This window comes from Lissotriton helveticus, chromosome 4_1 (genome assembly GCF_964261635.1).
Source record: "Lissotriton helveticus chromosome 4_1, aLisHel1.1, whole genome shotgun sequence".
In the NCBI taxonomy this organism is placed as follows: domain Eukaryota; kingdom Metazoa; phylum Chordata; class Amphibia; order Caudata; family Salamandridae; genus Lissotriton; species Lissotriton helveticus.
The window spans coordinates 889704128-889776216 of NC_136063.1; positions in this window are offsets into that span (position 1 = coordinate 889704128).

Sequence of the window (72089 nt, forward strand, 5' to 3'; positions counted from 1 at the left end):
TTTTTGCCGGAGGAGCACGATCCTTCAAGGTATTCCTGCTGTGCAACTGGGGTCACGGTCGCATATTCCAAACTCGGGTGGTGAGAGCTGCCCGCCCAAGTGTATTTTTGGCGGAGAGCCCTGGCGACGTCCTGGGGGTGCGACTGGGGAGCGCTTTAGATCTTCACGACTGCGGCGTTGACGGCCCTGGAGAGGTGGATGGGCTGTACCCCTGGGCCTGTGTGGACCTGATCACACGAAGACAGCGAGGAGAGTGGCAAACCCAACAGCTGATTGTTGGAAGGGCACAAGAGATACCATCCCAGCGCCCTGGCTGATCCTGACTGGAGCTGCCCAGCGCAACGGAAGCAGCATGGGTAAGGGGGACAAAACCCAAACGAAATTGCCCTATGAACAGCGCCGCACCAAGGCCCCAGAAGCACCAGAAATGGAGCCTGCTCCACAGCCTAGGGGGGCGGAAAACACGTTTTACACAGACATTAAGGCCCTATTGGTGATGATGGAAAAAGGCCTACAGGACAGCATGGCCTCCTTGGGATCTAAGATAGATGCGCTCTCCTATAGAATGGACCACATGTCCGAAAGAGTAAACAAACATGCGGAGCGCCTGGACATGGCTGAACGACGCATACTTGAGGTGGAGGAAGCCCAAACGGAACAGGACAAAGTTCGGAAGCAGCATGACAGACTCCTGCAAGTGATTCAAGAGAAGTCGGAGGACTTGGAGGCCCGCTCCCGAAGATCGAACATACGCATCATGGGAGTTTCAGAGACCACCCAGACGGGAAAGATGGAGCTCTTCGTTGAGAAGCTGTTGGCCACGCTTCTGGGTGCCGACGCTTTTTCCCCAATGTTCATAGTGGAGAGAGCGCACAGAACCCTGGGCCCGCGTCCGAAGCCGGGGGCTCCCCCGAGGCCCATCATTGCCAAGCTGCTGAATTACAGAGACAGAGACACAGCCCTCCGAATTGCACGAGAAAAGAAGATACTGCAATATGAGGGGTCCGATATCTCTTTATACCCAGATTTCACCGCGAAGGTGCAAGAAGAACGCAGGCACTTTGCTCCTTACAAGAGGCAGCTCCGAGATCTTGGTCTGGACTACGCCATGCTGTACCCAGCGAAATTGAGGATCAACCGACAGGGCACCTCGCACATCTTTACGGACCCGAAGGACCTCCACAAGGCATTGAAAGTGTGGACAAAGGAAGGAAGAGGCAGCCCCAGGAGCCAGAATGATGGGGAGGAAACCAGTAGCCAGCTGAACAAACAGGACTAATTGCTCTACATGCACCGGGAGCTACACTCAACTCGGAGATCCGCCAGCTCGCTTGCACCCTAGTTATTGACCAGGATAGTGTCCCCACTGTGAGGCCCAACTACGTACCTGAGTGCGTGGTATCCGAGCTTCTGAAGGTGGGTCGGTGGAAACCCAGACGATTGGACCTGCTGGTGAGACTGTTTTGTTTTTATCTTCTATTGCTGCCGCGGGTAAGCTGTTTTCGCTCGATGGGCTGCTGCTGGTGGGTAGCGGCGGACATGGATTGTTTACTGAACTATATCTGGGGCCTTCTTAGCGGTGAGAGCACCAACCTGAAGTTTAAGTGTTACAACTGCCTGATCCCCTGATGACTTTTGTGGGAACGTTACCACTTGGTATTGGCGGTGGGGGGCTGTATGCGTAAGAATCTGACGTAGGTGGGATTGATACACCTGGCAACCTCGGCCCCTGCGCTGTGAGCACACTAGATCCCCTTTTGGGATTACTTGAGTTTCTTTTTTGGGAATCCACGGGGAGGGAGACATTCACATGCTAGGCCAAATTGGGGTAGGTCTGCTGTGGGAGGGAGTTGGGGGGGTTATGGGGGTAGCTAGAGGCCAAGTTGGGGGTGGTCGTCGAGGGTGGGAGGGGAGGAGGTTGGGAGAAGAGACTTTCCTTATGTACTTAGTGATGATACACTGGAGTTCCCACATCCACGGTTTGTTCTGTTCACAATGGGGGGTGTTTGTTTCATGTCTTTGGATGCCTTGCCCGGCCTGTTGTTGCAGTTTATATCCTTTGCTTACGCTGCTGCCAAAACGGCTACACCCGTTCACAATCACAGTGCGCGATGGCAGACACTGACACTGGACAGGGAGGTATGCACACGCCTAGGCTAACAGCCATCACTTGGAATGTTCGTGGTCTCAATGACCACCGCAAGGTCCGAAAGGTCCTCAGCTACCTGCAGCGCCAACGCGTAGATATAGCCCTGCTCCAGGAGACGCATATCCCTACACACAGTCACATGCTTAGAAGTAGAGGGCTCGAGGGTAACATCTCGGTAGCAGGGTTTACCACTAGTTCCAAGGGAGTTCTAACGTGGGTGAACCCTAAATCTAAACTACAGATTCAGACCCTGGAGACGGACACTGATGGTAGATACGTGATATCCAGATGTAGCGGCCCTGCTGTGGAAGTCACAGTGGTGAACACCTACGGCCCGAACTTTGATTCGCCGGAATTTTACAAAACCCTTGCCGCTAAAGTCGGGCGGGTTGACCAGAGGAACCTGCTCCTATGGGGAGGCGATCTTAACCTGGTTCTGGACCCGACCCTGGACCGGTCTGCTGGCCCTGCTCGCAGGCCTACTCTCGCTGCACTGGAGCTCCGCGGCGCATTGACTCGCCTGGGTTTGGAAGATGTATGGCGGTCGCGTAATCCACATCGCGGCGGATACACTCACTACTCTGCATATCATAACATCCAAACCAGGATCCACTATTTGCTTGCTTCCTCCTCCCACATGGGCCGGGTGAGGGACTGTAGGGTTTTGTCTAGAACATTGTCCGATCACTCACCTGTCTTGCTGGAATTGAATATTCCAGGTTGATCTGTACCGCATTCACGTGGCGATTCCCGCCTAATTCCCTGCTTGACCCGGTGTTTAGAGGAGAGCTAGCTGAGGCCATAGATACGTATTTCGAGCACAACGTGGGCTCGGTAGACAGCTTCCAGGTAGTATGGGAAGCCTTCAAGGTCTATATCCGCGGTGTTGCGATGTCAAAACACTCGGGCATACTTAAATCCATACGGAATAGACTGGCGGACCTGGAGAAACAACTGGGTCAGTTGGAGCGCAGGCAATGTGACCCAGCGGACGACTCTGTGGGGGAGGAGATTAAATCCCTTCTTGCGGAGTACCATGATGAGGCTGACAGGGAGGTAAAACACATGAGCAAGTATGCCACTGCTAGAGTATATGGCGAGAGTGAGCGGCCGAGTGCGGTACTGGCATGAGGGGAGCGCGACGGCGCCAGCCCGTCACGGTAGTTAACTCCCCAGAGGGAGAACCGATCACAGACGAGGGAGATATAGCCGAAATCTTTAGAAGGTATTACTCCGACCTCTACTCCTCTAAAACTGGCGATATGGAAGAGGAAATACAGGACTACCTGGCTCATATTGCCCTCCCCGTCCTACCCGACTCTGACAGGGAATTCCTCATGCAACCTATAGACAAGGATGAAATACTAGACGCCCTGGCAGGAATGAGATCGGGCAGTGCACCGGGTGCTGACGGACTCACTGCCTCCTTCTATAAAACATTTAAGGACCAACTGCTCCCGCACCATTCGACACTATTTGACGACATTTGCGTAGAGGGCAGTATGCCGCAATCAATGAGGGAGGCTCTTCTGGTTACCATCTTGAAGCCAGGGAAACCGCATGATGAGTCGCTTTTAAATGTTGACACCAAGCTCTTTGCTAAGGTGCTGGCCACCCGGTTGGCACTCCTTGCTGGCAGCTTGGTGGCCCCGGATCAGGCTGGATTTATTCCTAGCAGAAACCTGGTCTACAACATTAGAACGGTTTTGGGGGTGATCCAACATGTGAGGCCTGACAGGAAAGCGCTGGCCGTCTTCCTCGATATGGAGAAGGCCTTTGATTCTGTGGTGTGGCCCTTCATGCGCACAGTACTGCAGCGTATGGGCCTGGGGCAGCCGTTCCTTCAAATGCTAGGGGCACTATACCATGAACCGAGGGCACGGCTACGCATGGGAGACTTGGTTACAGACTCGTTTCCTATTAGCAGAGGGACAAGGCAGGGATGCCCTCTCTCGCCTCTCCTTTATGCCCTAGTGGCGGAGCCGCTGGCATGCGCCCTGCGAGAATACCACGAGAACGAGGGTATAGGATTCCCGGGACACAAGATCATAGTCTCAATGTACGCAAATGATACCCTGCTATACGTGCGTGATTCTGACTCCAATCTAACTTCAGTCCTTAGAGAAGTGGTCCGCTTTGGGGCGCTCTCTGGCCTGAAGGTTAACTGGACCAAGTCGTTGGCCTTTCCACTCACCCCCATTACACAACCAGCGGCGATGGAATATCCCCTTCAATGGACCACAGACACGGTCCGCTATTTGGGGATACAGCTGCATACGGATGCAGAAATCCTCTTTAGAGCCAACTACGGAACGGCCTTTAGCAAACTGGAGGACGACGTTATAAATTGGAGCAAGCTTCCGTTGTCATTAATGGGGCGCATTTCCATAATGAAGATGGTTGTGCTCCCCCGTTTTTTGTTCCTGTTTGTGACCCTGCCAATTGTTCTTCCCAGATCGTTCTTCGCAAGGCTGCAGTAACAACTGGTTAAGCTGGCTTGGGCGGGCGGACAACCCCGCATCCGATGGACGACGCTTACCATGGCGTACTCCATGGGGGGTCTTTGCGCCCCTGACCTTGAGGCATACTACCGCGTAGCCCAAGCATCACATCTGCACACGTGGCTCCATGGAGACCGCAATATCCCGCATGTGCGCATGGAGACCCTCTTTGCTGACCCTGAGGCACTCCCTCACACGATTTTCCGCCCACTGGATCGCAGAACAGGCGTCTTAGACTCATTGACAGCCACTAATCATGCTTGGCACAGCCTGTTACAGATGCAGAATGGTGCACTTCTGTACTCACCGATTATGCCGGTGGACTGGGCCAGATGGCTGCCTCCGCTCGTGGAAAAGGGGGTAATTGCTGCCCTACATAAGCTGAATATACATACGGCTGGCGATCTGTTCACTGACGGAGTAGCTAAAACCTGGGAGCAGGCGCGGGGAGACGGTGAAATGCCCCCTCCACTGACCTGATTCCAATTCCACAGATTGCGCCATGCCCTGGGCGATCTACTGGGTAGCGGCATGGCGGAGCCACCGGAGGTCCCTGAGCTCACACATGTAATCAAAACCACATCACCCAAGAAGCTACTATCCAGTTTATACAGACTGACGCAGACAGACACACGATACCCCTACACTAAGGCACGACTGTCATGGCAGACAGACTTGGACACTGTATTGGACGACGACACGTGGCGATACTGCTGCAAAATCACTAAGAAAGTTTCCCTTAATGGCCGACATCGGCTGATCCACTTGAAATTTTTAAACCGAGTATATTACACACCGACAAGACTTTGCAGATATGGGTTGAGGGACTCTGCCCGTTGCGAGAGATGCAGCGCCCCAGAGGCAGATTTTTTGCATCTTGCTTGGCAGTGCCCCGGGGTTTGGGACTTTTCGGAGAAGATATTTGCAGACATGAGCAAGCTTACGGAGGTAGACATTGCGCCCAGCCCCTTACTAGCCTTGCTAGGGTACACTAAGCAAGTGCCTAAAGCAATTAGACGCCTAGTGGACATGGGTCTGCTAATGGCCCGCCGAGTCCTGGCCTGCTGCTGGATGAGGGGCCCGCTGCCTACTCTGAAACGCTGGGCGCATGACATGCTTTATTGCTGCACACAGTCAGAAAACTACAGTGAGCTGCAGCCCCCTACTAGTAGGCCCAAGAGATTCTGGGGATTGTACCACACTTATTTGTTGAGCAAGGAGGGTACTGTTGAATCCGCACATGAGTAGATTATGGGAGTGTTTCCTGTCGGGAGCGGGGGGGACGGAACTCAGAGGGCTATCTTTGTACTGTGCGGGCTGATCCGTGAAATGCTTCTTAGAGACAAACTGTTTAATATCTGTGAAGATACGCCGCCTGCCCGAATTTGGGATGTTGGCTGAACGGCTGTGTATACTCTCTCTCATTATTGAACATTACGCACTAGCGGTGTACATGCGAATGGCAACGGCTGTTATGGGCGGGTGGGAAGGAGACTCGTTAACCCATCTTGCTGTTTTTTTGTTGTTTTTTTTTCTCTTGTAAAAATGCAATACAGACAATTAAAAAATTTTTTTTTTTTAAATACCTACTTTCTAAAAGTGGTATTTTCAAACACAGAATGTTAAAATCAACTTCGCTAAAAGATGTATTTTATCATTCTGAGTTCAGGCATACTAAACTCGAATTTCTACTGTGTTCCCTGAGTCAGTTAGGATTATAAGATGTTATAAACAAACTGCCCATTCTGGCCTACGGAGAACAGGTAGCCTTGCAGTAGTGAAAAACGAAAATGGCTATAATTCACTATTAGGACATGCCACACACATCAGGGCTTGTCCTACCTTCTACTTACATGGAAGAGACATCTGGGAGACACCAAACATATGGATACTCCTGCATACCACAGTACAAAACCAACCCGTCCCGAGACCAACATCCTTTGCACACCACAAGCCGAGACAGAGAGACAGGACACCATTGACTCACACAGCACAACATCACACCCACGTATCTCCACACAACAACACTCTCACACACACCTTACACACCTCACATATCTCAACCATCACCTTGCACCCTGCACGCCTCACCCATTTGAACCATGGCCCCCCAGCAAATGCCCAAATCCACAGTCTCAGATTGAAAAGTGATGGTAGGTGAGACAATCAGGGGAGACCCACATTTTTTAGTGAATCTGGTCAAACACACCCCACTTGCGCGCAACAATCAGATGTGGGCAAGGATCCACCACAAAGTCAATGCCGTATGGACCACCCTATGCACCATGCGTGACATCAGGAGGTGGTGTCTCAACCTCAAGGGCTGGCCCAAGCTTCAGCCCCAGAGGAACTACACAGCGGCTCTGAAAAATGGTGGCGGCCCTCCCATTCCACCACTAACCTTCACTGAATCGGAGGAGAAGGTGCCTGCCATAACACATCCAGAGAGTCTCACTGGAATCGAGGGGGGACTGTAAGGCTGGTAAGTACTAACAAAATGAGCACATCACACTGCAATGTACAGTTTTTCACAACAAGTCTGACCCAATTTCCCGCCCACATCAAACTCAAGTGGAATGCATGCATGCAATATGAATGGATAACAAGGACGGCATTTCCCTACTCAGCTTCACCCTACCCACCCCACAGCCATGTGGCAGCCAACACCATCGAGAGGGCCTCCTAACAGGTAGCTAACCCTCTCACTGGGGAGGGGCTGTTGAGACCTGACAGCAAGACCACAACTCCCACAAGGCCCTCTGTCACCCCAAGCAAACCGGATGGAGCCAAATGACCCCCAAATCCCACACTTGGCAGCCAACTCTGGAACCCACCATATGTTTACGCCTTGCACATACAGCTAATACCATCGAGAGGCCACATGAGTCACAATGTGATTGATGAAGTCACATTTAACAGCAGAACACAAGAACGCGCCCACAAAAAGCCAATGTGCAAGTCCCATTGCCTCTAAGCAGAAAGACTCAGCGCAACACAACACATGCATGGAAACTCTGTCAGCCCTCACAAACCACAGGAGGAAAGCACAAAAAGCACAACACAAACCATGAAGTTGTGGCATAGTGGTCAGATACACATAGAAAAAAAACAAAAGCCCAAGCATAAACTGAATAGGAAGACCAACAACTTTGCACCAGAGGACACGTCCTCGGAAATGCAACATCTATACATATGAAAATGGCCCTTCAGCCACATCACATCGCTAAGGAGCAATGTAGGTGCCAAGGGCTATAAGTGGGATGAAACAACTGGGGGGTCTCTAAAAAGGGCGTGGCCAATGTAATTAAGGACGTGGCCTAAAAAACCTTCACTATAAATCTGTTCCCAGCATTTTGATCTATCTGACTAACATTTTTCTGTCACTGCCCTTGCACACAAATACATAATACAACAAGTCACATCATACCTACTACAATTCCGACTACTGGCTTTGTCAATGTCTGTCAGTTGCATACGATATAGAAGCAGCAACTATGACCTGCATATAACATTGAAACCCCCCCCACATTCTCACAGCGAAAGCATACTTCAATAAGTGTGCATGCACAATGGGTCTCTGATTAGAAAGAAGTCGCCCCCACACCAGCCCGGAGACCTTAGAATACCAGGTGTCTTGACCATACAGCGCGATTCAGTCAGTGCTGAACACGGCTCTCCCACTATTCTTGCAGTGAACTGACACACAAAGTATTGATAGCGTCTGATAATGAAGGCCGTTGCACACTTTTTATCAGTCTTGTGGGCTCTGGCCTTGTCCCTTCCTACCATGCTTTTCCGGGAGATCCACCGGGTGTCATTCCTTCAATTTGCACACTGCATTTAGCAGGTTCAGATCATTACTTTGTCAGTACAGTTGAGCGCTGTTCCTCAGAGTGCCCTCAGCCATGTCTGACCTTCCTGTGGTTCAGGCCAAGCCCGGTCAGTTGCAACTGTACCATGACCGCATGCAGCTTCTCTTTGGATGTGTCCCATTGGCTGTGCTGGGCATCAGTTATAGGCTAATGTTCCGCTATGCATATTTCATCTGTGTGCAACCAGTCTTTTCATGCAAAAGATGTCTGTTTAAGTGGGCCATGGATGTCTGCCTGTCAAACAAATACCTTGCTGACCTGGATCATGAGCTGTAGGTGACTCCTTTCTTGGTTCACGTGCAAGACTGCTTTGGTGAGACACGTTTATGGGATGCCTTACAATGTTTCAGACAGGCTGACCGCTGCACCTGTGCGTTTGCGTAATGGCTCCTGCGCAATGCCTACATCAAACCTCTCCCAGGTTGTGATAAGATGCTACTTGCAACCTCATGGTGCGAAGAGCACATCTGTTTCTTCATACTGCTGGATTGGATGGCGGTCCTCTTCGCTGAAGATGAATTGGATCGTCTTTTGGAACTGATTGTCTTCGAAGCTGCCTGTGCCTTCTTGGATTCGTAACTACTTAGCAGCAACAGGAACTGTGGGTGACTAATTCAATTATCGTTTCCCTTCCTTCACGCCTACTGACACAAATTGTCATCCAGCTCTCTGACTTTTGCACTGTCTGCCATGGCTTGGACTATGCTGAGCTCTGCGGTCTGTTCTGCTTGCTACCACAGACCTGAGCAGGGGGAGGCTGTCATCTGACCGTCGTGGACATTGATGTCTGGCATGAGTCCGGCTTCTGTTATGCAGCTGTAGCGCACAAATATTACATGGTGTTGTTGTTTTGCAAGTAGCCAGGGCTCGAGTCAGATGTATTAGCAGGTACATAGCATCCACCCCTCTTTGCATCTGGTGGACGCCTTCCCTCCATGCCAAGAAGTTGGTCCCCACAGGAATATTCTCAACTTGTCCCGATGTACTTTCCAGATACAGGGACACGTTCAGCATCACCTGCACGTTGCCTACTTTCTATTCCCTGTAGCAACGTGCAGGCAGCGAGTGAGCCTTTTTTCACCTCCAGTCGGGCCGAAGTCGAGGGGCCATCCGGCCTCCTTTTGTTTGTACATGCTGACCGGGGGCTGCCTAGAACCTTACATTTGAATGTAGATGCCACAGAGGGGAACATAGGTACACAGCTTGCCATCTCTTCACAGGTACTTAGGGGAGGCATGCTTTTGCCTTGATTCTGTCCCTGTATATCAAAGGAGACACTGTAAGACTGTCAGATGGGTTAGTCTGTCCCAGTATTTGCACAAATCATTTGAGTCGCACTATTTTACTCCTTTCATGTCGCTATGTCATGAAGTTGTGTGGTCCTTTGCATTTTGTCTTACTTGCTCAGTCTCCCCACTTTTCTTTAGGACTTGTGCCTTGCAGGTACCTTAGTATATGTCTGTCACTTGAGAGGTGTCCGCAGAGCTTGTTCTTTGTCTTAACATTTTGTCCATGGTCGGAGAACATTGTCCCTATTCATTCTGTTCTGGTCTGGCCCTATCACCCAGACCCAACAAAGTCTCACATATGCAAGAGGACACATATCCCCTTTGGATAACATGGGAATGCAGGCTAGATGCCCCACACTTGGAGAGTGATCCATCCAGGGATGGGAGCGACACAGCAAATTTGATGATAATTTCACCATATATGGGCTGAGGAATGGGGTTTGCTGACAAAGGGACATCCCATACAACTGCTTCCTGCAAAGGGTAGGGGGATATGTTCACAGGGCTACGTATAGAGGGATTATTGATGCGGCATATTGCCTCATATGAAATGGATATGTCACTGTCGTTACTGGTTAGGCACTCAAGCATTCTCAACCTGTCATGGCACGTATTTGTATGCTTTGACACTGTAGTATAAAGTGCAAATTTCAAACCGTATCTTATTTTCAACTTATCTACTTGTGTACATGTGCTTGAATGCCTCTGAGTGAGTGAGTGCCTCTGAGTGAGTAGGAAAGCTAGTGAGGCAGTTTAGCAATGGTGTCCTGTGAGTTGTGGTGCTTCGGGGTGCACAGTCCCTGCATGCCCAACTTTTGCTGATCCTGCACATAGTCCACTATGTGTTCACATTCTCAGGCACAATTGTCAAAGTCTGTCACACAACAGCAAGGAATACAGACACAGTCATGGTCGCTCATTGATAACTCACACTCAACTGAAGTAGTTGACCATGAGCTATTGAGGCTGGGGAAGGTCTTCATCCTCACCACTGTCATCGTCACTGGGCATGTGTGGGTTGGTAGTGGGAGTGATGGTGCTGTTCCGCAAGATGTAGCAGTCAAGTGCTGAGCCCGGATACTTTGCACACATGTGTGAGTTTATCTGCTCTGCCTGTCATACCACTTGCACGTTGAGAGAGTGGTATTGTTTGCGGGTCCTATAAATGGGTTCACTTGCATGTGGTGGTCAACATATTAGATGCCTCCCAGGGACACCCGGCTCCATGTATTTTCTTTTGTGCGGGCCATCAATGCAGTCAGGTGGGCAACTGCGAGCCAGATTAGTCACTTATGTATCTCGCCAGGCCTGCTTCAGGGCCCTCCTTTGTCTCTCCTCAATATTCCAAGGGCTGGTGAAAATGCATTCTATTCTTCCTAAATCACTTTCTAGATGTTATCACTGTCAGTAAGTGTTTTTCCATATGCTGTCTGCCGATGGGAGTGTGAGGTTTGCTGAGGTGGTAGTATCAGGCAAGTGACACTTCTCAGGCTCTCACTCATGCCCTCCTCATCGTATTCCTTCACTGCCAACCTACTCCTCCAGCGCCCCTCATTTCTCCATAGCGACTCTCTCATGTGCATTCCATTTGTTATATTGCTCTAGTGATATTAGTGTTGGGTGTGACAGTACTTCACATCACGCACAGAGTGAACAGTGACAATCAATCTTGCAAGTATATAGGCAAATCAGTCCACAGGGAATGTCACCAAAGCCAATGAGGATTACAAGACGTGGGAATCACAAGTCATCCATACTGGTGGGCAGAATATTTTAAGGGTGTTTGGTCTGGAGAAGCACTAACTCAGGATTTAATGCACAGGCCAGTGCTTAGGGGTTGGCTTTGTTGATAAAGGTGAATAACTGCATGAAAAAAATCTTTAAGGCAACATTCAAATGTTGAATGACTGGGGAAGTTATGACTATGTCACAACCCGGAAATAAAGCTAAGTTCTGGCTATTAATTCAGGTTATCATGCAGCTCTTCAATGACAGTTCCTAGGTCACTGTCCTACGATAGGTTTGTGACTTCTGCACTGCTACTTACACAGGTATCTCTGCGACAGAGGCCATAACCCACTGTGCTATCCACATCAAATGCAGTTTATCAGCATTTCAGAACTAACAACAGACAAAGGATTGGCAGGATCATTAATCACCAGTTATCTGGACATTTTCATGTTGGCTTACATCCGTGGCTGAGCCTTGATTAAGATAAAAATTGTTTAAATTAAGTTTACAGGACGTACGTGTCTTGCTGGGCCTTATCTGATGATTTTTGGAAGACAAAATAGCCAGATATTCTCTCACCCGCTGCATTCCTATTCAGTGCCCAATCTGATAAGCAGCTGCAGTGGCCAGGTAAGGTGAATCCGGAAGAAATAACTTTCTTCTCCCTGTGGAATTGCAAAGGAGGCATCCAGACAGCAGATCGGTTGAGGTTCAGAAGGGAAGATTTGTCCCCTTTGCTATGGCCATATGTTGGCTGCATGAGTAGGCCGGGACACAGCCCACCTTTCAGAAAGGAGATGTGTGATTGGGAGTGCCTGTGGGAGAGGACTCTGGCCCATATCCGCAACTCAAAGAACAAGAAGCTAATCAACGTTCGTAGGAAAGATTCGCATGAATGTGGCCATTTACTACTGTCCTTCGTGCCATCACTGCCAGGGCCATGGATCATGTTTGGGTGAGTCAGGCCCACCAGGCCCACCCGCTAGGACCGGGATTGCTCCCAGGTCATATACTTCCCCTTCACATCTGTCAACTCACCCCTCCTCGGCAAGTGGACATGTCTGTTCTTGTAAAGCATCAATGCTGGCAGGCCGTCACTCGCCACCAGGTTGAACATGAGCTGTAACATCGCACTGGCCACAGTGTATTGTAAAGGCCCAGTAGCGGAGAAGTGCAGTGCAGCCATGACCTTCACTGTTGCGGACAATGCAGCTGGATGTATTTTTTTGACCTTCACATGGGGCTCCAACTGTGCACATGGGTTCCATAGTGTGTGGGGATCCAAACGGAATTTTTGTTAGATTTCGATGTCCTCCACCGTCACCAGGTCGGGGACAGTTCGAAGGATGGGTGGTCTCCTCCTATGTTTGTCAGGGTACACATGCATGGGCTGAGTTATAGATGAGATGTGGTGAACCGCTTACCCGGTGACTCACACAAACACAACATTGAGGGGACTCACGGTCACCTGAAATGCACATGTGACCTGCATTCGGACATTGTTTTTCTCCGCTCAGTCACCATACTGACACTACAACATCCTAAGGAGTCGATGTGTATGGCATATGGTACAGTGCTATATCAGGGATGAGCTGCCATGTGGTTTTGATCGCACAGCACTTGTGTTTCCCACTTTCTGTGCTGAGTTGCATGTAGCTGCTGTCTCTGCATGGCCGAAAACCTTAGTCCCCCTATTCACAGCAACATTGCTGAATGAGGGCATTGAGTGTCACCTGGACAACGCAACATGGATGTACAGCACGGGGAACAAACACATGTGGATCCCATGGGGTCAGTCCTGCGTGAGTGTGTAAATATTTAGCGTCACAGACATTGCAATTTTCACCTGAATGAGACACAAATGCACATTGATTGTGTATACATGCCCACATGGCTGCCAATGTCCGATGATGTGGGTCAGAGCTATGTTTGTTTGTTCTACAAGTGCACTCCTATGAAGTGTGTGAGGACATTTACAGGCAATGGCAGCTGGGCAGACTGCACGCCACACCAGTACCTCTGTTGGAAGGGCTTACGAGTATTTCTGGATGCAGACAATGGACACCTCTGATTGTCTGCCTACATCACTAGTCCTTCACAAGACGACCCCTGGCCAAGAGACGCCAGTCATATGTCAAGGGATATACAGGTGATGTTCACAATTTTGATGTTTCATTCCACGACATTGGTACAGTGCGAGAGACCTTTGTCCTTTTGGACTCCTTAACCCATTTCAGTCCATGCTGGTCACGAAGCATGACAATGTATGCAATTTCTCTCTACTTTCTTGGACATACCATGAGTGTGATGACTTGACTCATAGGTCCCACTCTCTCATACCTTCACAGTGTAGTGAGCAGTTGGTCAATGTTCTAGTTGTCCTTATGTACCAACCACTCCCAGAGTGTTGGCTTTCCCCCGACCCCACAGCCACACAGCACTGGTGTTACTGGACCTGGGACCCTGCCAGAAAACAGGGCTGGATGCACGTACCCTGGGCCAGTTTTCACATGCAAGTTCAGTGTCTGTATGTGTGGTGACTTGGTATGCATGGGGGCCTCGTGGCCCATGACATTACACATGGGGTACACCAATCACTTTAGGCGACGGAGTTGTGATGTGTGATGCAATTCGCATGGCAACATTGCAAATGTAGTATGTGTTTCCATGCACGGTAGCTGGCATCCGCAGTGATGACAAGCATTGGCCCCAATTGAATGTTGCAGGATTGCGGTTGCTGCTTCCATGCCGCTGCGGTGTGACACACACTACACAAATGAGCCATCAGCCAACGGGAGCCTTCAGCGGCGTACATTTTCTGAAGTTGCGGTGTGCACGGTATGCAACTGCGGGGCTCGTCATTGGCCCCAATTGCCTTCAGGGGAATAGAGGGTCACTCGTGAGGATTGGGTGGGCCTTGCACTTTGCATTTGGCAGGTTGCCACATTCGTCGTGGTGCCGCAATGCTTGCTGGGAGTTGTAGTTGTTCAGGGGTTGCATGCGTGGAGATGATTGGTATGTACCTCTGCTGTTGAGCGCGGCGGCGTCTTGTCTGCCAGAGATGCAGCAGGTAGTGCAGCAGGAGGCCTGTCTTGCAGGTACCATGGTGGCTCCTGGGGTTTAGATGGGTACTGTATCGGCTCTTCCTCTCGGTTGATGTTTTTCTGCCATCCTCAACGTGGTGATTTTTGCGTGGTAGGTGGACGGAATGTGGTCCCACACGCTGGGCATGCTCTATTGGCTCCGTCCGCCAGCCTTGCATGCACAAAAAACGTGTGGAGCATAAAAGACCGCGCCGGACGGTAAATGGTCTCTGTGGGACCATTGTAATTTGGTGGTCGCAATAACCGTGCCTGGAGCAGGAAAATTTACGTTTTCCGCCACCCCCACCAGCACGAATGGCCTTCCGTCCGGCATCATAATCGGGCCCTTAGTCTGTGTTCTGGTGTTTAAGGGAAAATATAGTGTAGTACAGTGTTCTTCAAGTGTCATCTAAATAATATGGTAGTACTACTTAAATATATACACTAATAAAACTTATTTTACTTTCCTTTATACACTTATATAGATTGTTTCATCTCTTCCTAGACACTTATGAAACAGTAGGATACTATATTTAGACTTCAAAGCAGGAACACGGCCAAAGTGTGATCTAAACACTAAGGCTGCCTTTTAATTTTGTAGGGCCAGTCATTAGCTAATCATATACTGTTTTGTCATTGTCATTCACCTTTACCAGGGTATACAGCTGAACTACAGCAGTATACCATGGCCCAAATTCTGTCTTATGGGCCTGATTCACAATTTTTAAGTGTAGCATTGTCTGCTACTCACAATTTCATGTTACAATTAGTATATTTATGACTGTGGAGATGTAGGAAACTGGCTCTATATATACTACACCAAAATGAGGTATAGTGTATATAGAGTCCATGTGACCCCAGAGGTAGGCAGAGGTTAGAGATAGATAGAACCTTACTCTCTATTTGTGGTAGAGTGGTTGAGCAGTAAGGCAGTATCAGATGACAGTGTTAAGCATCTGATGTACACACTCAGTCAGTAAATGAATTCACACACTCAAGAACTGAACTCTAGGCCATTTGATTTTGTATAAAAAAATATACTGATGTTTTATTTTTTGAACCCAGCAAGCCTGGCACAGGTAAGCATTAAATACTTTACAGTAATAAGTTGCTGAATGTAGAACAGTTTGAAAATTCACTAGGCATTGTACATTGTTTGATTTACAGGGGATGCAGTAGGTTGCACGACTTAGCAAATACAGTACATTGAAATTAATAGGCTTTTTCAGTAAATAACAGGTAAGTTACTTTTCACGTTACTTTTCTAACTCAGTGTTGGATACCTAGATTCAGTACTGGGACATTTCCTGCAAACAGGTAAGTAAATACATTTTGGTTATTTGTGTGATTTATAAAGAATATTTTTAGATTTCAAAACTCCACACTTCGAAACTTTTAATAATGAAAAAAAAAAAAAAAAAAAAACCAGTATTCCCGGAAATTCTTCTCGGTCCTTCAGGAGAGCTGCACGATCTAGTTTTAGCTGGAGAACTGATGATGATGGCTTGGAAAATTTCAGGAATTTATGGGAAGTGCCAGGACGTTCTGAAGAGGCATCAAACCTCATTAAAGAATATTGGGCACCAGGAATACGTAAAATATATCGATTGGCTTGGGAGAAATGGGTTTGCTGGTGTAATGGAAGGAATTTTGATCCAATTTCGGTGGCTGTAGTTGAGATAGCTAACTATCTATCAGAATTGTTTGGAAGAGGTCTAGCTTATAGAACTATCAATGTTCATCGCTCTGCTATTGCTGCTGGTCATGTTTTAGTTAACAGTTATTCTGTGGATCAAAATGCACTTATTAAGAGACTGTTGAGAAGTATTAGGATTTCCAAACTGGGCTCATGCTAAAGGCTCCTACGTATTTGGACATCTCCTTAATGAAGTCGTCCCCAAAGAGTAGCCCATTAGCCTCTTCTCCTCCTTCATTGTTGGCAAGTTCCACCATTTTCGGGTCGATTTTTAGGAGGATGATTTTTTTTCTTTCAACATTTAATGCGGTATTAGCATTGCCTAGGAGACATACTGTCCTTTGTATCCACTGTCTCAGTTCTTCCACATTTAGGGCTGAATTGCCAACAAAGGCCTCTTCGGTCATATCAAAAATTTTAGTCAAGGGGCCAGACAGGTCTAAGAGCCTGTCTTGGCACATACGTAAGCCTTTGTCTATGCCTTTCCTAGGGTCCCTACCACCCTTAGCAATAAAGGCAATAATTTTCAGGTCCAAGTCAGGGGTTTGAGTAATTTTATTGGAAAGTGATGGTCTAGGACATTCAAATCTGAGGTGTAGCCTCACGTCCTTTGGTATTTGTTTTCTCAGCCAGAACTGCATAAAAATAGCTACATGGGCAGCTGGAGACCATTTGGGAGATAAGGGGTGTTTTAATAAAGACGGGTCAAACATAAGTCCCTCAAAGGGATCAGTCAGCTCTTCAAAATCACGACCCTCCAAAACAACCTTATTGTTGTCCTTTGGTGGTTAGGTCTCAGATCCGTCTGAGTCGAAATCAGAGGAACTGCTCAATTCGACCTCAGCGCTCCCCGAGGAGTCATCACATAGCACAACCTTATGTTTGCGAGCGTTAGTAGATTGTGTTTCTGATTCATTAGATGGACCCTTTCCATGGTCACCCTGTGTGTCCTCGACACTGCCAATATTCATGTTAACAGATATTTTCTTCAAATCAGAAAGTTTACCCCTTTTATAACTTGGACCGGCTGGTTGTAAATTTTTATGCTTTCTATTAGCCTTACCTCCATTCTTAGTTGAGGGTCTTCATTGGCTGACCAAAATCTTTCTTCATCCAAAGTTCTGATTTTGTCTAATCTTATACTTTCTAGCTTTTGATCCATTTTCTTTTCAAGGTCTTTAGAAAAGGATTCTAGCATGTCTTTTAATTTGTCCTCAAAGGACTTTTGGGAGGTGGAGGCAATTTCTTGGGAAGGTAAATCTTGTTGATCCATGGGAAGGGTAAATTAAAAAAGCAGGCGGGAGGATAAATCAGATCAATTAAAGCTCAAAGGCAAGAGTAGAGCAGTTCAGCAAAGGGATTGAGGAGGAGACCAGAGTTAACCAAGAGCGTAGTGAGGGGTTAAATGACAACAGCTGAATAACTGTCAGAATTTTTTAAAGGACCGGAATGATGTAAGAAGCATTATTACTAAAGAGAGGCATCCCAATCTCTCAAAATGGCCGCCGAGACTACATAGCCAAGTAGTCTTGGCGTCCGATATTGTCCTTCGACTATTTTTTACTTTTTTTTGTTTGTTTAAACAAAATACGGGCGAGAGGGGCTGGAGAGAGGGGTAATATGGGCCAGGGTAGGGAGCAGTGAAGAGAAATCTGTGCTTGGGTGCGTTCAGCCGAAAAATGCCTGAGACGCGAGAGAATCGTGGATTCTAGGCGTGCCTGATGGGGCAGGAAGCAGGCGATCGCGTGGCCGCGTTCGGAGCATTATTAGAGCTTCTAGCAACGCGGCCATGTGGTGCATACATTAACCAGGGGGGTTGTCATGGTGCGCCAGACGGCTTCCTAAAGGAGCGGTGAGCGTTTTTCAAAATAAAACAGCGTGGGAAACACAAAGTGAATTGTGTGGGAAAAACAAGTTAATCCATGATAACGGGGTGAAAAACAAGACCAAGATAAGGTCGCAGGCTGTGAAATTAAAACTAAATAAATAAGCAGTTAATAAAGCACGAAGTGAGATGAAAAAGCATAGAATACAATATCAAAATAGCACCAGAATAATACATAACATTGTAGTAAAGTGTAAAGAGGGAAAGATAATTAGATCTAGAGTAAAGTATCACAAAAAGTGAGAAATAAGCAGTATAATAGTAGAGCTTAAGGGAATACTTATCTCAACTGCAGCAGCCAAAAAAAAGAAGGAAGAGTTATGAGTGTTCTGGCCTTTTATTAGGTTGGAATTTTTTGTTGTTACAACGTTCTAAGTTCTTTAAAGCGGCTCTGATATGCTAATTAAAGAAGATTGCAATAAGATTAGCCTCTGGTCTTGACACAAAATTGTCAATGTTATCCCATAGAGGAAAAACAGGTAATCGGTTCAAAGGTAAGTTATCGACTGTGGGAGTTAAGGATCTGGGGTTAGACTCTTGTTACACTCTCAGCGGCACTAGGGCAGCCGGGTGCAGAGTGTGAGGCCCAATGTTATCCAGTGGGGGATAAGGGGCCTCCAGTTGGTGGCTGCTGGCAAGCAAGCCATTGGGTTGTGGGAGCAAAGCTCCAGGGGCCTCATTTATGAGGCTGTGCGTCACTTTTATGCCGCTGGTGCGTCACTTTTTGTGACGCCCCAGTGGCGTAATAAATGCGCCTTGTTGTGCCATATTTACAAAGTGATGCATCTAGGTAGATGTGTCACTTTGTAAACCCCTGCGCCACATTATACCTGCGCCAGGTATAATATATGCAAGGGGGCGTTTTGACGCAAGAAAGAGTCATAGCAGTGACGCAGTGAAATCTATAAGATTTCACTGCGCCATTTCTTGGCCGCTAAAGCGTCAAAATCTTAGACTGACACAGGCACTAACAACATGGGACTTGCCCATATGAAAGTACACATTGCTGGAGTTGCGTCACTTTTGTGACACACTCCAGCAATGCGTCACTTTTGCGCCTACAGATACGTCAGAAATACTGATGTATCTGTAACTCCTTGCGACATGATGAGTCATACTGTAAATGTGACGCATCGTTAGTGTCGCATGGAGAGCGTAGTGAAAAGTGACGCATCGCTGTCATCACGCAGCGATGCATCACTTTTCATAAATGAGGCCCCTAGGGTTTAGGTCAAGGCAAATGGGGAAACAAAGTAGCACAAAAGGTGCACCCTCAGCAGCACTGAGGCGGCCGGGTGCAGAGTGCTGTTTCGACATCGGGCACCCTGTGGTTTCCAATGGAGAATCTCTGGTTTGCAAAAGCACTGCAAGCAGGGAGACCAAGGACTTCTGGGTGCGACCACCACTTCGAGAGGTAAGTTGGGATGTTAGAGGTTGGTTAGGCACCATTGGTTTGGGCACACAAGGCCGTGGGGCATCGGGTACAGGGGTGCCTTTTGGGGTCGGATCTTCTTACCAGCTCCTGGTCGCGGTTAGGGGGGCCTTCTGGAACTAGACTGCATCCGTCAGCTGGAAGCTTGAAGCAGGTCTGGGTTGCCGGATCTCGGTTCAGGATTGCCAGGGTGACCTCCTCTTGGTGCTTTTCTGCTCGGGCCAGGCTCGGCGGGTGCAGAATGGTTTGGAGTTTACAGTTTCTGACTGCTGCCAGAGGTTGCAGTTGACCAAATCCAGTGTTCATGGGAGAAGCAGTCTTTGGAAGTGGTGGCAGGCAGGTCCTCTGGGGTTCAAAGAGAAATGTTCCACAGCGGATCTTGTAGACAGCACCTCTATTTTCCAATGTCCCTCCAGTATCCAATTTGGTGTTGTGCTGATAACCTCCAGGACCTGCTGCGGTTTTGGTCCTACTGGAAATCCAGACAAAAACTTAAGAAACAGAACAGAGGCAGCACCAAGGATAAAGTAGCCAGGACCATGTAGTATCCAAAAATAAATTCTTTTATTTTCTCATTTATAGGACAGCCAACGCGTTTCGCTCCCCAACAGTGGGAGCTTCGTCAGGGCAAATATGTTGGTCAGAACTTGAAGCGACGAGAAATAACGTCAATGAAGTCGTCCAATCCAAACAGTACAGAAGCCTACTGGGATCTTTCGATATCCAGATAATATTTTAGCCACGTCAAGGGTATATATTTAAAAGACACAATTCGTCCAAGGAGTTCCAAAAATCAGTATAAGATTTCTGGTATCCAAAGAAAAAGTAACTGCGCAGACCGTAATAAGCTGCCACCAAAATTGCTGAAAAGCCCCTTATCAGAGCGGTGTCCCCATGACGGATTCTATCGGCAGCGGGGACACCGCTCTGATAAGGGGCTTTTCAGCAATTTTGGTGGCAGCTTATTACGGTCTGCGCAGTTACTTTTTCTTTGGATACCAGAAATCTTATACTGATTTTTGGAACTCCTTGGACGAATTGTGTCTTTTAAATATATACCCTTGACGTGGCTAAAATATTATCTGGATATCGAAAGATCCCAGTAGGCTTCTGTACTGTTTGGATTGGACGACTTCATTGACGTTATTTCTCGTCGCTTCAAGTTCTGACCAACATATTTGCCCTGACGAAGCTCCCACTGTTGGGGAGCGAAACGCGTTGGCTGTCCTATAAATGAGAAAATAAAAGAATTTATTTTTGGATACTACATGGTCCTGGCTACTTTATCCTTGGTGCTGCCTCTGTTCTGTTTCTTAGGTCCTCTGGGGTTTTTGAGGTTGCTGGCTGCAGGCTACACCCGGATTTCACAGGAGCAGGTTCGAGGGGAGACGGGCCTGTAGAGCTGGGGCCAAGTCTGTGGGCGTCGTCCTCTTGTTTGCTCTGCATGGCTGTTCAGTCCTTCTTCTTCTTTTCTTCTTGCCGTTTCTGGATCTGAGGAAGCAAGGTTCATGGTGCCCCCTAAATACTATATGTTGGGGTGTTACACGTAGATAGAAGGCAGGGACCAATGGGTCTCTCCCCTGGGGTTGGTACACCTCCTATTGTGCTACCCTCCAGTGGGAGGGGGGCACGAGCCTGTCCCTGGTTGTTTGGGTCCCCTCATCCTCAAGATTGTGGGGACTCGGAGTTGTGCTTCACCTCGTCTCCCGCACCTGAGGGGTGGAGTTGGCAAAGGTGCCACACCTCTCTCCCTCACTTATTTTTCCCACCGGTTCTCCTGCCCAAAGTGGGGGGCAGAACCAGTGGGAACCAGTTGCTGAAAGCAGGAAGTGGTCTGGGGAAGTTCACAAAGGCGGAATGCCTTTGAAGCTTCCCCTTTATGAACACTGCCCATCCTGGGGGAGGAGACTTGGCACCTCGACCCAGGATGTGCATTGTTTCAGGCCCCCGAGAGTAGTAGGCTCTCGACCCAGGGGTCCAGAAACATGTCTGTTGATGGCAGCCTGAGCAGCCACTCATTCGAGACACTAGAGGTGGGTTCGTTTTCAGGGGGCATGTCTGAGGTGTGCATTTGTCATTGAATCCCATATTGGCATCAGTGTGGGTTTAATGTGCTGAGAAGTTTGATAGCAAACTTCTCAGTTTTCAGTGTAGTCATTATGGTGCTGTGGAGTTCGTAATGACAAACTCCCAGCACCATAGACTCTTAATGGCATCACTTACAATGTCTAAGACTTAGACACTGTAGGTGTACAGGGCTTATGCACCTGTACCCTCACCACTGGTATAGTGCACCCAACTATCGGGGTGACTGATCTATGCCAGTGTGCCATGTTGACTCTTCACTTTGTTCTGCACCAAAACATGCAGCCTGCAAAGGCAGTGTGTGAGTGTAGTGGCAAAGGACCTCTAAGGGTGGCACAATAAGTGCTGAAGCCCTTAGACACCTTCTCTGGTCACAGTGCCCTGGGTACCTGTGGTACCATTTACCAGGGGCTGACCTTTCGCCAGAGATGCAAATTGGAGTTAGTTTTGGTGAAAGAACACAGGCCCTGGGACCCTGATTGGCAGGGAACCAGGGCACACCAAGTAAAAGTGCATCAGTAGTCTGTCAAAAAGTGGGGGTGTTACTGCAACACAAACCCACTTTCCTACAGGAGAGTTTGCACATTGAAAGATGTGCCTGTCATATCATTTTCTGTGCCTATACACCCCAGTCGTAAAGGTATTTCTTGTAATATACCTTTCTAAAGATCAAACAGTCATAAACCTACACAAAAGTGTAACTTTACCTTTGTGAAAAAGACCCAGTAACTTTAAATCTACTCAAACTATTTAGATTTAATACCAAAAAGGACCCTTTACACATCTTAACCTATATTTCTGTCACATTTCATCTAAATCAGTTCAGCCATTGTCGCAGTACCATAGTTGAAACAATACACTCTGACTAAACACACCAGTACACTACACTCTACAACACTCCTTTCCACTCTATGAAACTTCACTTCCCTTATAGACAATCCACTTAACTCCATTCTATGACAGTCGACTCCAGTGTTTGACACTCCACATCACAATACTCTATGACATGTCATTCTAGTCCACTCCACTCCATGTCACACCACTGTATGTCACTTCACTCTACAAAACTATACTTCATGCTATTCCATTCTATGCCACTTGACTCTATGCCACTCTACTCCCCTCCACTGTACGGTATTCCACTCTATGCCACTCTACTCAGTCAGTCATAATCACTTTATTCGTTTAATTAAAACCATAAAAACATACTACCAAAATTAATTTAAAATCAGCAATAAGACATGAGCAACAAAAATGGTCTAATAAACATAATAAAAAAATCTGAATCAGAGGCTTCACATAATTAGAAATTTGAATAATCTCTTAGACATAATAAACAACCAGTTCAACATACAGTTCATTATGATTATAAAAACATTAATGTATTCCAGATCATAAGGTCCCTCTCTTTTTTTCCTTATTCTAACCACCGCAGTTAAAAAGCTAGCTGTGTTAAAAAATTTCCCAGACATTATTTAGCATCTGCAATTATATAAGAGCTGGCCTTGCCTGTAAAAAGCCTTTGCCCTTTAAAATTGGTAATATAAAACGTTTTCGAATGTGCAAAAAATGCTCACAGAACAAGACAAACTGCAACGTGTCCTGGGTGGAAAATGTATTACATATGCAGGGACCCAAATCCTCCACCTTTCTCCAACCCTGGGGTTCAGCAAGTAGAAAGTGCAACTGGATAAATGTAAATCTTTCTAAAAGGAAATGGTGGTGGGGGTTAGTTACTACATCTAGGTAGGGTTTTTTTAGCGCAATTCGTTTCTAATAGTTGATGGGCTCTTACCGTTGGTTTCATTAACTCTTTAGCCTCTCTTTCAGTATGTATCATGTATAGATAAGATTTCTTAGCCCACAACAGATCTTCCTTCAATAGTTTACCTGGAGAATTAAACAAATCGGGGCGTCTTAATTGTGTTGCTATCCTTTTCACATAACTCAGCCAGGGGATACTACTTGCTCTGTCTAATGCTAGGCAATCATGCATGATCTTGCGGTTCATTTCTAGTTCAAGATTGATCCAAATCTCTATCCATTTAAGTAAAGGTGCTAGTCCAATTGAATCTGACACAAAACCGATGCCAGTTTATTGGTGGATAATATAGTAAGGTGTTGGTTGCCGCACTGATAGGAGGTTTCTTAAAAATGTATTTTCCACTATTTGAATATCCTTAACTTCTCTATATGCCCAGATTTCAGACCCATAGTTTTAAATAGCAATGCATGTTGCTCTATATATATATATTTAACATTGCTTGTACTGGCTTTGTCCCAAACTTACGTGCCAAATTAATAACCGCTGTTGTAGATTTGGCAAATCTACTCTACGCCACTCTACATGACGCTATTCCCCTGAATGTCACTCCACTCTATGCCACTCTCTGTATGCACTCCACTGTGCACCACTCCACTTTAGACCATTCCACTCTATCCCACTCAGCTAATTTTACTCTCTATGCCACTCTAATCTATGGTATTCCACTTTACACCACTCCAGTCTACACCACTCTATTGTGCACCAATCCACTCTACAAAACTGCACTCTAAGATATTTTTTCTCTATGCCAATCCATTCTATGCAACTCTACTGTATGCCACTCTACTCTATGCTACTACACTCTAGACCATTTCACACTAATCTATTCTACTGTAAGACACTCTACTCTATACCACTCCACTCTATGCTATTCCACAGTACACCACTCCCCTCTACCACAGTCCACTCTATGCAACTTTGCGTACACCAGTGCGCTGTACCCCACTCCACTCTATGCTATTACACTGTATGCCGCTCCACAATTCAATTCAATTCAATTCAATTCAATTTATGACACTACAATGTATGTCATTCCACTCTACACTGTTCCACTGTACACCACCCCCAGTACAACACTTTGCTCTATGCTGTACCAGTCTATGTTACTTCACTCCATGCCAGTCTAATGTATGCCACTCTACTATGTGCTGTTCCTTTGTATGCCTCTCCACTGTATTGCCACTCCAATCAACGCCTATCCCCTGTACACCACTCCAGTGTACGCTATTCAACCATTTGCAATTCCACTTCACTCGACTCCACTGTTTGCTAATCCACTGTCCACCACTCCAGTCTACAACACTCCACTGTACACTACTCCACTCTACTGCAATTTAATCTACACTATTCCACTGTATGCAACTCCACTCTATGACACTTCCCTCTGTGCTATTTCACTCTACCCCACTTTATAGTATGCTACTCCAGTCTATGCAACCGCAGTGTATGTCACTCGACTGTACGCTACTCCACTCTGTGCCATTCCACTCTATGGCAATGCACTGTACGCCACTGAAATATATACTATTTCACTGAATCCCGCTCCACTGTACGCCACTCCGCTATACACTATTCCAACTTATGGCACTCCATTGTATGCTTCTCTGATGTACCCTGCTGCACTGTATACTGTTCCACTCTACCCCTCTCCACTATAATCCAGTCCAGTCAAGGACACTCCACTATACGCAGCTCCACTGTACGCTAATCCACTCAACGCCACTCCAGTGTACGCCACTCCACTGTATGCCACTCTACTGTATACTATTCCATTGGCCGCCACTCCAGTCTACAACACTTCACTCTACACTATTCAACGGTATTGCACCCCACTGCATGAACGCCACTCAACGGCCCTGTATGCCACTCCACTCCACAATACTATATTCCACTACACTGCAGCACACTGTAAAATAATATAGTCTACTTTATATCATATTTCTGTACAAAACTGTACCCCACTCTATGCCACTACCTCGTAGTCCACTCTATGACAGTTTCATTGACTCCACAGCACAGCATACCACTCTACTATACAACACAACACACCACTACACTCTATAACATTTTACTCCACAGAATGTTATACCACTACAGTCTACTACACTCCAAGGCACTGTGCTATACAAGACACCACTCCAATGTATGACACTTTAGTCCACTCTAAGCTATGTTAGTTCACTCCCCTACACTGTGCGCAGTTTAGCCCATTGTATGCCACTGTATGACACTTCAATGTACGCCGCTCCACTCTACAACACTCTCCTGTTCTCTGTAAAACTGCATTCTATAAGGCTCTATGCCACTGTATGACACTGTATTAAACTGTATGCCCCTACGCTGCACTGTACACCACTCTAATCCACTCTATGCCAGTGATCAAGCCGAGTGTTCGGTGAAACGCGTTGGGCTGGTTCCATTGTTTGTCATGCTGGAAATAAATTATGGCATATGAAACATGAACTTCTGGTGATTTAAATGGTGAATGTGCTGGAGAAGAGTGCATTGCGCAACTTTGAAAGCGTTTTGTGAAACTTTATAATTGGCAGGGAACCCTCTGACCCTGCACTGCACCGCAGTTTGAAGTGTCCCGGTTTTTCGGAGGAAGGGAAACGGATATATATATATATATATATATAATTTATAAATGTGGGTTGATACATTTTCATTTTTCAGAGCAACTGTACCAAGAAACGCACATTCACACAACTATTACCACAATGCACAGGTCACATTCAAATTTAGCACCACTGCAGGGAGAAATTCTGAATTCAGAAAATCATTATTTATTACCATTGTTGAGTGTCCATAGACTTGGCATCTTTTGGCGTGTGTCCCCCGAGTTTTTGCTTTTTGCATTCCCGGTTTTGACTCCGTTTTTTGCTGGTATAACGTTTCTGCGGGCTTTTTGCACTGCTGATCAGTGATAAAGCGCTGGTGCTCCTGTGGTAAGTTATGTAATGATTGAATGTGCGACTCACTTGTCAGCCCACAGTAACGGCCAATGCTAGTCGTAATCCTTGCTCTTCAAAGGTAGAGGGGAGGCCTGGGTTTCAGTTTCACTCTTACATTCTTGACCCAGAGTCAGGGCTAGGCTTAAGGAAGGTATGTGCAGATGGTAGGGGGAGAGGCCATGGAAATAAGCCATCCCAGGGGGTGTGTTTAGCCAGCTCTTACCTCCTTGCTGGGAAATCAGCCATTATGGATTTGGAAGAATGGTGCACTCTGCGACAAAATAATGCCACACTCTACAGGATGTGGTCATAACTATGAGGAGTTTCCCATCTCTCATTGGTCAGAAGTGACCTGGTGCCTGACCCAGAGAAATTTGAATAAATATCTGAAAGGGGCAGAGCCCTTCAGATCTGCTGCTTGAAACTGAATGAAGCAAGAAGTGCCCTGCTGAAAAGATTTTGCTGTGCAAGGAACTCTAAGTCCTGGCCTATGAAGACAGTGCCATCTGAAACTACAGCCCTGTGGATTATCTTGCTGGAAAATAACTAAAGAGTGGACTCCCTGAAAGCTACAGGTTAAAAGAAGCCCAACTGGAACCTCACCCACTAAATCTACACCTTGGAGACCCATCAGTGGATTTGTCGGGGTTTTGTTCAAGTGGATTGCGGAATTGAAGTTTCACACTTTCAAGGACCCTCTTGGAGATTCAGAAACCTTGGACTGTGTAATGGATACTTGGGGACCTGCAAGCAGAACCTCTGAAAGGAGTTCTAACTGGATCCCGCCTGCTGGAGAAGGCAGCACAACACAGTGGTGAGAAATTCTCCAGAACAATTTTTAAAGCTGTCCATGTCAGAGAAAACGAAATGACTAAAAGGGGCACTGTTGGTTTCTATGCACTAGAAAGTGACTAATCTTCAAAAAATCATATATCTCGTTCCCTACAGTGGATTATTTTCGTTTTGGTGTCATTTAAGAGATACAAATATTACCTATTTTTATGAATTGGTGTTGGATTTTTATTTTGTGTTGTGTCTTAATTATTTACTGAAATGGTATTTGTAAATGCTTTACATACCTGTCTTTAAAGTTAAGCCTCTCTGCTCACAGCCACTTTACCAAGGGTTGAGCATAGGAATAATTTTCTAAGATCTATGCTGGGTCCTATCATGTGTTAGTGGCATTATTGCCAGTGGCAGACCTACCTTTGCTCATACCAATAACCCACTTTCCAACATGTATCACCTCACCTATCCAGACATGAAGGACACCCTCCTCACTAAGTATAGTCTTACTCCTGAACAGTACAGGGATCTGTTTAGGTCCAGTAAGAAGTCCGATACCAGTACATGGTTGGAGTGTGCGGATGTGTTTAGCTGATCGTTGGATGGATGGGTAAAGGGCAGTAATGTGACAGATTATCAGGGGCTCTACAACTTGATTGCATGGGAGCACCTGTCTAGTCTATGTTTTGCAGATCTTCAGCAGCATCTAGTGGATAGTAAGCTGACTGACCCAAGGAAGCTTGCTATGGAGGTGGACCGCTGGGTGAGTATCAGGGTCCACAAGAAAGCGTTTGGGGGAGACTCAGCCAAAGGTGGGCAGGGTCCCCAGCAGAAAGGTGGGGGGTACAAGGGTAAAACACAGGAGTTCTCTAAAGGGCCCCAAAATAACACCCAGGGTAAAGGTTCCCATCCCCCGGGGATAAAAAGCCAGTGGTCTCAACCGGAAAGAGACCGGCCCCCACAGATGTTTTGCATGTGACCAGGTGGGGCAGATGAAGGGGGACCCCAGGTGCCCAAAGGGGGCACAGCCACCCACCGGTGGGCAGTCTAAGGTGTTGGCTAGCGTAGCCCTTGGGAGGAGGTGGAGTACCCACAGGAGGGTGGGAACCCGCAGAAACGACCCTCGTCTCACTAGGGGACAGTGAGATGGTCCCAGGAGGCCCGGTGCCCACTAACACCAAGACATACAGCACCTGGGTGACCATCAACGGGAAAAGGTTAGAGGCTCTCAGGGATACTGGAGCCAGCATGACCCCAGTCCGGTGTCACCTGGTCTCTGAGACGCAGGTAGTCCCCGGGGCATTCCACCAGGTGATCGCAGTTGACAATTCAGAGCGCCAGTGTCCAGTGGCGCGGATTCCCTTCCAATGGGGGGGGGGTCTCAGGTCCTCTGAGGGTAGTTGTGAGCCCTTCCATGCCTGTCAATTGTCTGCTCGGTAACCGCCTGGAGCAGTCCTTGTGAAAGGATGTTGAGTTCAGGTTCCACTTTAAGATGCTTGGATTGCCGGAGTGGGCATGCATGTCCACTCGGTCCATGGCGGCCAAAGAGGGTGATCAGAAGGACCCGGAGTCTGAAACAGTGGCCCAGGTCCCTGCCAAGAGAAAGGGCAAGCGGCGTGGGAAACTGGCCTCTGAGACTCCCATGGCCCAGGAGGAGGCGGACGTTGAGGGGGACGCCCCAGTGCCTACAGGGGAGCAGGTAGCCGAACTGGGGGACAGCTTTGAGCTGACCCATTGGCAGCAAGAAGGGGGTCCCACCAGGGAGGAGTTCTGCCAGGAGCTGAAAGAATGCCCCTCTCTGCAGGGTCTGTGGCGGCCGGCTGCAGCCCAAGCGACGGGTGATCAGCCCGGATCACATTGGATCTATTGGGAGAAGGATCTCCTGTACAGCGAGCCTAAGGTCGCGGAACCTAGATCAGCCTGTGTGCTGGTAGTACACCAGCGCTTCCGAACATCATCCTACTGGGTCTGGCTCACGACATGCCTTTAGCCGGACATTTGGGGCAGGACAAGACCTTTGACAGGCTTGTCACCCACGTTTTCTGGCCCAAAATGCGAAGGCAGTCTGATGTGCATTGTCGGTCTTGCCAAACGTGCCAGGCGAGTGGCAAAAACGGGAGGAAGGTCAAAGCGCCTCTCCAACCATTCCTCGGGGTGGGGACACCCTTTGAGAGAGTAGGGATGGACATCATGGGGCCACTGGACCCCAAGACAACCATGGGCTACAGGTACATCCTGGTCTTGGTGGACTATGCCAATCAGTACCCGGAGGCAATCCCTCTCAGGACAACTACAGCGCCAGTGGTGGGCCGGGCGTTAATGGGGATCTTTTCATGCATAGGGTTCCCCAGAGAGGTGATTTCCGACAGGGGTTCAACCTCATATCCAGGTATATGACATCCCTGTGGAAGGAGTGTGGTGTTACGTACAAATTCGCCACTCTTTACCACCCCCAAGGTAAAGGTCTGGTGGAAAGGTTTAACCGGACCTTAAAGGACATGATCAAGGGTCTCACCGAACCCATGAGGCATAAGTGGGGCATCCTCTTACCATGCCTGCTCTTTGCATACAGGGAGGAACCCCAGAAGTCTGTCAGGTTCAGCCCATTTGAGCTTTTGTACTGTCACCCCGTGTGAGGACCTCTCAGCTTGGTGAAGGAGGGCTGGGAAGTCACTCCCAAGAAGACACCCCAGGATGTGTTCAGCTAGGTGCTGGCCATCCGTAACCAAATGGCCCGCTTCAGGAAACTCGCTCAGGCGAACCTCGAGGCCAGCCAGGAAGAAATGAAGAAGTGGCATGACCAGAATGCCACTCTGGTAGAGTTTCAACCTGCCCAGAAAGTGTGGGTTATGGCCCCTGTGGAACCTTGTGTCTTGCAGGACAGGTGGACGGGGCCCTTCGAGGTGGGGGAACGCAAAAGTGAGGTCACCAACCTGGTGGATTTGCAGGCTCCTCAGAACCCACTGCGGGTCTTCCACGTGAACCGCCTCAAACCCCACTTCGAGAGGTCCGAAGTGAGCATGCTCTTGGTGACAGACGACAGGGAGGAAGCGGAGAGTGAGCCTTTCCCAGACCTCTTGTCCGCCCAAGCGGGGGATGGATCGGTGGATGGTGTGACCCTCTCCCTGACCCTGACCGCAGATCAACAGAGCAAGTGTCGCCAGTTGCTGGAGCAGTTTTCCCCTCTGTTCTCCTTGAGTCCTGCTGTTACTCAATGGTGTACCCACGACGTGGATACCGGTGACAGCCCCCCGGTGAAACACAAGATATACCAGTTGGCTGACCGGGTCAAGGCCAGCATCAAAGAAGAGGTCTCAAAGATGTTGACGTTGGGGGTGGTCGAGCCTTCCAGCAGCCCCTGGGCCAGCCCTGTGGTCTTGGTCCTGAAGACCACGGCACCCGGGACCGCCCCGAAACTGCGCAACTGCATGGACTATCGGGGGCTAAATGCCGTCACGCGGACTGACGCACACCCCATCCCCCGAGCCAATGAGCTTATCGACCGGTTGGGAGCGGCCAGATTCCTGAGTACTTTGATTTAACATCAGGATACTGGCAGATCCCCCTAACCGAGGGGGCCAAAGTGAGATCTGCATTCTCTTCCCCAGATGGGCATTACCAGTTCTGTGTGACGCCTTCGGCTTGAAGAATGCCCCTGTCACGTTTCAGAGGTGTGTCAACCAGGTGTTAGCCGGGCTGGAGGAATTCAGCTCTGCATACCTAGATGACATCGCGGTGTTCAGTTCCAGTTGGGATGAACACCTGCACCACTTCAGGGAAGTGTTGAGGGCGCTGCAGACGGCAGGCCTCGCGATTAAGGCCAGCAAGTGCCAAATCGGGCAGTGGTCGGTGGTGTACTTGGTGCACCAGGTAGGGAGCGGCCAGGTGGCGCCTCTGCAGCCCAAGATTGACACCATTCTGGCTTGGGAGCCCCCCAAGACCCAGACCGAAGTGAGGGCCTTCTTAGGACTCAACGGATACTACCGGAGGTTTGTTAAGGCATATGGCACCATCGTGTCCCCCTTAACTGAGCTGGCTTCCAAGAAGCAGCCAAACAAAGTTGATCTGGACTGAGTCCTGCGAGAAGGCGTTTGATACCCTGAAGGCCGCCATGTGCACGGCCCCGTGCTCAAGACACCCGACTTCGCCAAGGAATTTGTCATGTAGACCGACGCGTCAGAGCCTGGAGTGGGAGCAGTGCTCTCTCAACTGAACGAAAAGGGCCTAGACCAGCCTGTAGTCTTCCTTAGCAGGAGACTACTCCCCAGGGAGGAAAGGTGGAGTACCATAGAAAGGAAAGCTTTCGCAGTGGTCTGGACGCTGAAGAAGCTGAGGCCCTACCTGTTTGGGACTTACTTCCGGGTTCAGACCGACCACAGGCCCCTCAGGTGGTTAATGCAGATGGGGGAGAATCCAAAACTGCTGAGGTGGTCCATATCCCTACAGGGAATGGATTTCATGGTGGAATACCATCCTGGGACAGAACACGCCAACGCATATGAACTGTCCCGGTTCTACCGCCTTAGTGAGGAAAACTCACAGGAGGGTGGGTAGTTCCCCCTACTTTCAGCTGGAGGGGACGTGTGTTAGATTTGGCATCTTTTGGCATGTTTCCCCCGAGTTTTTGCTTTCTGCCCTCCCGGTTTTTACTCAGTTTTTGCTGGTATAACGTTTCTGCGTGCTTTTCGCACTGCTGATCAGTGGTAAAGCGCTGGTGCTCCTGTGGTAAATTGTGTAATGATAGGATGTGCGACTACCTTGTCAGCCCCCAGTAATGGGAACTGCGAGTGCCGGGGCTTGTGAGTCCGCCGCTGCTCGTGGGCCTGCAGCACATATTGTGCCACCCACATACGTAGCCCGAAAAAGGTATAAGTGAATGAAGTTTGGTATGCCTGAACTCAGCGTCTAAAAAAAGATGCAGCCTTTAGTAAGGGTGCCCTTTTCATTTTGAGTTCATAAAAGCCACTTTTAGAAAAAGGGTATTATTTTGCTTGGTCCTCTCGTTTGCCTCTGCTGGAATGTGGATTGCCTGTCTGGTTTTTGGGACAACAGATGGCTGGGGAGCGGGGTGGCTCCAGATAGTCTAGGTAGGTCAGGAAAGGGCTCAACAGACCTGGGTTGCGATGGGGAAGAGGGAGGGAATCTCCTTGCACCTCAAAGGGCCTGGTCTACCTCTGACAAAGCCGTCTCCACCTCCTGCCAGGAATTCATGCCAGAGACGGTCCATCTGGTTCTGGCTGGACACAGACACCCTCTGCCTGAAAAATCAATTGATTTTTGGATACAAATGCTGGGTCCCAGACCCCTCCACTTTAGAACTCATCTGGAACAAGACGAATGCCAAGAAGAAGCACCAGAGAAGCTGCGAAAGGAACAACTGCCTTGCTGGGTGCTTTGTTGGACTGACCTGCAATGGCTGCTTCTGTCTTGGGCAGTGAAAGGCCTGGACTGGACTTTCTGCAACCGAAGTGGTGAGACTACCCAAGGGCTTGAAGTAGGGCTTGCAACCTGTTCACGCAGTCCCAGGAACAACAAAGGCTTCAGGTTCGTCGACCCGCAGCACTGGGGACTGTGTGTTTTGTGCCTCACCCCAAAGAACGCCCCTGGACGACGTCTACGATGACTCTGCCGAACCCGTGTCCTGAAAGCACCGCAAAGGGCACCGCCGCAATGCCACACCGCGACACCATGTCTCATCGACGACACCTTTTGATGCCATCACCAAGCCGCCACTCGCACCGCGACCTGTGGGCACCGCACTCTGCACCGCATTGCTTCACGCCGAAGCTTTTGCAATGCAGAGGACACCACCGCAACGCCGCACCGTGACCCTGGTCTCACCGACGACACCTGTTGATGCTGCCACTGAGCCGCTGTTCGCACCGCAACCTGTGGGCACATCACTCTGCATCACCTAGCTACAGGATGGCGCCGTGGCCTTCCTGATGCCGCCACTTTCCGGCAAAATCGCCGCTGTTGCCTTCATCGTGGTTCAGGGGCACCACTTGTGAGTTAACACGACGCACCGCCCTCATCCCAGACCGCAGCCTTGGCCCACTGACGCCGGGGCCATCAACTCCAGCTCGTCAGCCGACAACAGTGCTTCAGCAACGACAACGACGCTGCCTGCATCATGATCTACTAGCACCGTGACGAGCACCGCCTCCATCTCGCACAGCGACTCTGGTCTCAGAGACTACGCCATCTTACGCCGCCACCGTGCCGCTGCTCGCACCGCGACCTGGTGACCCCGCACCGTTGTGCTTCACACCGCAGCACTTGACGCCTGTTGGTGCCAGCACTCCGATTCCCATCAGAAAGGAGCTTGACCTGCAACGCGAGTGTCTTCAAGGGCCCCATTGCCCTGCATGTCTTAAAGGTACTGTTTGCGGTTCTTCCCGACACCGTAGTTGGCCTGCGACCCCCGCGGTCTGCCAGAACTGTTTTTGAATTTGTTGTTCACATCGCCCGATAGCCCCGGACGGAGCTATTGACCTTAAGGAACTATTTTTGAAAAGCATATTTTGATAAGTGAAGATTTTGAAGTATAGTATTGTGGACTCTTTTTATCATATTTAGTCTTGTCTTAAGTATATAAAAATTGGATATTTTTCTAAACTGGTGTGGTGTCATTTAGTAGTGCGTACACTGTATTACTGTTGGTTATGTGTAAATGCTTTACACACTGCCTCTAAGATAAGCCTGACTGCTCGTGCCAGGCTACCAAGGGGGTAAGCAGTGGTTATTTTAGAAGTGTAACTCCCTTATCCTGACTAGAGTGGCGGTTTCTGCCTCGCTTTGACGCAAGTCTCAGCAAGCCATAAATTCCATTTCTAAAAATTTGGTGAGGGACATCATGCCTCACAATCAACAATGTATTTTAATATAATATCACAATCTGCTCGCATTCATATCTCTCTCTCTTTCTGATCTTTGTTGTTGCCTGTACACAGCCAACATTCTCAGCACACTAAGTAGCTGCCAAACAATTGTATGAGTACCTCCACAATATTAGCCCTATTCGCAATGAGCAAAGAGAAGTAAGTGTCAATTTAAATTCTGCTCACACTGCCCATGCTCCATTTGTAGAGATGCGCCAATATCGGCTCTGATGTGCCTTTCTGCGTCCACCGTGACATTACATTATTGAAGTGAAAGATCACTGCCCCCACTCTATCAGCCTGCTGCGTGACATATGAAAATCTGTGAACAATTTTAAGCTTCCTTCAAGCCAAGAAAGACGGCAGCTTAAGCCATGCAGTTCTACTATGTTCCAGTAATTACCAAGCACTGAGAAATAAGATAAAACAAAATAAAATGTTCAGCAGTCTTTAAACATTCTCCAGTTAATCCTTTAGGCTAATTTCTAATTTCCTTTCCCATAAATGCATACATCACAGCTGACCCGAGTCAGGCGGGAGACTTCCCGGTTGTTTAGCCAAAGTGGCTTTTTTATCAGTCTCGCGCCTAAAATTGCCTTTGCTTCAATGCAAGCATGTGGGGTAAATGAAATCCCTCTATTCTTTTCTCATAATCGCCATCTTTCTAGTGTCAAAATGTTGGCATATATATAAAGGGGAAGATTTATGTCGGACTTGCGCCACGTTTTTACGCCTTTGCGTCATGCAACGGCGCGGAAACGTGGCACATCCCTGCGACCTATTTACAACGTGACGCATCTAGGCAGATGCGTCACGTTGTAAAGCCCTGCGCCACATGAAACCTGCGTCAGGTTTCATGTGGGCGTTCTGTCGCAGGGTGGGCGTTCCCTCCTAGGAAAGCCCCGTAAAACTGACGCAGTGAAATCTACAAGATTTCACTGAGTCAGTTTTACGACGCTGCTGGGTCAAATCCTTACGCCTGCTTGAAGCAGGCGTAAAGAGTGACGCACCACGTTATGTATGGGTGGCCTCTGTACATTGCAGGAGTTGCGTCGCACTTGCGACGCTTCTCCAGCAATGCGCCGCCCGTACACCACAAGATGCGTCACGCATCTGCTCTTCCTTGCACCATGGTGCGCCGCATTGTAAATGCAAGCATAGACAATTCCCAACAGGTATCAATAGGAAGACAATTCAACGGGTGTATGCAATATGCATTACAAAAAAAGGAAAAAAGGAGTCACTGTAAATTTGAGAACAAACGGGTATTATTCACCATTTAGAAAGCAAGGCAGGTCTTATGCAAGATCATACAGTTAAACAGCACTTCATACAGTAAATGGGGTGACAACCCGGTGGCACTTGGTGCAAGTGATATATACATGAATATATACAGTGAATAGTGATGGTGGTGCAAGTGCAGGGGTGAAAACAGCGTGGTCGGCGCGAAGTGACAGTGAAAATAACAGAGTAATGGCTCCAGAGATTTAAGTAATAATCACTTAAAACAAGATTCAATTTTAGGAGTACAAAACACGTAGGGCGCCATAAAATTAGGCTGTGTGGTCGACGGCGTTTCGATCCTCATCAAATCGGGATCATCATCAGGACGGGGTTGTCGGGGAAAACAGTGCTGTGGGGTAAGGAAAGGACGAATCAAGGAAGGACCTTAGATCTGACGGATGCGCGACTAGCTAGCAGTGGGTAAGTTGCTGACTGAGAGAGGGACCGGCTGGGTTTACAGGTAGGTAGCCAGGGTTCTAAGTAGGCCCATGCAGGGTGGCAAGCGGCTGGTTTAAAGGCACAGGTATGGCGCTGCAGGCGGCGCTGCACGTAAAAGGATTCTAAGCAAGCGGGCTGGGGTCTCTGATGGGCGGCAGAGGGCTAGCGTTAAAGCCCAGGACTGGCGCTGTGAGGAAAGACTGAATGAAAAAGCGCGGGAGCTGGGCGAAGGCAATAGCCTGGTGCGTCGCTCTGAAGTGGATGAATGAAAAACTTACAAGTCCGCTACTGTCAAAGTCGTGCGGTCGGAAGGGCTGGATACGTGGGTCCAGAGCTGCACAAAAGGGGGCTTAGTATTAGAGCAAGTGGTACAACAAAGTAAAATAAATTTTAAGTTGAGCCCGGAGGGCTATGAAATTACCTGAATGAAGGGTAGGGGATGTATGAGTCGGCGGGGGTGATCTGCGTCTAAGGGAAAGAAAGGGGTCATTAACCTCCAAAAGACTCGGAGAATGGACTAACAAACGATGTAGATGGGTGGGTGCTCAGAGCGGCTTACCTGAATGAATCAGGGGTATTTATCGTGGGTTAATCCGTGGTGTAGCTTCAAGCAGTGAATGCGGGAGCTGAGCGCGGTAGGACAACAGCGCTGTTCAAAGTAGCCGTGGAAGGGGGGGCGGGGCAGGAGGCGAGACACTGCGCGCGCCCAGTAGGGAGGCGGGGTGAGGGGAGTGGCTGCCGGTTGCCGCGGCAACTCTAGTAACCAGGAAGAGAAAAGGAAAAACACGCGCACTCTCGAAGCAGAGGCGTGTCGGTTCATATGGCAACCAGGGGAAGCCGTGTCAGGGCGGGTTGCCAGGATTTAAGATGGAGCGGGGCAGAGGTTAATAGGATACAGTGAGATGCAGCAAGGTTACTTGGCCATAATAAACGCACGATCCAACATCAGCGAAACATAATTACTGGGAGGCATTTTACAATCACATTTATAGACAGCCGGAGAAAAGCATTAATTATAAGCAATGTAAGATACAGTGGTTACATGCATTGAATATCCTAGAGTATGTCATTTCTACATGTGAACCTCAATGCGTAGAGCAGCTATATAAATTCAACCTTGTGTAAGCGATGGACGGCTATTTACTAGAAGGGCCATATATTCCACATCAGGTTTTGAACAAGAGGGCAGAGTCAACAGACATGATAAGTCCAGACAAAACACCATTATCATATGTAAAATGCATGCCAGATTTGGTTATTTGAACATGTGAACATTTGAGACAAGAGAACTGATAGTATGTTCAGAGTGATGGGCAGGGGATATTTCGGGGTGTCATGGAACCATGTTACACTTCAGATGAGAATAGTATTGTTCCACTCATCAAAGGTGTTTAGCCCATGGTTCACCGAGTCCACTCTCGAGATCCATTTACATTCTGCTCTGTTGAGGAGGGCGGTCATGTTGCCACCTCTAACAGGTAATGTAGGTTTCTCGATGACAGTCCATCTGAGATCTGTATCTGCATGTGATTTCTCCAAGAAATGTGCAACTAGTGGAGCAGTTAATACCTTGCAATTTATCCGACTTTTGTGTTGGATTATGCGTTGTTTCACCATTTGAGTTGTTTGGCCGATATAGAGTAGGTCACATGGACAACGGATGGCATAGATGACATTCTGGGTTTTGCAGTTAGAATGGTGCGTGAGTTGATGGCTTTGGCCATTAAACAGGAATTCTTTGGTGTTTGCAGTCAAGTCACACACACTGCAAGATTGGCATTTGAAATGTCCAATAACTGGCTCCAATCCCCACGCAGCGGTGATGGTATGTTTTTCGGTTGAGGTGGTGGCCCATGTAATTGCGTGTACCAGGTGGTTGGCGATATTATTGCCCCTCTGGTAGGAGAAAAGGGGGGGCTCACGAAATTGTTCCTCACAGCGTAAAATCGGCCAGTTCTTCCTAATTATTTTGGACACTTTGTTGCTGTCCGGGCTGTATACAGACACGAAAGGAATACGGGTCATGGTCTTCTTGTTGCTGTTGGGAACCAGTAGATCTTCGCGATGGTTATACCAGGCTCGCTTTTTGGCTTTGGTCACAAGGCGTCTGGGGTAGCCTCTGTTGGTTAATTTTGTGACCAGGATATCCGCTTCCCGAAAGTAGTCCTTACGCCATTTACAATTGCGGCGGATTCTTAAGAACTGTCCGTAGGGAAGGCCGTCTCGTAAGCCTCTAGGGTGGTAGCTTGAGTAGTGCAAAAGAGTATTGCGTTCCGTGGGTTTACGAAAAAGCAGTGTCCCAAGGGCCCCGTCTTCGGCGTGAATGGTAACATCCAGAAATGGTAGATCATTCTTGGTCCAGTCGCTGGTGAATTTTAAATGTTCTTGGGCAGTATTCAACCAATTCACAAAAAGTACAAGGGTGTCAGATGTTCCGTTCCAAATTAGTAGAATATCATCAATGTACCGGCGCCACAGATGGATTTGCGGCCGGTACAGATTGATGGAGTTGAGAATCAAGGATTTTTCCATCTCGTGAACGAATAGAATGGCAAAATTCGGAGCGAAGCAAGCGCCCATGGATACTCCTTTCACTTGTAGGTAAAAGATGTTCTTATACATGAAGTAGTTGTTCTGTAGGGCAACTCTTAAGAGATCCATGATGAAGTCAGATGGGATTCGGCTGGGCTGAGGTCTGGCATTTAGTAGTTTTTTAATGACCTCGAGTCCTTCTTGGTGGGGGATATTCGTGTATAGGGACTCGATATCCAAACTAACTAGTAGCTGGGATTCCTGATCAAATGGTTGGTCTTCTATGGTGGTAATAAGATCCATAGTATCACGTATGTATGTGTCTGTGATGGGCACAAATTCTTTAATGATCGCATCCAGGTATTTACCAAGCGGTTCCAGTACTGATCCGCAGCCAGACACAATAGGGCGTCCAGGAGGATTCCTGGCATCCTTATGTATTTTGGGGAGGACATACAGAACCGGGGTTCTAGGGTGTGGACTGTTGAGATATTCAAATTCTTTCTTTGTAATAATGTTCCGATCCTTGGCTGTGGTCGTGATGGATAAGATCTTATGTTTAATATCTGCCAGTGGGTCTTTTGATAGGACACGGTAATGTTCAGTGTTGGTGAGTTGACGTACAATCTCATGGTCATATTGGGTGTTATTTAGCACAACGATACCTCCACCTTTGTCTGCGGGCTTTATGACAATTTCGCTGTTGTTTTTAAGGGACATGAGGGCTTCCTTCTCTGTAAGGGGTAGATTATACGGAATGAACCGGGGTGTAGCCTTGAGGTCCATGACTTCCTTCATTACTAGTCTTTCGAATGCCAGTATTTCTGGTGGCATCTGGTTGGATGGGGGGTTGAAGGTGGAAGGTAGCCGGAATGGTGAGATGGTTCCCATGTCGGAGTCTGCTTTGTTGGCAAAGAATTGTTTGAGTCGAATTCTCCTGAAAAATTTGAGAAGATTTGCTTGCAGCTCTAGGAAGTTGGTTCTAACAGTGGGTACAAAGGATAGTCCACGGGACAGTAGAGTGGTTTCTTCATGTGTCAGGATGTGATTCGACAGATTGAAGATGGGGATTGCCATATCGCTTGAGTTAGGTGTGGTATTCATTGGGGGGGCCCCCATTGGTAATAGCGATTGCGTGTCTGTCGGTTGCCTGGTACCTGAGGCTGGTATTGTCTTCCTCTGGTTGCGGGGTTTTGCGGTGGTGGTTGTCCTCTGCCTCGGCCTCGGGCTAAAAAACCGGGTGGTAGGAGTGGTTGAGGTCCTGAGGTTGAGGCGGATGTAGAGGCGTCTGTGTCGTCTCCAGAACTGTTAGATGAGACGGAGAAAGTGACCCGTTGGTTATTCCTGAAGCGTCCCCAGTTGCGTGTCCTTGGAGGGTTCTGTTGGATGTTATAGAATTCCTCGTCTAGGTAGGGGTACGTATTCTCTACTTTGTAGTTTTTTATGTCCCTTTCTATTTTAGTCACTTTTTTGTTCACTTCAAAAGTGTTGAAGGTGGAGATGGTGTTATTGATCTTATCCAATAGACTTTTGGCGTCGGTGATGGTGGTGTCTGCTTGAATTTGTTTTTCTAGTTGATCGATTTCCTCTAGTTCTAGACGGCTGTGTTCGATGGCTGTATCTATTCCCAGGACCATCCAATGTCTGGAGCAGGTGGTGGCTAGATAGCTAAAGTTGGTTCTGAATTTTGGGTCCTGGGTGAAGATGGCTGGGGTGTTGCGTATTTGTAATCCAAGGGGGATAACTCCTGAGCGCAAGTAGTCCGTCAGCATTCGTGCATGGAGATCAGTTCTAATCTGCTTCTTTTTAAGCTTTTCAAGTTTGTCCAGTAAAACACGAGAGGTGTTTGGGGGTGGAGCAGTAGACGTGGATGTTGACGCTCCTGAAAGTAGGGAAGGGCCTGCCAAGCGTGATTGAATGTATTCTTCTGAATAAGTGAGGGACTCCTTAGACATCTTGTGCAAACCGACAGGTTTTGTACAGATGTGTGCCTATGTAAGTGAGGCAAGAAGGTAAAGTACACTGGGGTACTACTCTCGCAGCTGTGCAGCTGCTCCTAATATGTATAAGATAAACAGGAGGGAACCCATAGACCAAGTTGGGATGGGTGTAGACTGTAAGCATAGACAATTCCCAACAGGTATCAATAGGAAGACAATTCAACGGGTGTATGCAATATGCATTACAAAAAAAGGAAAAAAGGAGTCACTGTAAATTTGAGAACAAACGGGTATTATTCACCATTTAGAAAGCAAGGCAGGTCTTATGCAAGATCATACAGTTAAACAGCACTGTATACAGTAAATGGGGTGACAACCCGGTGGCACTTGGTGCAAGTGATATATACATGAATATATACAGTGAATAGTGATGGTGGTGCAAGTGCAGGGGTGAAAACAGCGTGGTCGGCGCGAAGTGACAGTGAAAATAACAGAGTAATGGCTCCAGAGATTTAAGTAATAATCACTTAAAACAAGATTCAATTTTAGGAGTACAAAACACGTAGGGCACCATAAAATTAGGCTGTGTGGTCGACGGCGTTTCGATCCTCATCAAATCGGGATCATCATCAGGACGGGGTTGTCGGGGAAAACAGTGCTGTGGGGTAAGGAAAGGACGAATCAAGGAAGGACCTTAGATCTGACGGATGCGCGACTAGCTAGCAGTGGGTAAGTTGCTGACTGAGAGAGGGACCGGCTGGGTTTACAGGTAGGTAGCCAGGGTTCTAAGTAGGCCCATGCAGGGTGGCAAGCGGCTGGTTTAAAGGCATAGGTATGGCGCTGCAGGCGGCGCTGCACGTAAAAGGATTCTAAGCAAGCGGGCTGGGGTCTCTGATGGGCGGCAGAGGGCTAGCGTTAAAGCCCAGGACTGGCGCTGTGAGGAAAGACTGAATGAAAAAGCGCGGGAGCTGGGCGAAGGCAATAGCCTGGTGCGTCGCTCTGAAGTGGATGAATGAAAAACTTACAAGTCCGCTACTGTCAAAGTCGTGCGGTCGGAAGGGCTGGATACGTGGGTCCAGAGCTGCACAAAAGGGGGCTTAGTATTAGAGCAAGTGGTACAACAAAGTAAAATAAATTTTAAGTTGAGCCCGGAGGGCTATGAAATTACCTGAATGAAGGGTAGGGGATGTATGAGTCGGCGGGGTGATCTGCGTCTAAGGGAAGGAAAGGGGTCATTAACCTCCAAAAGACTCGGAGAATGGACTAACAAACGATGTAGATGGGTGGGTGCTCAGAGCAGCTTACCTGAATGAATCAGGGGTATTTATCGTGGGTTAATCCGTGGTGTAGCTTCAAGCAGTGAATGCGGGAGCTGAGCGCGGTAGGACAACAGCGCTGTTCAAAGTAGCCGTGGAAGGGGGGGCGGGGCAGGAGGCGAGACACTGCGCGCGCCCAGTAGGGAGGCGGGGTGAGGGGAGTGGCTGCCGGTTGCCGCGGCAACTCTAGTAACCAGGAAGAGAAAAGGAAAAACTCGCGCACTCTCGAAGCAGAGGCGTGTCGGTTCATATGGCAACCAGGGGATCTCGAGAGTGGACTCGGTGAACCATGGGCTAAACACCTTTGATGAGTGGAACAATACTATTCTCATCTGAAGTGTAACATGGTTCCGTGACACCCCGAAATATCCCCTGCCCATCACTCTGAACATACTATCAGTTCTCTTGTCTCAAATGTTCACATGTTCAAATAACCAAATCTGGCATGCATTTTACATATGATAATGGTGTTTTGTCTGGACTTATCATGTCTGTTGACTCTGCCCTCTTGTTCAAAACCTGATGTGGAATATATGGCCCTTCTAGTAAATAGCCGTCCATCGCTTACACAAGGTTGAATTTATATAGCTGCTCTACGCATTGAGGTTCACATGTAGAAATGACATACTCTAGGATATTCAATGCATGTAACCACTGTATCTTACATTGCTTATAATTAATGCTTTTCTCCGGCTGTCTATAAATGTGATTGTAAAATGCCTCCCAGTAATTATGTTTCGCTGATGTTGGATCGTGCGTTTATTATGGCCAAGTAACCTTGCTGCATCTCACTGTATCCTATTAACCTCTGCCCCGCTCCATCTTAAATCCTGGCAACCCGCCCTGACACGGCTTCCCCTGGTTGCCATATGAACCGACACGCCTCTGCTTCGAGAGTGCGCGTGTTTTTCCTTTTCTCTTCCTGGTTACTAGAGTTGCCGCGGCAACCGGCAGCCACTCCCCTCACCCCGCCTCCCTACTGGGCGCGCGCAGTGTCTCGCCTCCTGCCCCGCCCCCCCTTCCACGGCTACTTTGAACAGCGCTGTTGTCCTACCGCGCTCAGCTCCCGCATTCACTGCTTGAAGCTACACCACGGATTAACCCACGATAAATACCCCTGATTCATTCAGGTAAGCCGCTCTGAGCACCCACCCATCTACATCGCTTGTTAGTCCATTCTATGAGTCTTTTGGAGGTTAATGACCCCTTTCCTTCCCTTAGACGCAGATCACCCCCGCCGACTCATACATCCCCTACCCTTCATTCAGGTAATTTCATAGCCCTCCGGGCTCAACTTAAAATTTATTTTACTTTGTTGTACCACTTGCTCTAATACTAAGCCCCCTTTTGTGCAGCTCTGGACCCACGTATCCAGCCCTTCCGACCGCACGACTTTGACAGTAGCGGACTTGTAAGTTTTTCATTCATCCACTTCAGAGCGACGCACCAGGCTATTGCCTTCGCCCAGCTCCCGCGCTTTTTCATTCAGTCTTTCCTCACAGCGCCAGTCCTGGGCTTTAACGCTAGCCCTCTGCCGCCCATCAGAGACCCCAGCCCGCTTGCTTAGAATCCTTTTACGTGCAGCGCCGCCTGCAGCGCCATACCTGTGCCTTTAAACCAGTCGCTTGCCACCCTGCATGGGCCTACTTAGAACCCTGGCTACCTACCTGTAAACCCAGCCGGTCCCTCTCTCAGTCAGCAACTTACCCACTGCTAGCTAGTCGCGCATCCGTCAGATCTAAGGTCCTTCCTTGATTCGTCCTTTCCTTACCCCACAGCACTGTTTTCCCCGACAACCCCGTCCTGATGATGATCCCGATTTGATGAGGATCGAAACGCCGTCGACCACACAGCCTAATTTTATGGCGCCCTACGTGTTTTGTACTCCTAAAATTGAATCTTGTTTTAAGTGATTATTACTTAAATCTCTGGAGCCATTACTCTGTTATTTTCACTGTCACTTCGCGCCGACCACGCTGTTTTCACCCCTGCACTTGCACCACCATCACTATTCACTGTATATATTCATGTATATATCACTTGCACCAAGTGCCACCGGGTTGTCACCCCATTTACTGTATACAGTGCTGTTTAACTGTATGATCTTGCATAAGACCTGCCTTGCTTTCTAAATGGTGAATAATACCCGTTTGTTCTCAAATTTACAGTGACTCCTTTTTTCCTTTTTTTGTAATGCATATTGCATACACCCGTTGAATTGTCTTCCTATTGATACCTGTTGGGAATTGTCTATGCTTACAGTCTACACCCATCCTAACTTGGTCTATGGGTTCCCTCCTGTTTATCTTATACGCATTGTAAATGCGGCGCATCTGTGGTGCCGCAAGGAGGGAATTGCGTGACGCATCAGTTCTGGCGCATCCCTGCTGATTTGCAGAGATGCGCCAGAACTCATAAATCTGCCCCAATGGCTCTAGTTTTGCTTTTGGTTAGAGTCTATATGGCAGGCGTGTCTCCTTCCTGCAAGCACTTTCCACAGACTGTCAGACGGCAGAGACGTTTAAGGCATGCGCTAAGTGGGCTCTGGCCCAGACCCCCAGACTTTCGGGGGGTGGGGGGCTGATAGAGACAGCAGTGTTCTGGATAGAATCCTGCCCTAATGCCCTTAAATAATTCTTAAACAGGGTTTTACATTTTGTTTAATTTATTTTTAATGTGGCTGAAGTGTGAACGTCTATCACAGACATTAATTCGAGGAAACGTGTTTATGTTTCATTCAGCATCAATGAAAAAGTTTATATTAGATCAAAACAGGACCTCACCTATGAGACATGAGAGGGGGGTCTCAGAAATTATTTGCAGTAAAATGAGTGAGCTGATGTTGCTCTACAATATTGAAAACACAGGTCACTATCCTTGTGCATGGGCAGTAACCTGGCCAAAGAGGGCATGAAAGAACTGGATTTGGATCAAAAATCCAAAGTTGTTCTGAACAGGGACACCCAAAATAGTTTTGCCCAGAGCCCCCCAAATCCTTAAATGTCCCTGCGAATAGCCCTGAGCGGAGGTGTCAGAGTCGGAATGGTAGTTGGTAGCGAACATTCTGCTGCCTCGCGCTTCCTCCGCAGCCTGCCGCCATAAGATGCGCCGCTTAGATAATACGACGGAAGACGCCTTCCCGCCAGCTCTGGGAGAGCTGCTTATTTCCGGCACTGGGCGACAGCGAAGCCTCTCGGCAACTGTGATGCGGGTCAAACTCTTGTCCTTGCAAACAACGACTGCTTGAAAGATGTCAGCTCAGTGCGTAGCCTTTGTAGGCTGCTCCCGTCACTGCGTTTTCTGCAAAGGAACACCCTATCAATCATCTCTGTTTTTACCAAGGAAGCAGCCATGGGAAGACATATTGCTCAACACCGCGGTGCAAAGGAAAATGCAGCGTTAGCCTTTGTTTAGTACATACATTCTATCACTTTCCCACAGCCTGCTGTGCTAATAACATGATTAAGTGCATTAGAAGACAGTGCTCACATCGAGAGTGCTTTTGAAATATAATAAATATAGTGGGACGCTAAAAGCACACTAGAGGTTTCCTTCCGGTAAAACAGCAGTATGGTTGCGGCATGTTTTTCTTACTGTGGAAAATACCAATGTATATTTTAAAAATGAAAATCACAATAATAAAAAAGTAGTAGTAAATATGAGACAGAGCAAAATAAAAGCAAATGCAATGTATGGAAACTTCAGCCTAGCCTCTTTTGTCAACACTGCGGCTGCCACAGTGCAGGACTAAAGGATTTCAAGGGGTCTCACTGCCCGCAAAGGCACGAGTGGGCGCTGAATGAAACAATTAGAGACGCTAGGGGACAATTAACACTAGTACACTAATTGTGGTCCAGAATGTCATAAATACTGATAGGCAGTCTTATAGTTATCTCATTTGCTGCAAGGACAATTAAGATATCAACAATGGGGCCACATTCATAAGGGAGGGTTGCATCGCTCTTGCACTACGCAATGTGGTGCATGCGTAACACAAACCCAAAATCTGATTTATGAGGCCACGCAAGGCCACCTTCCATGACCCTGAATGGCTTCATAAATCCAAAGTATCGAAGCCTAGCGCAAATCACTGCATTGCTCTGTCCGGGAAAGGCCTTCCAAAGGAGTTTCGTGGATGTTCCCACACTGGGCCGGTATTAGGGCAGTGAGACTGGTGCGGCCGCACTGGGCGCTGGCCTGTGGAGGGAGCGCCGACCTCAGGGGGGTGCTGTGTTTAGCAATAACATATGATTGAAGAGATGAGGGGCACTTTTGCCCGGTGGTAGGGAAAGAATCCGAGGAGGTGGTCATGGGGTGTGGGGGCCCCAAAAATGATTGTCACAACAGGCACTGCCAGCACTAAAGCCGGCCTTGTTTCCAAACAACTCCCATAGATCACCAAAAGTGGTAGACCTGGGAATGTGCCAAAATGCTACACCTTCCCAGGTGAGGCGTAACAAAAATAAATATATTTAATTCTCCTTGTTACTTCCTCTTTTTGTGTTCTGCATTCTGCAACACACATAGAAAGAGGAAAATACCTCTCAGGATTGTTTTTGTGTGGGAAGGTGATCCTCTATGCACAAAAACAACCATGCATGCGATGCAGGGCAAGGGCACCTGCATCAATGCTAAGCAGCCCATTGTGCACCAGCGCTGAGGAAAGGACAGGAATGCACCACATTGTAATAAATATGGTGCATTTCTGCCCTTTCACTGTTATGCAGAGCAGCACAGCAAGGTGACTTGCTGCGCTTCATGGTTGTTTGGTAAATATGACCCTGAATGGATAGGATCATCCTGAATTTGTCTAGTCATAGAAATGTGTGCTGGAAAGGTATACTTCACCTCTGCGCCATGTTGCAAGACAACGCAATGTGGAATGAAGCCTTGTTTGAGCGCCAGCGCAGAGGATGACAGTAGACAGGGTTGTATGATGTGTCTTCCACTTGCACAATGAGCAGTGCATGTTTAGTTGCTACACTACGTTCCATGAAAAATTTGTGAACCCGGACATTTTTTTGTTGCATATATTTTATATAGAACAATATGCACAGAGGGTGGATCATGCAGTGCTTGAAATGGAAAATAGAGCTGCAGGTACTCTGTAGCAGAGTACCTGCTTGTTTCTGAGAAGTGCAGGTACTCTCCAATTAAAAGTATTACATATCTCTCGAGAAGTGCCAGTACTCTCCCTCCCAAAATAAAAAAGTGCTAGTACTCCGTACCGGACAGTATCGGTCCATTTAAAGCACTGGCTTCATGTCTTTTAGCAGGTAACTGTGGAAGAAAGCACAGTGGCAATCAAGAATTGCTTTAGGGCAACAAAACTGTCGTGATAATAAATTGGGAGAAGGATTTGGAGGATCTAGAGGAAAGGGGGTGCAGGACGTCTTTAACATTACTTTTTCCGCTATTAGTGAGAGGATAGAACAACAGGCTTACCTGAAGTACTTGCCATCGGGCATTGCCGTGAGGGGAACGGCGGGAGAAGCGAAAAGCGGAGGCACACGCCGGGAGGTGAGGGAGGTGTCCCGAGAGACCGGACCACACTCCCCAGCATTCCCTCTGCCACAAGCGCGCCCGTGACGCGCAGTGAGCGCCGGAGGCGCCGGATAAAGGCTGACCCCCCGGGAGCCCAGTGGGGGAACAACAGGCTTACCTGAAGTACTTGCCATCGGGCATTGCCGTGAGGGGAACGGCGGGAGAAGAGAAAAGCGGAGGCACACGCCGGGAGGTGAGGGAGGCGTCCCGAGAGACCGGACCACACTCCCCAGCATTCCCTCTGCCACAAGCGCGCCCATGACGCGCAGAGAGCACCGGAGGCGCCGGATAAAGGCTGACCCCCCGGGAGCCCAGTGGGGGAACAACAGGCTTACCTGAAGTACTTGCCATCGGGCATTGCCGTGAGGGGAACGGCGGGAGAAGCGAAAAGCGGAGGCACACGCCGGGAGGTGAGGGAGGCGTCCCGAGAGACCGGACCACACTCCCCAGCATTCCCTCTGCCACAAGCGCGCCCGTGACGCGCAGTGAGCGCCGGAGGCGCCGGATAAAGGCTGACCCCCCGGGAGCCCAGTGGGGGAACAACAGGCTTACCTGAAGTACTTGCCATCGGGCATTGCCGTGAGGGGAACGGCGGGAGAAGCGAAAAGCGGAGGCACACCCCGGGAGGTGAGGGAGGCGTCCCGAGAGACCGGACCACACTCCCCAGCATTCCCTCTGCCACAAGCGCGCCTGTGACGCGCAGTGAGCGCCGGAGGCGCCGGATAAAGGCTGACCCCCCGGGAGCCCAGTGGGGGAACAACAGGCTTACCTGAAGTACTTGCCATCGGGCATTGCCGTGAGGGGAACGGCGGGAGAAGCGAAAAGCGGAGGCACACGCCGGGAGGTGAGGGAGGCGTCCCGAGAGACCGGACCACACTCCCCAGCATTCCCTCTGCCACAAGCGCGCCCGTGACGCGCAGTGAGCGCCGGAGGCGCCGGATAAAGACTGAACCCCCCTATCGCCCCGTGAGTCGCGCGCGGGAGAAGCCCGGGACAAGGGCGGGCCGTCTGTGGCCGTCAGGGGCCAGAAGAGGCCGGGCAGGGCCACCCCCCTTGGCACGAGCTGTGAGTACCATTGAAGGATAATCCGTGGAAAAGCCACATGTTTCCCCTTGCATTTTAACTTACAGTCTACTGGATACTGTCAAAGCAATACCAGAAATCTCTGTCCAAAGTACATTGCCGGATAATTATTTACTTAAAGTGGTGTCAAAAATCAACTGCGACAGGAGGAAGTCTTTAGGGAAAAGTACTATTGCAGACCCTCCATTGACTCTGCCCGTCGATGCAAATAATCATGTAAACTCTGACAATATTGCTAATGATAAGGACGCTCCTGTAGAACTCGATAATAGCATCATTAGTATAAACGTCGAAGCGACTAAGGCCTCAGATAAGTCAATAATGGGGGAAGATGACCAAGGTGATAATGTTGGGGGGACACCTCAGCAATCTGGGAGGGCTTCCAAATTTATGCGAGCCTGTAGAAAACCCATAACCAAGCGAGGTAGTCATATCTCTAGAAGAAAAAAAGATACGACCCAACCGGAACATACCGATGATTTAGTTACCCCAAACCAAGATAAATATGCTTTCTTAAGGCCAGACCTAATTGACTCATTAACGAGTACTATTCTCAGCAAACTTAGTATGGTGGTAGAGCCATTGCTTACTAAGATAGGAGATCTCCAGGAGGAAGTAGCTAGGTTAAGGGGCTTGGTGGGTAATCATGCAGACAACATGGAAAAATCCCTAGCTGACATTAAAAAGTCAATCTGTTCCGTTACGGTTCCCAGTAGGGATAAGGAGCAGCCTCAAGTCTCTACTAGTGCCCCCCCCCTAATACTAGGAAACACACCTCTAATGAACAACCAAATCCACAGAAACCACTACCCACATCAACTCAGGAGGTGGGAAGATCCTCAAACCAATTAAATAATGGGGGTACAAGTACCTTGCCGGGTATTAAACCATCAGTCCCCATGCAAGCCCCCACTCAAGTATCAGCACCAGTGGTGCTAGTTCCAACTGATACGATAGGAGGATCTAATGGGGTGCCCATTAGGACTTGTAGACGCCCTGTTGATCTACCACCCGACTGTGTACCTTATGTGGTGGTTTTAACTAATGTCCCCATTCTTGCTCAGCCCCCAAGTGAATATGAGACACCTGATTCTCTGAGAAATAAAACCATTTCCTGGCTTAACCGTCATTGTGGCTACCCAGTTGGCTATTCTGACCAAATTGTCTCCATCAGAAGAGTCAACTGGATAGGTAACACCAAAAAAATTGGCAGAGGGGATTGTGTGATAATACATTTTAAATATCCACAACATGTGGCAACAGTCTTGCTTAGAGCGGCCGCAATTACACAGTCGGAGACTGAAGTAATTGCAAGACCACTGGGCTACTTCTATAACCACCTTGGTGGGCAACTACCATTAAACGGTAAAGAGAGGGCTCCGAGTAACTCTGCCTATCCACCTATGATGAATAGACCAATGATGCCTAACTTCTTTTTTGGCCCACAAAATGGTTCATTCAACCCTCCGCTGCATATGGGGAATTCTATGTCTGGGGGGAATGTTCCCTTAATTTACACCCCCAACCCATTTGTACCATTTGGTAACACCCCTTTGTTTGACAACGGAATGGTTTATCAGGTCCCTACTCAGAATAGGTTTCAGTCCCTGAGTCACCTAGACCAGAATGATTGACATGAGATTGAACCTCCCGGGGATCTAAGGTTTAGTACTCCAATTGAAGAAGACGTTTTGTTAATTGAAGAAACGGGCACTGTATGTTTGAACTGTACTTTGACTAGGGGAGATATCCCAACCCTCACACCTAACATTGAGCTTTTTAATATAGAGAATAACATGCCCTTATCTAGTGTTGAATCGCCAAATGCTAGCAAAGAAAAGATTACCTGTTACATTGCTAGCTGGAACATTGCGGGAATTACGGCCAAGGAGGATGCCTTAGGCTGGAATGATTTTGTGTATCTGTTTGACATCCTGTGTTTCCAGGAAACCTGGAGTAAAAATTTTAAAGGCATTGAGGGATATGTGTCCTATGAACTCCCAGCATCACCCTCAATTCACGGTAGAGCTAAGGGCGGTCTGTTGGTGTTAATTTCTGTCAAATTACCCATTCTTGTGAAAAAATTTGTTAATGTGGGGGCGCATTCGCAAATTTTATGGCTTACACTAGAATCTGGCAGAAACATTTTACTGATAAATTTCTATAACAATGTTTTTGACAACACTAGACATATAGCAATTAATGAATTAGATACAGCAGTGAACAATTTCGTGAGGAATTTTAATAGTGTTTTTGAATATATTTTTGTGGGGGATTTTAATGTACCTGTGTGCCCATTATCTACCCAGAAGGTTTGTGGTGTGTATAACCGACAGGGGGAAGCTGAAGTCCATTTTCCCCATCACACCTATGGGGAAACTTTGAATAATTTTATGACTCATTATGACCTGGAGGTCATGGACAATGCTAAAAATGACATGGGTGGAACTATACCAACTTTTAAAGGAAGGGGCGCTAATACCGTCATTGATTTTATTTGCATGTCATCAACTATTGCCCCGCTATGTTCGATGCCCAAGGTGATAGACATTATGTTGAGTGACCATAACTGTTTGTGCACAGAATTAACCTTCTGGGCCAATAATCATGATTGTGAACAAGGTAGTATCAACAATATTGAACCCCATAGACAGAATGGTTATAGACTGAGGTGGAAAGGAGAAAAAGCTGCAGTAATATCAGATTACATTATTTGTAGTTGTCTGATGGATATTACGGCTATTTTAGAAGAGGAAGACACCTCGTCCGACAGTATTGATCACTTTAACAGTATTAATTCCATCATCAACAAAAAATTCACCAAAGAGGCTGGGTCTAATGTAAGGGGCCCAAGGGGTTGGTTTGACCATGCCTGTTCAAATGCCCGGAAGGAACTTAAAGAGGCCCTTGCAGCTAAACCAAGGGACAAAGCTTTGGTGGTCCAACTTAGACAGGGATTTAATACGACCCTAAAACGTAGAAAAGCTGAATTACAGCAAGAAGCCTGGGATAATCTCGCCCAAGCGGCGGACACAAATAATTGTATCTTGTTCTGGTCCACGGTGAATAGCCCATTCTTAAAAGATGACAAGGTTCCAGAACTCACTTCTAACGTGAGCATGGATTCGTGGATCCAGCATTATTCTAATATCTTTGACTCTAGTAATCTATCAGATATCAATGGCGATAGATGGCCTATCCTAGCCTTGGATATTACCATCAGTGAGACTATGGCTAGTATAAGAGCCAGTAAAGGAGGTAAGGCCCAGGGGCCAGATGGCGTCCCCATAGACGTGTACAAGACTGCGCCAGATATTTGGGGCCCTCTGCTTACCAAAATTTTTAATGCAGCTATTTGCTACAACATACCGCCCACTTGGGAAGAGTCAATAATCATCCCTATTTTCAAGAAAGGAGATCGGGGGGATGCCAAAAATTATAGACCCATATCCTTATTGGATTCTTCAATTAAAATTATGAGTAGGGTTCTCCTTGTAAGACTTGAAGAGTGGGCTGAAACAAACGAGATATTAAGTAACTGTCAGTTTGGCTTTAGGAAAGGCCGTGGTACCATAGAACAGTGTCTGAATTTAGAGCTGTTAGTGGGAAAATATACCCAGGCGAAAAAAGGGTCGCTTTACCTCTGTTTTGCTGACCTTAGTAGTGCCTTTGATTTGGTAGACCACGCTATATTATGGGCCAAATTACTGGAAATGGGCGCTCCTGAAGGAATTATTTATTTCTTAGCCCGACTGTATGAAAAACTTCGCACCAGTGTCCGCTATGGACCCAATGGGGAATGTACTACTAAGTTTGGGATATGAAGGGGTATCAGACAGGGGTGTGTTTTAGCACCCCTGCTCTTTACACTCTTTATTAATGAGGTTGAATCTGCCCTGCAGGCAGTCGCTGCAGACGCCCCTAGAGTTAATAACTTTAACATACCTGTATTACTCTATGCGGACGACGCAGTGCTACTGTCTAGGACTCCCTTGGGTCTCCAACGTTTAATGAATTGTTTTGTATCCTTTATTAAGAACAGGAAACTGGTCATTAATAAGGCTAAGACTTATGTAATGGAATGTTATTCTGGAAAAGTAAAAAAAAGATGTAAAACCCACTACGTTATCGATGGGGAATCAGTGAAAAAGGTCGATAACTTTTGTTATTTGGGAATAACCTTTTCTAATAATGGGAGCTGGGACACTGAACATAAGGTGCTCAGAACTAAGATGATTAGGAGTGCCAATGGGGTCTTTCTGTTTGCCAAGAAACTGGGGAATAGACGCATTAAAGACATGTTAAATATCTACCAAGCAAAATGTCTTTCTGCTGCCCTCTACGGGGCAGGAGTTTGGGGTGTGTCATATGCAAAGAGCCTGCAGGTAGAGGAGAACCTCTTCCTGAAAAGGCTCTTATGTCTACCCAAGTCTACTTCCAATTCCTTGGTTCACAATGAAACAGGGATCCAAGCATTAAGCGATTTGATCATGCTAAGGCCTATACTACTGTGGCGCTCTATCTGGCTCAGTGATGGTACTTCATTGAATAGAGCAATAATTAAGGACTGTCTTTTACTGGACCAACACCTGAAGATCCCATGGATTAAATATATCATCGATTGGGTACAAAAATTATTCGGGATCAATGTATTAACGGACCCCCATAGTCTCTCGGAAATCCCCAAATCTGATGTGAAAACAACCTTTCTAAATTATTGTAATGAAAAGCATTTCTTAGAGGATTCCAAGCTGATTACTTGTGAATTATACAAAAGCTTGAATGAATTCACTGGTTTTAGCCCATATTTATCACAGGTGACAAGAACCTCGCACCAGTTTGTACTAACCAGAATGAGGATGGGTATAGTGCATTATCTGGTTGCGTATCCTAACACCAAAATGCGCCCTGTTGGCCCCTGTAAATGTGACAATAGAACTGAACAATGTACTAAGCACTTTTTGTTAACATGTGATTTGTACACTGAGCTAAGGAAATACTACTTGAAGCCATTATTCATTAGATTTGGAGTGAGAAATATAACGGAGGCTATGAAATTGATTTTCAACTTGAACCATCCGGACATTTGCTTTTTTACTGCATCCTTTTTGCTTAAAGCGATTAGCGCCAGGAAAAGTATGTGTTTTTAAAATACATGTATACTTTTAAATATTTATTCCATCCCCCTCTGGATGTTTTTATGTTTGTAATTGTTAATTCTTTATTTTTATATTTTACGAAATTGTATGAAATGTCTGTATTATTTGTGCTTTTATGGACATGTTTTTTAAATGATCCGAATAAAGCTTTATGAAATGAAATGAGATAGTAAATTCAGTTGTGCTAGATTTAGCAGTGGCGTAAGTATGCTGGAGATGTCAGGTACAGTGTTTGACACTTTCTTGAGTTGTGTTGGCTTGTTCTAATGAGGAAATGAGCAGTAAACGAATGTTGTGGACTAACACTGAGTAGAGGCAACTCTGAGTTGGTCAGGAAGATGTAGGAATTGTGATTCTGTGGTCAGTTGAGGTTCATGAAAACTGACGGTGTCAAAGGAGAGGCACTCTCACATACAATTGTATGTTTATATCAGAATATCAAGGCTAAAAATATTGATGTGCCGAAGTACCATGGCCAACATATTGACTACCAGAAAATCATGAAGATGCACATATATACGTACTCATAGATTTAAAATTCTTAGCTCCATATCTACACACCGTGATAATGTATCATCAACGTATATTTATGCTAAGTTTAGAAAAGCTATGCTTTACAAATATATATACTTACCTTGACAACATTCTGGTAGTTGATATTGTGGCATGGGCACTGGGCCTAAGTGGAGCAGGAGGGGCTGCAGCACCCCTAGAATAGAGTGAAGAGTGAGCAATAAATGGGTCTTGCATTATTTGCTGTGAGTTGCAGTGAGTTCCTAAATAGAGCTCAACTATCGGGCATTGTCATGTGGCATTTGTTTCCTCTTCTATTAACATCTAGATAATGTTTACGACTAAGTGGGAGAATTTTCTAGTGTGAACATAGCTAAAATCTTTGCTTGGGCACAAGAACATTTATATACTTGTAAATGCACTCTACACGTATTTCATAATATATTAGCAGCAAGGAAGGTTCAAATAGGGCACGTGGTTTTTGCTTTAATTTTGAGCTGTGAAGCTAAACAAACCTTCTAATAATATCGCAACAAAGACACTTTACATGAGTGATTTGCTCTGAAGTCAGAATTCCACATATCATATTTTTGGGCGCAGTGAATTCATTTTAACCGTTTGTAATTCACCTGGGTGCATTCGATTCTACTGTCTTCTGATCGCTGTCCTATTAGAAATAGAGAACGATTATTTTCCAATCAGTCCCGGTCCAAAAGAGTATGAATGGACAGAACGAAGGGACAAGCCACATCTCCTGTCAGTGTGAACATGAGCAAATCCACTGACTGATATTGACAACTCATTTCTTCAGATTGATACACAGAGAGCAAAGAAGTAAATATTAGGATGGGTACTGACAGATTCAAAAATCCCCCAAAATAATTACATTACTAAAATCAAATAATAAATAAGTGAAATAGATACATAATTAAATGTTGGATGAAGGTGCTATGCAGGTTGGTGAGATATGGGAAGAGAATACTGACGTTCAGGGTGTTTGGACAGTGATCCATTGGCAGGATTAAGATCTTGATTTCACTCACTGCATCGAGGACTTAAGTTACGTTCTGTAGTTGTAAAGGGGAAAGGCAAAGCATATAATTGATTCTGTATTAAGGAAATGATGTAGAGTTTTATATTGACTGAAATTAGTACCCATGTGTTTGCTACTTGTGTTTCAAAGCGCCATAGAATTTAGCAATGTTCTTTGTGGTGCAGAACAGCAGATCTGTGCCCTTATGAAAAACCTTAAAATACTCCTTTGGTTGAGTGCGTAGTGTAGTAATCCAGATTGAGGAGTCATATGTCTTGCCTTTACCTTTAGTGAAATCAAGGCTGAATTGTTTGATGGTGACTTTGCGGCCTAGTTGCCTTGTGGTCTTATTGTTCTTTGCCCATAATATTGTTGCATTAAAAAAGTGCAGACTTTTTATGGAACATAGAAAATCAAAATAAGGAATAACCTTGAGGCTAGAACACAGCCCATGCTCATCATTATTATCTGCCACCCATTATCCTTGGATTATTTTTAGGCCCCATTTTATATCTGGTATAGCCCCTGGCCATATGTGATATTCCAGAATTAGCTCCTGGAAGGAATCCACTTTCTGCTGCCAGTAAATAATTCCTGCTGCTAAACATATTACTTGCATAATTTATCAAGTACACCAGGGTTAGGAAGGCATATTGATCTTGCTTTTTAGAAGAACAATGTAAAACATAGGAAAAATGGGGCTGTAAAGGGTAAAGGTGCAAGCCACATTTCAGCAATGAGAGGCAGACTCATACACTATCTCAAGCCAGGTATCCGCACAGTTCCCAGGGGCCTTTAGTAAGCTAGTCCTACTTGCCAGATACCCTCCATCAGCCTTTCATCGACCAGAAGCTACAGGAGTCCACATTGCATGACTATGGAGAGCAGTTCCAGAGCTGGAGTACAAGGAAGAGGAAAGTAGGTTCAGGCCTCAGTCCTTTTCCAGACAAGCACAGCAGCAACTATTTCCTATTTGTCTGTTTGTCTTCAGTCCGATTGTGTTCTGAAGTGGGTCAGCAACTATGGATCCAATCATAAAGTTTTACTCGTGCCCATACCAATCTGCACTATCGGTACTCTCCCATAGTTTCTGGTACACAATCACAGGAAAATTCTCTTTGGGGATCTTTAAAAATGGCAGAACCACTTTGTGCAGTTTGGAAGTGCCCCATTGGTCTGTCTTATTACAATGGGCAAACTCCCCTTTGAAAACCAACATGGATAGTTCTGAGGCCAAGTTCCCTCCATTTTGTAGTGTAGGCAAGTTACCTACAGACCACCATCAAAGGTCTCCGTCACATTAGGATCATGCTTCTCATATAAATGCAAATGGCCATCCTCCAGCCTGGTTTCTGTATTACATTTACTATTGTTTTCCACTCCCCTATCCAGCATTCCAAGATGATTGGTAGAGGAGAAGCGGAATTGAATTAATCAGTGATATGCTGGCTGCTAGCCAAGGATAATATTTTCTTACAAAAAGGGCCTTATACTTCTTATCAAAATGAAGGGTGAGCTGCATCATAACTAGTCAAATACTATCCAGATTTTCATGGAGAGAAAAGTGAGTTGTAATAAAAATCATCAATTTAACAAAAAATTTGTTTACAACATAATTCGCTTTTGTCAAACGTTTTAGTTATGAAGTTTGTATCTATTTTCTAAATGTATTTGTTATTAACGTGACATTTATCAACAAGTAGACTTTAACTAAATGAAAATCTACTTTAACCTATTCAGTGGAGAGAGTGGCACTCAAGAGATATACTAATCTTTTTTTTAAGTTTAAGAAGCTTTATTAATGTATTATGCATCATACAACAAAGGGCAAGATGTAACAATTTTTAAGAATAACAAACATATATAATAAAAAACATATCATAAAACATACCAGTTACTTGGCTCTAAAGCTAGAACGTTCAGGAGGATGCAGACAATTACGAAGCGGGAGTTCTTTACTACTGAAACCACAATCCTTTCGAAAAAAGAGAACTGGTTGCAGAGCGTTCTCAGGGATTGCCCCAAAGATCTGGAACTCCTTACCTCCAGGGGTACGTGGAATCTCGTCTTTTAGCGCTTTAAAAAAAGAAGTAAAAATATCCTAATGAACAAATTCACTCCCTAAGACTTGATTCTAGGCAGACATCGAGTCACCTATGCGAACCTCGTATCACTTCATACCTCTTGCAAGGATAATATTATTTGTATGTTTATTACCACAGCCACCTAATGTTCACTAACTATATATAGTGGAATGTTTTGTTGCCCTCTGGGATCATCATGTGTCGTCAAGGGGTCACCTATGTTACCCAATTATTATATATCTGTCCTGTACGTAATGACGAATATCTAATGCCTTATCCTACCTCATATCTTTATGTTTTACATCTGTTTACTGTAAAGCGCTCTGATACCCTCATGGGTCACGTTCACGCTATGAAAAACCTTATAAATAAATAAATAAATCAGAAAGCTATTTCCAATTTTTAGGGTTCACATAAGGCAAGAAAAAGGAGAAGGAAAGGGAGAAAAAACAATATGCTCTCTAAGTGAAGATACACCTGCAATAAATACTAATTAAATAAAAAAGGATACAATGCACATATTTTCCATACAAATATTACAATATGAATTATGTTAAACAGGAGAAAAAGGGCAAAGAAATACAAGAAACTCAAGGAGGTTGAAAGTTTTCTGACCAGCTACTAGAAGTCTGAGAAATAGAGAGTTTATTTAAATAAACAATTTGAGGTAACCCAAAAAGACCTCTTTTTATCTGTGGGTTACAACGGGAGGCAAAAGCTGTGTCCAATCTATGATAATGGCATACAGTGTTCCACCAAGATTTGACTGAAAGCTTATTTGGGCATTTCCAATTGAGTGTAATTTGTTGAAAGCTAAAGCTTACATGAGGTCAAACAGCCCACGTTCATGAGATAATATCCCAAGTGACTCTGATAAACTTCCCATATACAAGAGGGTATTCGATAAGAGAATATTTAGATTACAAATGTTCAAGATCCGTGGCCAAATTTGTAACCAAAAAGAAGCAAAGGGAGGGCATGAAAAAAGGAGGTGATAGACGTCAGCCTAGGGATGATCACAAGACCAGCAGGTTTTATTGTTAGAGTGTGTAAAATTGGAAATGGAAATGAGAGTGAAATGAAGTCTGTGATATAGAAAAAACATAGATTGAGTGGTAGATGCAGATCTAGATATTTTTAACGATCTGGTCCATAACTTGCTCAAAAATTCATTGCTCCATTCACAACCAAAATCTTCCTCCCAGGAAAGCTCTATCTTAGTCTTAGAACGCTCGGGGTCAATGGAATTCAGAGATTTATAAATGAGAGAGGCCTTTGGGGATACTGAATGGATTCTAAGAAGTGGATCCTGGGTAGACAAAGAATCTTCAGAAGGAAGGGAATAGAAGGCTTCCAAAAGTGCTTCCATAAGTAATGACATTGTATATAGAAACGAGAGAGGACATTTAAAATTAGTTTGGAACCAGGGAAAATAACAAAGCGAAGTGCCATCAAATATATCTTGAACCCCGATGATGCCTTTAGATCTCCAAGAGCTCCAGAATAAAGTCTATTATTAATGATGAGAAAACGATTATGTCAAAGAGGAGAACACAAGCACATATCTCTAAACATTCTCTTTGGTTGGCAATAAGGGCTTAACAGTGAGCAAGTATGTTTAAATAAAAGAAGAGATGTGAGACTGGTCTTGGCCGTGAAAACCAGAACTTCCAGGAAAGAGAAAGGAGAACAGAGACGACGCTCAATACTTACCCATAAAGGGGTGAAAGGAGAAATATTCGCTTGGAGCCAATACGAGGCTTGTTTAAGACAAAAGGCTTTATGATATAATCCAGAATTTGGAAAATTCACCCCTCTGGTGGGTTTTACTTTTCTAAGATGGGATAAAGAGATTCTGGATTTTTTATTGTTCCACAAAAATTTGGAAAGTAGGGAGTCAGGTTTTTGAAATAGATAGAATAAATATGAACTGGAATCATTGAGAGAATATATGACATAATAGGGGTGATCATCATCTTGATAGAATCTAGGCGACCCCATCAGGAAAGACAAAGAGGATTCCAGGAGGAGAGTAGTTTGGAAATCTGATCAAGAATTTCTTTCATATTTAGTTTAATTGCGTCCGAAATAGAGTTTGTGAACCAAATCCCTAGGTATTTAATTTTAGAACTATTCCAATGAAACCCAGTTGGATCAAAATGATGTTTAGAACAAAATTTGGATATGGGGAGAATCTCTGTTTTATCTGAGTTGATTTTATAACCCGAAAACACCTAAATGTCAGAGAATTCTTGTAATAATGAAGGGATAGAAAGTTCAGGGTTATATATAAAGATTAACATATCATCAGCGTAGGCAGAAAGCTTCAAATGTTGATCTTGTATCAAAAAACGGAAATAGAAGTGTTGCAGCAGATGCGAGCCAGAAAGGGTTCAAGAGAAAGAATAAAAAGGAGAGGAGATAGCGGGCAACCCTGTCGGACACCACAATAAAGTGAGAATTGATTTGAAACAAGACCATTAACTATAGTGGAAGCAGTAGGTGCCGTATAAAGTTAAAAAAACAGGGAAATTAATTTAGGTCCAAAACCATGCCAATGGAGTGACTTAAATAAAAAAGACCATTCAACTCTATCAAAAGCTTTTTCTGCATCAATAGATATTGCAGCCAGGGAATGAGATAGAGTAGATGCCTTGTTTAGAACATTCAAAAATAACCGAGAGTTATCGGAGGTTAATCTGACTATGACAAAACCACATTGTTCTGGGCCAATTAGATGGGGTACTAGTGATTCAAGAAGTAATGCCAAAAGTTTAGCAAAAATGTTATAGTGCACATTTATTAATGCTACAGGGGGATAATTTTTGCTGAGTTTAGGATCCTTACCTTCTTTGTGAAAGAGACAAATAAAGGCTGCTAAGAAAGTACCGCTTGCCTTACCAGTGGTAAAGAAACATTGGAATAGGTTAAAGAGTTTGGGGAGTACACACTTTGAAAAGTGTAAGTTAAATTCTACTGAGAAACTATCCGGGCTAGGGGATTTATTTGTCTTTAGTGAATTAAGAGAACTAGTAATTTCTTGGAGCAAAATATCCGAGTCTAGGGAATCAAAATCAAGATCGGTGGATAAAGGAGGTGGAATACTGCTTAAATAAGACTCAATAAGAGAATTCGATGCGGGCACTTCTGGAGTATATAAACTATTTTAAAATGTTGTAAGTTCTTGATCTTTAAAAAGAAGCTTCCTATCTGCTGACTGAATAGAATCTATCAACGTCCTATCTTTTCTAGTTTTGAGGTAATTAATTAAGAGTGCTCCAACTTTATTGCGGCCTCCATAATATCGGGCACTCCTACGAAGTAAAATAGATGAAGCATTATCATGGATAACTTTTTACACTCTAGCTAAGCGCGAACACGCTCCTGCAGGGTAGAATCAGATGAGGAATTGTAAAATTGATGTTCTAAGCACTTGATATTGGTTGATAAAGTCTTATGCTGAATGTGAGTGCACTTCTTTTTCCTGGCTACAAAGTCAATAATGAATCCACGGGCGGTGGCTTCAATTGTATCCCATACCAAAGCGGGGAATATAGATGGACCTTCATTCAAGGAAAATGATTCTTACACAAAAGAAGTGAAGGAAAATGAAAAAGCTGGATCCTGTAAAAGAAAATTGTTAAATCTCCATCTAGAAGATTTGGGCTGCGAGCAGAGAAAATCAAAATCAGCAATCACCGGAGCATGATCTGAAATTAAAATGGGTTCGATCGAAGACGAATTAAGATTTTGAGCTAGAGGTTTGGATAGAAAAATGTAATCCAGTCGGGACCGAGAGCCATGTGGTGGGGAGAAGAAAGACAATTCTGTTTGATCTGGTTTACATAGTCTCCAGGCATCTACTAGATGTGTATGTGTGATTGTGCTATGGAATTGTTAATGGGTTTTATGAGACATGAAACGTACCTGAGATTTACGATCAATAAAGGGGTCCGTAACCTGGTTACAATTGCCTCTAAAGATAAAAAAATTCCATTTTGTGTTGCATACATTTATTTGTAATAGCAGACCAGAAAGAATAATCTGGTTGGGTCGGACCATAAATATTAAATACAGTTAAAGAAACATTATTATTAATGATTAGTTTAACTAAAATTCACCTCCCATCTGCATCTATTTTTTGTGAAACAACAGACCATTTACATTTTTCTGACATAAAATAATAACACCATTCTTCTTTGTAGTTGAAGGAGAGACAAGAACCAAACCAACCCAATTACGGTTGAGCTGAAGAGCCTCAGCTTCTGATAATTGAGATTCTTGTAATAAAACAAATTAAGGATTATAAGAGGCTAAATGTGAAACAATTCTCTACCTTTTTATAGGATTAATACAACTTTTTATATTCCATGTAACAACTCTGAATGCAAGAAAATACCCATAGAAGTAAAAACAATGGAATTGGCAGTAGTGGAGTGTAGGAAGGGCAAGAGGCCAAGCCAAAGAGTAGAAAAAAGGTATATTAAGAGAAAAAAGGGAAGAGCAGAACAGAAAATTGTATTGTATAGTACAAGAAAGAAAAGACTAGCTGCAGAGCAAAAGCAAGAAGGAGCGTGGAAAGGGAAAGGATGAAAAGGAACACAAAATAGAAAAGGTAAATACTAAAAAGGGAAATAGAAAAGCCAAAAGAGGAGACAGTACATATCCATAAAGGGCGACTGAAAAGACATACCTGTAGAGTAGAAGAACGAAATAACTCTGGGGTGGTGATGACACATGAGAGAATGACACGCTTGAGATGGGGGAGTCTGAGCCACACCAGGGGCGAAAGAAGAGAACAATGAGGAAAACAGACCAAACATGTTAAGTACATCGGACGAACTTGCAAGGATACAAAAAAGAATAATATAAGAGCTATCAAATACTTATTGTCTAACAAACAACGATATAAAAAAGGATCACAATATAGGACCAAAATTCAATACCATTGATAAACACAATAGTTACAAGCAAATATAAATTAATCAACCATTGGAAGGACCAGCAGTGTCCATTTTACTCAAAGTGTGAGAATATATAAACCTCTTAAGTTCCACAGGGTCTTCAAATGACAAAGTATTATTTTGGAAAGTCACCTTGAAAATGCAAGGATGGAAGAGGCCATATCTGGCTTCAAGAGAACGGAGAGGAGCTTGAAGGTTAAGAAACTCTTATTTTTTAGCTGCAGTGGCATTAGGCATTAGAGACATTCTGAGAAAGGAACACCCTTTGACCCAACCACGATATTTGATGTTTAACCCTGGCTGCAGAGATAACTGACAACATGTCAGTAAAGTTCAAGAAGAGGATGATAACAACACCTTTAGGCTTGGCCAGGGATGCAGACAACGCAAGGGGAGGACCAAGCCTCTGAATGTTGAGCGAGGTTGAAGAGCGCATGTCCAAAAACTTTGGCAGGAAGGTGGAAAAAATGGAGACAGGATCATCTCCTTCCAAAGCTTCAGGCAGACCATAAATGCATAGATTGCTCCTCCTGTTTCAGTTTTCCAAATCTTCAGTGTGCTGTTGTAGTCCGTGCATCGCCCTTTCCAAAGAATTAATTCTCTGAGTCTCGCCTTGGACAACCAAAAGTTCCTGCTCCATTACAGATACTCTACTTTCCCTTGAAGACCACTTTTCATCTAGGAGCTGCATTTTGCTATTCATTTCCTCTACAAAAGTATACAAAGCTCAAAACTTCTCCAGCAGCAGCTCCAAGGAGATAGGTGGTGACGGCTTGTCAGGAGAAGGAGGATCATGTTTTAACCATTTTGACACTGAAGAAGGTGGAGAAGTCATATTTACTACAGACTGTGATGAGGAAGTATGAGCAGAGGCTGCACCAGCCATTTCTTAGCAACAGGTGATTGTACTACTACTGATGAGTGAGATATAAATCTTTTAGAAGACTGCCCTTTAGGAATAAATACAAATTGTGGTTTTCTTAATTTCTTAATGTACCCATAAAAGGGAACCATACAACTGAATGGGAATAGCAGAAGCAAAATTCCAACAGTATTAGCTCCTCAAGATTACTACCACAAAGTAATATACAGCTTCTGTGATATTAAATCTCCCACAAATAAGTATTAGTATATAGCACTAGGCTGAAACACAATAAACATCAATGTTAGGACAGTGAGTATGTTGCAGCTACTAGGGCATGACCATAATAAAGTTGAGCATCTACAACCAATAAGGAAATTCCTTGTTTATGAAAGGCTGAAGCCTGTTGAAAAGAAGATATTTTTCTAATTGCCTGGATTGAACTAAAATCTTCTCGGAGCTTATAAACCTTAGAGATAGCCATAAAAGACAAACATTCAGGCTTGAGGCATTAAGACCCAATCACAAATTAGGCTAAAGGTTGAGGCTGCAGGGGTTCCCATAGTACTGCAGGAATCAAAGAGAAGAAGCAAGAGATAAGTATCTCAGCATGCTGCATGACAGGCACTTACTTGCGTGGGGAAACAAAATGGCGGCCATTCTGTGAGGAGGCCATGCCGATCTGGAAAATGGAGAGAAGCACAGTGCACTTCGTTACACCGGGCAGCTCCACATAATGCACCCAGGTGCCGCTGGAGGAACAATTTTTTTCCGATAGTTGAAGGGTGCTAAAAACGCACCAAAAGACCGCGACTTGTCCCCGGTGCGGTGCAAAAGGGGGTGGTGATGGACCGAGCATCTGAACCAATCAAATACTCACACCCAGTCAACAGATATGGGTTTAATCCATCACCGTTCTTTAGCCCACTCTGCCACCCCAGTTCAGACATGGCTATATGCAAATCAGTCTGACCCTGTGCCTCATGGGAACAGTCCTGCCCGAACTGCCAAGCCATGCCTTCCCTGGACGGAAACAAGCTTCCTAGGACCGGTTTCTGGCATTACAGCCGTCTTCAGCAAGGCTTGCTTGAATTCAGTGGCAAAGTGAGCAAGGGACTCATGTCTGAGCATACCCTTACAACTTATGGCGAACAAAGCGGTACAAAAGGGGGTGGTGATGGACGGGGCATCTGAACCAATCAAACACTCACACCCAGTCAACAGATCTGTGTTTAATCCATCACCGTTCTTTCGCCCACTCTGCCAACCCAGTTCAGATATGGCCATATGCAAATCAGTCTGACCCTGTGCCTCATGGGAACAGTACAGCCCGAACTGCCAAGCCATGCCTTCCCTGGACCAGAAACAAGCTTCCTAGGACCGGTTTCTGGCATTACAGCCGTCTTCAGCCAGACTTGCTTGAATCCAGTGGCAAAGTGAGCAAGGGACTCACTTCTGAGCATACCCTGCCAACTTATGGCGAACAAAGCGGTCAAAAGGAGGTGGTGATGGACGGAGCATCTGAACCAATCAAACACTCACACCCAGTCAACAGATCTGGGTTTAATCCATCACCGTTCTTTAGCCCACTCTGCCAACCCAGTTCAGACATGGCCATATGCAAATCAGTTTGACCCTGTACCTCATGGGAACAGTCCAGCCCGAACTGCCAAGCCATGACTTCCCTGGACCGGAAACAAGCTTCCTAGGACTGGTTTCTGGCATTACAGCTGTCTTCAGCCAGGCTTGCTTGAATCCAGTGGCAAAGTGAGCAAGGGACTCATGTCTGAGCATACCCTGCCAACTTATGGCGAACAAAGCGGTACAAAAGGGGGTGTGATGGACGGAGCTTCTGAACCAATCAAACACTCACACCCAGTCAACAGATATGGGTTTACTCCATCACCGTTCTTTAGCCCACTCTGCCACCCCAGTTCAGACATGGCCATATGCAAATCAGTCTGACCCTGTGCCTCATGGGAACAGTCCAGCCCGAACTGCCAAGCCATGTTTTCCCTGGACCGGACGAAGCTTCCTAGGACCGGTTTCTGGCATTCAGCCGCCTTCAGCCAGGCTTGCTTGAATCCAGTGGCAAAGTGATCAAGGGACTCACGTCTGAGCATACCCTGCCAACTTATGGCGAACAAAGCGGTACAAAAGGGGGTGATGATGGACGGAGCATCTGGACCAATCAGACACTCACACCCAGTCAACAGATCTGGGTTTAATCCATCACCGTTCTTTAGCCCACTCTGCCACCCCAGTTCAGACATGACCATATGGAAATCAGTCTGACCCTGTGCCTCATGGGAACAGTCCAGCCCGAACTGAGTCACTTTTGGAAAAAGAGGTGTAGAAGTTTAAAAAAATTACATTGATCTGGCATTGCTGTTTCCCGGCAGCAGTACCTCTGCAATTCTTTGCACAGTCTCCTGGACTGTACCTCGGCATGACAGCGTACACCTATCTTTGCTTTATCTATGCCTGTTATCGCACGTGAATGCTCTGGTTCACATCCCGTTCACGGTTCATTCAACATGCCATCTGATGCTACCGGGACTGACTACGTTACTCCTTATCAATTTCCTCCACTACCACTGCTCAGAATCATCCTCCAGTCACAGTTCCTTGGGAGACCTTCCTTTCCAATGCTTGATGCAACCACTAGCAGCCTGACCTGAGGCCACCATCCTTTCCTATCAACTTCACCTCCTTGTTTCGAGTTATCTTCCTGGCACAACACCAACACCATTCAACATTTTCCCTTGTCTTAGCTTGGTTAAGCTAGACTGCACACTGTCCAGATTGTCTCTTTAATATGTGCTCACCCACAGGGCCCAGAGGAATTCACTTTCATCATGAGACCGGCTAGTCTAGAAAGATTTGAAAAACTACAAGGTAAAATTCAAACCCCCTTCATTCAACCTTCCCATTACTGGCATTTATATTTAGGCCTGGGCAAAATGTTAATTATGCTGGTGCAAAGGGATCAATTTTGTTGATTTTATGTTACTCTTTTGCCATGAAAACCCCCAAAACGACATGATTACCCATGTTTGAATAACTATGAATACTTAGGCACAAAGAGGCTTTTTTACAAGTCCCTATCGCCTCCACAACTTAACTTTCAGTGATGTGATGGCGATAGGGGCCACGCCTTATTTGCAAGTCTGGGTTAAGCCACTTAATGTGGCTTGCCACTGCCTTGTAAATAAGGCACCCTTTTACTCAGTATTTAGCATGTACGGAGAGGGCAATGGGTGTTGTGGTTCTACCGCAACACCCATTGATTTTGATGCTGCCCCCTACTTACAAGGGTGGCACAAATAAGAGGTAGCACCAACATTAAGACCAGGGAAAATCTGGTCTGAAACAGGCGAAACGAGGGGAAGTGCTTTATTTCTCCTAGTTTTTGCTGTTTCCATGTGCGCTGCCTTGTGCAGCACACAGAGAAACAGCAAATTGCCTATGATGTTTTAAGTGCAGGAAGGTCCCCCTTCCTGCACATACATAATCATTTTAAAAAAATGCTGTTTTGCAACTTCTATGTGTGATGCATTAAGCAGTACACATTGAAGGTACAAAACAGCATTTCAAGATTGTTTATGTGCAAGAAGGAGGGCCCTCCTGCACATGAACAATCTTCCCCTCAACATAGGCACCCTTGCACTATGGTGCAAGGGTGCCTGCATTGGCGCTAGGCAGCTAAAGTTAGCACCAGCGCAGGGGGAAATGCAGGGCTGAACCATATTCTAGTAAATATGGTGCAGCCCGGCATTTCTAAAGTGATGAAGTTTGTCGTTAGCCTTTTTGACTTAATGACACGCTTCGCCAATATATTGTAAATATGCCCCAAAATTCCTATCAGAGGAGCACAGGAAACAACTAATTTAGTAAGCACGAGTGTATGCCAGTTGCCGCTTTTTATGTTCTGTTGCATGTAGCGCTGTTTTCTTGCATCCTCTGGTCTATTTAAGAGTAAGTAGTGCTAAATGCTGGGTTACACTCCTTGTGTAATTCCGCACAATTTCACAAAATGTTCTTGTCAGTTTGCATACTTACTCTACAACAAATTACTCAAGTTACACCCACCCCTAAATATTTCCCCTACCTAAATATTACAGACCTTTCTAGAAATGACTGACATCTATGCCTGTAATACTGCCATTCTGCTGGTCGTTTTCAGAAATATAATTGGGTTCTCTTGCATGCTTCTTGCCAGAAAGCATGGGCTGGCAGAAACAATGATTCAGTCATTCAAATGCTGTACTAGTCCACATGGAGCAATAACGTTGGCTTGTCCTGTTAAGATTAGACTGGCCAGTTTCACAATATTAACTAAATTAAGTGCTTAATCTGTGCATGGGGTTGTAAATGGTGAGCTACAGCATTCATTGCTTTGGAATTGAGTCTTATATTTCATCAGAAGGGTGCTACTTTGAGTAGGTGGTTGCTGATACTCATTTTTGGGACAGACACCCTTTTGTGCCCCAAAAAATTTAAGGCACAGCTGGAGAGAGTTAAATGCAAAATGGGAAAAATAAAAAGGAAGACAAAGATGGATAAACAGTGAAAAAGGGAAGAAGTTGCGGTGAAAAGCAAGAGTAAGATGAATAAGTAGGGAGAATTTGATGGTGGTTTAAAGAGGCATGAGGTGAAATCAAGAATCTGCCGGCTTGGTATTCAGCACCTCAACCTTTGATAGTGCTGGCTGCCGGCTTCCGAAAAAACTGTGGGCCCCAGCACTTATTGTTTTACAAATGAGGCACTCCATCAGATTTAGGTCCAGAGCAAAAGAGAGAGAGAAAGGCAGACAACGGAAAATGAAGAAAGATAAGAGGGTAAGCAAGCAGTGACAGAGAAAGAAAGTAGAACTATAGAAGAACCTGCCAGAATGAGAGAAATGTAGAGTGGTGAAAAAAACAGGAATGAGGGGGAATGAATATTAAGCATCTTTCATATTTAAAAACCTTCACATTCAGCAGCCTCAACATTAGGCAATGCAGGTGGTGGACTCTTGGGCTCCAAAGAAAAACTTTGGTTTCCTTCACTTATTATTTATAATCTTGCCACACTACCTAAACAATCACTTGCCACTCTACCATGAATTGTGTTCTGAGAAATGATGTAATTTCAGAAGTCAGAAGTCTTATTATGACTGCTTTGATTTCACATGCTATAAGTTATATATTGTGCACAGGTATAACAAGTGCAGGGAGAGGTGAGGTATAGTTAATGTAGTGCAGCTAATGATGCAAGAAGAATGTGTACGGAGGTGTGTGCTGCATAGTAAACTGAAGGGGGTGCATAAATTATAAATGTACATTCTAACTAGATTACAAATGTAAGTTATAACTATAATTTTATAATTTCTCCTGTTCATATAGTTTATGTTGGGTTTGTATATAGAGAATAAATTACATTTTACTAACCATAACTTAGTATCAACCTTTGATTTTTTAATTAAATGTATATATTTTTTAGTTTTTAATACAAATGTGTTTTAAATCAGTGTTGAGTGTCATTTAATTGAATTTGCTAAGTGTTTTAGAGTGTAGTAAAGAGCAGAGTCTTGAATTGTGGAGTTGAATGCAGTGGAGTGGAGTTAAGTGGAGTGGCATGAATAGTGGAGTAAAGTGTTACATAGGGGAGTGGTGAGTTGTGTTCTATAGTGGAGTGGTATATTGTAGAGAGTACTGGCATATTTTACAGTGCAGTGGTGTGTAGTACAGTACAGCTGAATGTCATATAGTGGAGTATAGTTGACTGTAGTATCGTGGAATCGACTGTTGTGGAGTGGAGTGTCAAGTGGCATAGAGTTGAGTAGAGTGTCGTAGAATGGCATAGTGTAAAGTATTGTACAGTGCATTATAGGGGCATCCAGTGTAGAATGTTGTAGTTCAGTGGCACAGAATGTAGTAGAGTGTGGTTTTATAGAGTAGAGCAGAGTGCTGTAGAGTGGAACACACGTACATTGGAGTGTCATACTGTGGCATGGAGTGTATACAGTGCATTCGAGTGGAGTCACGTAGAGTGGAACAAAGTGACATATTGTGGAGGGGCATCATGTACAGTACAGTGCAGTGGAGTGTAGAACTCAGTAGTGGCATAGCATATGGTGGGGTAAAGTGTTATAATGTAGAGTCGTTAATTGTAGGAGTGGCATTTAGTGTTGTATAGTGTAGTGCAATACAGTGCTATTGAGTGGAGTGGGATACAGTGGATAAGCAGACAGTGGAATAGTGAAGAGTGAAAAGTGCAGCGCTGTAAAGTGAAGTGGCATCCAATGGAAAAGCTTACAGTGGAGTGGTGTACAGTGGTGTAGCGTAGAGTCAAGTTGCGTATAGTGGAGTGCCCTTGACTACTGGATTCTCATACAGTGGAGTGGGGTAGAGTGGATTAGTGTACAGTGGAATGGGGTTCAGCAGACTCGTGTACAGTGGAGTTCCATATAGTGGAATAGCGTAAGGTGAGTGGCGTAGAATGGAGTGGCATACAGGTGAATAGCATAATTTGGAGAGATGTACAGTGCTCTGCAGAGGAGTGGAATAGCATAGAGTGGAGTAGTGTACAATTGAGTGGTGTACAATGTAGTGGCATACACTGGAGTGGCATCCAACGTGTACGGTAGAGTGAAATATCATAGAGTGGAGTTGCATACATTGGAATAGCTTAGATTAGATTGGCGTAGAGTGGAGTAGTGTAGCATTGAGGTTCATAGACTGCTGTGGCGTACAATGGATAACCATACAGTGGAGTGGCGTACATTGGAATATCATAAAGTGGAGTGGCCTCCAGGGGAGTAGCATTGAGTGGAGTGGCATTGAGTAGACTAGCATACACTGAAATAGTGTTGTAGTGTAGTTCCTTTATTCCCAATAGGCTCTGCGCATTGGAATAATATATCCTATAGATTTGACGTAGGACTGAGGTCTACTAGGTCTCTATTGAATATACTAGACTTATTTGTGAGTGCCAGCTATCTCAGAGATCACTAGATACTTTCTCAAATACACAAGAAGGGATTTGTTTCTGATAACCGCATAAACATGACAACTTTGTTTCCCAAGAATAAGAAATGTATCTCTAGAGTCGCGGAAACAATACATAGTTATTTCACTCAGTCAATCGTGCATGCTTCGTTTCACCAGAGGTGCAGAGAAATAGAGAGACGGGCCTTTTCAATAAAAGGTATTTATTGAACAGTCTTCTGTCTCATGCAGGAGAAATGAACTGCTACAATCGTAATACTGGTTGCAAAGTACAATGCGTACAGTACGAAGAGTATTATAAAATAATACTGTAAAAGCATGATATGGTTTCTAAGCCATAAAATACATAGAATACATACATTAATAAATAAAGACTAAGGGCCCGATGTAGGTTCATAAATACCGACTCATACCGAATCGGTATTTATGAACCGGAACCCAATGTAGGTAAAAATCCGGTAAAAAATACCGAATCGGTATCAATCGGTATCCAAACTCGGTAAATACCGATTCGGTATCTACCGATTCGGTAATATCCGACTCGGTAGCACCCATACAACCCTATGGCCTTCCAGTCCCATAGCAATGAATGGGAGACACCGAATCGGAATTTACCGAATCGGTAAATACCGATTCGGTAAATTCCGATCTCGAAAATTCGAATACATGACATGTGAGCCTGTGCACCAATCAGGGACACCCACCACACTACACAACCAAGCATCTGAGAGATCAGCCAATCAGGTGCAAGTACCACACCCCAGTACCTGTAGGTGGCCACACCCATGCAGGTGCAGAGCAACAGAACTGCAGAGAGAGCTGGAAGGGAGACAGAGGAGCAGGCTGCACTGAGACCAGAAGAGAAACAGCATGGAGTCCTAGGAGGCACAAAAGGATGGAGGGGACAGAAAGAGAAAGGTGAAATTCAGCCCAACAGAGCTCCAGGTGCTGGTGGAGGAGGTTGTGCAGCACTACTGCCAGCTGTTCGGGAGACAGTCTCTGCAGGTAGCTGAGTCTGTAAAGAGGAACACCTGGCTGGCAATACAGAGCAAGGTCAATGCCACAGGAGGGACCCACCGAGAAATTGATGACATGAAGAAGAGGTGGTATGATCTGAGGATCACCACCAAAAAAAAACTGGCCACCCAGAGGAAGGAATCAGCAGCAACCGGTGGAGGAAGAGCCGTGCCCCAAGCCTTACCGACCTGGAGCAGCTCGTGGAATCCACCATGGAGCCTGAGAGCATACATGGGATCGGGGATGCTGATAGGTCAGCCAGAGCTGCAAGTAAGAAAGGTAAGATGCATGGACATGTACAACCAACCCATTCCCAGGCCCCTTCCCCAATGTGGGTGAATCACTCACAATCCAGCACACATGACTGTAGTCCCCAGCAAAGCATCATGGTAATGGTAGTCATAGGTACATACATCAAAGCTGCCAACACCGAACCCTGCATGCCATGCCACACTCCCCATACACAAACAGTCTAGGCAAATGAAAATGTGTGTTAGGAATCTGTGTTGGGAAAACAGGCAGCTGATCATTGTCCATGTCTGTTCACAGGAGAGTCATCGCGCAGAGCAGCGCTGGGAGGGGAGTGTAGTGCCACAACATCGTCTGCGAGGGAGAAGGCCAAAGACACAGCTGGACCTAGCACTGTCCCTGAGGATACAACAACACCCCAGGCACCCACAGCAATGGAGCACGACACCACTGCTCAGCCACTGTCAACCCTGCTGTTCGACACACAGACTCAGCCAGCACCAGCAGAAGCCACAACACCCAGCTCAGGGTCCCCTGTGCAAGTGAGGCCAAGGAGGCAGGACGTACCACCTTTAAGGATCCTGGAGAGCTCCGATGAGGAAGTGGTAGTGGCTCCCAGACCTAGTACACCAACAATGGCTGGCCACGCTGGACAACTTGGCTCACTGGGATCTGGCCGTGCAGGTGACCGTGTCCGTAGGGCACGAGAGCAGGATGAGGGGCAGGATGTGCAGGGTGTCTTTGCTGGGCTTGAAGCCACAATGGTCAAAGTCCAGCGTATGCAGGCCAAAGGCATCATGGCTGTGCACCGGCAGGTGCACATCCTGAATACCAGGATGTCGGACATTGATCGGGGGATAGGTGCCATGGCATGGGGAATGGAGGCCATGGGCAAAGGAATGGAGGCAAT